This window comes from Eptesicus fuscus, chromosome 2 (assembly GCF_027574615.1).
Source record: "Eptesicus fuscus isolate TK198812 chromosome 2, DD_ASM_mEF_20220401, whole genome shotgun sequence".
NCBI classification, from domain to species: domain Eukaryota; kingdom Metazoa; phylum Chordata; class Mammalia; order Chiroptera; family Vespertilionidae; genus Eptesicus; species Eptesicus fuscus.
The window spans coordinates 40,820,524-40,892,301 of NC_072474.1; the positions used below are offsets into that span (position 1 = coordinate 40,820,524).

The 71,778-nt window shown below is 41.1% G+C and overlaps 3 protein-coding genes and 1 non-coding gene across 6 annotated transcripts; 1 reads left to right on the forward strand and 3 right to left on the reverse strand.

Moving 5' to 3' along the window:
- Positions 1-21,847: 21,847 nt before the first annotated feature.
- Positions 21,848-37,787, reverse strand: LRIT3 (leucine rich repeat, Ig-like and transmembrane domains 3). Its single transcript, XM_008150279.3, has 4 exons — positions 37,672-37,787; positions 34,270-34,742; positions 24,372-24,677; positions 21,848-22,992 (listed from the first exon to the last, which is right to left on the reverse strand). Exons 1-4 carry the CDS (start codon positions 37,785-37,787, stop codon positions 21,848-21,850), a joined length of 2,040 nt encoding a protein of 679 aa, XP_008148501.2.
- A 1,992-nt stretch (positions 37,788-39,779) lies between these two features.
- RRH (retinal pigment epithelium-derived rhodopsin homolog) lies at positions 39,780-51,105 on the reverse strand. The gene is made up of 7 exons (XM_008150280.3): positions 51,000-51,105; positions 50,229-50,419; positions 48,550-48,649; positions 47,631-47,784; positions 45,118-45,286; positions 41,607-41,785; positions 39,780-39,876 (listed from the first exon to the last, which is right to left on the reverse strand). Exons 1-7 carry the CDS (start codon positions 51,103-51,105, stop codon positions 39,780-39,782), a joined length of 996 nt encoding a protein of 331 aa, XP_008148502.2.
- On the forward strand, positions 41,786-41,920 carry LOC114234685 (small Cajal body-specific RNA 11). Its single transcript, XR_003620872.2, has one exon. It is a non-coding gene; the product is annotated as a small Cajal body-specific RNA 11 (non-coding RNA).
- A 3,079-nt stretch (positions 51,106-54,184) lies between the features above and the next one.
- On the reverse strand, positions 54,185-68,363 carry GAR1 (GAR1 ribonucleoprotein). Of its 3 annotated transcripts, none has more exons than XM_028158637.2 (7): positions 68,307-68,363; positions 67,544-67,784; positions 65,773-65,927; positions 65,175-65,234; positions 61,976-62,120; positions 54,872-54,949; positions 54,185-54,495 (listed from the first exon to the last, which is right to left on the reverse strand). In XM_028158637.2, the coding sequence occupies exons 2-7, from the start codon at positions 67,770-67,772 to the stop codon at positions 54,482-54,484; spliced, it is 681 nt and encodes a 226-aa protein (XP_028014438.1). In that variant the 5' UTR covers positions 67,773-67,784; positions 68,307-68,363; the 3' UTR covers positions 54,185-54,481. The 3 variants fall into 3 exon arrangements, with proteins under 3 accessions (XP_028014438.1, XP_028014439.1, XP_008148500.2); XM_028158638.2 differs by lacking the exon at positions 68,307-68,363 and adding an exon at positions 68,143-68,196; XM_008150278.3 differs by lacking the exon at positions 68,307-68,363 and adding an exon at positions 67,940-68,132.
- Between the last annotated feature and the right edge of the window lie 3,415 nt (positions 68,364-71,778).

Sequence of the window (71,778 nt, forward strand, 5' to 3'; positions counted from 1 at the left end):
TAAGGACAGAGGAAGGGGGCGAAGAGCCTCAGATCACAGGGGTCTAGATCACAAGTCAATTGGTGGTCCTCCAAAAATGCCTCCTTCATCGTTCACTCAGGTATTTTAACTTCTAAAATTGTCAAGCTTTAGGGGAAGAACTCTTGCTTTCCTAGCATCCACAATCCAACCTTTCCCCAGTCCTTTGATTCTGCCGAGTCTCTAAGAAACATGATTCCATTAGGTATAGAGTATTTGAAGGTGTGACAAGATTACTAGAGATGCTATAAACTTCACGTAATTAAAACTACTTTCTGGAAATTAGTGAAAACACAAACCATAGTTTGCTGCTCTTCCTTTGCTCTTATTATGTATATAGAACTGTGAAATAGTATCATTTCTCCCTTTTTTAAATTTCAAGGACTGAAATTATTTGAGTGAAAATAATCCTGGTCTACCACTTGAAACTGCAAAGGTGTACAAACAGATGGTGGAGAGAAAATATTTGAGTCCATAATATATTTTTTGAATTTCAAATACTAGAGAAATAAAATAAAGGAAGCTGCTTTCATTTAGTTTTCCCAGCCTGACTTCAAACTCAGATGCATTCATTTATGCTTATTAAAGTAAAATTTATATAAAGGGAACAGATATGAAGCGTAAAATCTGATGAGTTTTGGTAATTGAATACACACATTAAACCAGTACCTCAACCAAGACATACAGTGTTTCCGTTACCACTGAAATCTCCCTGTGCTTTCTCCCCCCCAATCCCATCCACGTCCATGGGCAGCCATTGTTTTGATTTCTATCATCAGAGGTTAGTTTTGTTTCTTCTTGAACTTTATATAAATGCAATTATACAATAGGTTCACTTTCGTATCTGACTTTGGTTCAACATAATGTTTTTGATAGACATCTATATTGTTGTCTGTATCATTACCTCATTCTTACTTATTATTGAGACGTATTCTTTTTTTTCTGACTATATCACAATTTGTTTATCCATTCTTCTGTTGATGGACATTTGTATTGTTTCCAGGTTTGGTTCAATGAATGTTTTCATTTCTCTTCGGTTAACGCCCACTTGCTGGTTCATTGGGTAGGTATATGTTTAACTTCATAAAAAGCTCAAAACCTTTTCCCCAAGTGTCTGCTCCATTTTATACTCACCAGCAATGCATGTGAGTTCCAATTGTTCCACATCCTCACATTTGGTATTGTCAGCCTTTTTAAAATTTGTGTTTTATTATTTATTCTTAGAGAGAGAGGAAGGGAAAGCGAGGGAGGGAGAGAGAGAGAGAAACATCAATGTGAGAGCACAACATCTATCGGCTGCCTCTTGCACAACCCCCACTGGGGATCCAGCCAAAACCCGGGCATGTGCCCTGACTGGGAATCCAACCCACAACCCCCAGGTGCACAGGACAATGCCCAACCCAACTGAGCCACATCAGCCAGGACCGGTATTGTCAGTCTTTTTAATTTTAAACATTTTAGTAGGTGTGTCTTAATACCACATTGCAATTTTAATTTGCCTTTCCTTGAAGAATAATAGTATTTGACCAACTTTTCATGTGTTAACTGGTCAGTCACTTATCTTCTTTTACGAGATGTCAATTTAAATCTTTTGCCCATTTCTTTATTGTGTTTCATATTTTTTATTGATTTGTAGAAGTTCTTTATATATGTTCTAAGTATAAATCCAAATTGGTGTATTAAAAATATGTAAATACTAGAGGCCTGGTGCACGAAATTTGTGCACAGGGGGGCAGGGTGTCCCTCAGCCCAGCCTGCACCCTCTCCAATCTGGGACCCCGTTTAGGGCGGTCGGACATCCCTCTCACAATCCAGGACTGCTGGCTCCCAACTGCTCACCTGCCTCTGCCTGATTGCCCCTAACTGCTTCTGCCTGCCATCCTGATCACCCCCTAACTACTCCCCTGCCAGCCTGATCGACACCTAACTGCTCCCTGGCCGGCCCGATTGCCCCTAACTGCCTTCCCCTGCCAGCCAGGTCACCCCTAACTGCCCTCCCCTGCCAGTCTGGTCACCCCTAACTGCCCTCCCCTGCCAGTCTGGTCACCCCTAACTGCCCTCCCCTGCAGGCCCGGTCACCCCTAACTGCCCTCCCCTGCAGGCCTGGTCTCCCACAACTGCCCTCCTCTGCTGGCCAGGTCACCCCTAACTGCCCTCCCTGCTAGCCTGATCACCCACAACTGCCCTCCCCTGCAGGCCTGGTCCCCCAACTGCTCTTCCCTGCAGGCCTGGTCCCACCCAACTACCCTCCCTTGCTCTCCTGGTCCCCCCCCCCCAACTGCCCTCCCCTGCAAGCCTGGTCTCCCCCCAACTGCCCTCCCCTGCTGGCTTGGTCTCCTCCAACTGCCCTCCTCTGCTGCCCAGTCACACCTAACTGCCCTCCCTGCTAGCCTGATCACCCACAACTGCCCTCCCCTGCAGGCCTGGTCCCCCAACTGCTCTTCCCTGCAGTCCTGGTCCCCCCCAACTGCCCTCCCATGTTGACCTGGTCTTCCCCAACTGCCCTCTTCTGCCAGCCCGGTCACCTCTAACTGCCCTCCCTGCTTGCCTGATCGCCCACAACTCCCCTGCATGCCTGGTTCCCCCCAACTGCCCTCCCCTGCCAGCCTGATTGCCTCCAACTGTCCTCCCCTGCAGGCCTGGGTCTCCCTAACTTCCCTCCTGCTGGCCTGGTCTCCCCCAACTGCCCTCATCTGCCAGCCTGGTCACCCCCAACTGCCCTCCTCTACTGGCCTGGTCAACCCTAACTGCCCACAACTGCCCTCTCCTGCTGGCCATCTTGTGGTGGCCATCTTGTGTCCACATGGGGGCAGCCATCTTTGACCACGTGGGGGTGGCCATCTTGTGTCTTGGAGTGATGGTCAATTTGCATATTACTCTTTTATTAGATAGGATGCATGTCAGATCTATGTATTAAAAATATTCTTTCCCAATCCTTGGCTTGTCTATTTATTTTCTTAAGAGAGTCTTTTGATGAGCAGATTCTAATTTTGATGAAATCCACTTATCAATTTTTTTCTTTATGGTTACGTTTTGTGTAATCTAATAAATTGTTGCCTACTCTAATCTCTCAATATCTTTCTCCATTTTTAAGGTAATTTTAGAGTTTTAGCTTTTATGTGATTCATCTTTATTAATGTTTGTATATTATGTGAGATTAGAGTTTATTTTTCTTCGCATATATAGTCACTAAACATATAGTTCAATTTGGGAAGAACTGACACCTTAACAATAACAAGTCTCCCAATCCATAAACATAAAATATTTTTCCATATTTGTAGGTCTTCTTTAATTTATCTCATCAATGTTTTTAACTTTTCAGTGTAGAGCTCTATACATCTTTTGTTACATTTATTTGTATTTTGTTTTAAAATGCTCTTATAAGTAAGTAGTTCTTCGATTTTATTTTCTAGTTGTTTGTTGCTCTTTTGTAGAAATAAAATTGAGTTTTACCTTTGGACTTTGTATCTTGCAAACTTGCTAAGCATTTCATGATATAAGGAGTTCTTTTTCATTGAGTCCACAATGCCAGAGATAAAATGGCAAGATAATACAAAGTCATGTTATCAGTCAGGAGCCACCATATGGAGGAAAGTGGAAAGAAAAGCTTTCTCTAGCTCCTATGAAAAGTAGCCATGATCTCCATTTTATGGAAGGTAAATCTAAGGTTAGAGAAGTTAATGATCTTGCCCAAAGTCTCAGAGCTGTTAAGGGATGGAGATGGTCACCGACTCCACATCTTTCTGGCTCTAGAGCACATGCCTGAACCACTGCTCTCTGACGCTCTTTTATTTCACTAATAATGCCAAGGGGAGCACCCATGCCCCCACGCTGGTCTCCAGGGCACCAACAGGGAAATGTGGGTTATCACATCCTTCCTCCTGTTCTCTTTTGCCAACTTCTTTGGTATCTTCCAACATTTAAAATTCCACCTGGTCAGGTCTCTCTGGCTGCTGGTGAATGCTATAATTGGTGTCATTAGAGAAGTGAAGTAGTCTTTTTAATGATCCATAAAGATGTGCCTGGAGATTATAGGAGGAAGCGGCAGCCATTACTTTAGGAAAATAGGTGTCCTGATTGTCAAGGAAGCTTAAGTCAGTACTCAAAACAGGGAAGTTGAGTATACGAAAACAACACCGAAAATGAATGCATATGAGTGTTTTGTTTGTGGAATAACTAATAAATGGTGTTATTCCAAATTCTACACAAAGACTTTAAAGAGAGAAAGAAGAGAGGAAGGGATTTAGTCCCTTTTGCTGAGACTAAGACATCCTGGAACAATTTTTAGAACACTGACTCTCAGATCCTGTGATAGCTCAGCTGAATTAAATCTATGGCATGGACAGTTTCCCTGGGTACATTCATGTATTCACTTTAGTCCTTTCATGAAATGTAACTGCTAAACCAAGAATAACAAAATTACGCAACTGACATTTTTCAGAAGAAACATTGTGTGTGCAATATTTTAAAACTGTACATCAGAATCTGACTGCCTTATTTATTCAAAGGAAAATTGCATTGTTTCCAGGGAGTTTGGAAATCAGCTGTAATCTTCATTTTTAATCCCCTCAGACAAAGGAGATTATAAAATCAAATCAAACTCACCGTGTGTGTATATATATTATGATATATTATGTTACCGTATATTATAACTAGAGGCTCGGTGCATGCAATTTGTGCACTCAGGGAGGGGAGTCCCTCAGCCTGGCCTGTGCCCTCTCGCAGTCCAGGAGCCCTCGGGGGATGCCCATGGGGAGCGGGCCTAAGCCATCAGTCAGACATCCTTAGTGCTGCTTCAGAGGCAGGAGAGGCTCCCGCCATCACCGCTGCGCTCGCCAGCCATGAGCCCGGCTTCTGGTCAGGCCAAAACCAGCTCTCTGACATCCCCCGAGGGGTCCCAATTGTAAGAGGGCACAGGCCAGGCCAAGGGACCCCACCGCTACACTTTTGGGGCGGAGGTGGGATGCGGAAGGTTGGCCAGCCAGGGAGGGACTGTAGGAGGGTTTCAGGGCATGCCTGGCCCATCTCACTCAGGCCCAATCATCCGGACCCCAACAGCAAGCTAACCTACCAGTCAGAGCATCTGCCCCCTGGTGGTCAGTGCATGTCATAGAAAGCAGTTGGGTGGCCTTAGCATATCATTAGCATATTATGCTTTGATTGGTTGAACAGCCAACTGAACGACTGGACACTTAGCATATTAGGCTTTTATATATATGTGTGTGTGTGTGTGTGTGTGTGTGTGTGTGTGTGTGTATGTGTATATGTATACACACATATACACATACACATATATATATATATATATATATATCCTACCTAATAATAGACAAATATGCAAATTGACCACACCTTCGCTACGCCCAAGCCATGTCCACCAGCCAAGCCACGCCCACCAACCAATCAGGACAAGTATGCAAATTACCCCAACAAAGATGGCGGCTAATTTGCATATCAAGACAGCGTAGAAAGAAGCCAAGAGCTGCAGAAGGGAGCAAAGCTGCGGAGAAGCAAGCAAGCCGGGGGGAGGAGAAGGGAGGAGCGGAGGCGGGGCCGGAGGAGAAGGGAGAAAAGCAGGCGGGCTGGCGGAGAAGGCGGGGCAGGGGAGAAGGGAGGAGCAGAGGCAGGGCCGGGGGCGAAGGAAGGAGAGCGGGCGGGCTGGCAGAGAAGGGAGAAAAGCAGGGGGGCTGGCAGAGAAGGCGGGGCAGGGGACAAGGGAGGAGAGCAGGCAGGGCGGGGTAGAGTGCAGCAGGAAACCCTATTGCAGGATTTTTCCTGCAATGGGAACGCTAGTATATATATAAAAGCCTAAGCTTCCAGACAACCGGCCAGTAGCTATGACACACACTGACCACCAGGGGGCAGACGCCCAATGCAGGAGCTGCCCCCTGGTGGTCAGTGTGCTCCCACAGACGGGTGCCAGAGTCGGGCTGACGGCTGGTGAGTGCAACTGCTGCGCTGTGAGCCTCTCCTGGGGACACTCCCCCTGCACGCTCAAGTGGTGGTGGTAGTGGTGGCAGGTGCAGCAGGGTGGGATGAGTGGGAATGGCATCCTCCTGGGCTGCCATCCTCCTCGGGCTCCTCCTGGGCTGCCTGCTGCTTCGCGCACTACTTCGTGCTGTGCAGGATCTATGAGGACAGTGGATTGGAGCCCAACAAGCTGGTGGGTAAGGCCGGGCTGCGGTGGTGCTGAGGTCCACTGATCCCCACAGGCCAGGCCGAAGGACCCCACCGATGCAGATATATATATATATATATATATATATATATATATATATATATATATATATATATATAAATTATGGCCTCAATCCTTCCATGTGGACTGGGACAAAAAGGAGAATTGAAATTTTCATATCTGCATCTTAGACCATAACTTGTCCAACATGTAACTTCCAGGAGAAGGAATCCACTTTGCAATTATAACTAAAATGAACAGAAGTGAGATTTGTGATTGCCTGTCCCATTCACAGTATGACAGACTAGGGCACTATTACTGGATTATATTCTTATTTTATATGTTAAAAAGTGATAGGTTTTATTTCTCACCAGTTGATAACTGGTTAGTTTAATGTAACACATATGTTGATCTTGTATCAAAATAAATCTGACCTTTAATTAAGAGCCAACTTGTATTTGATACAACCCTTTTAGCAAGCAATTTGGCAACACATTTTAGAGGCATAAAAATATTCATAGGCGTTGACCATGTAATCTCACTCTTGGCAATTTCTCCCTAAGGGAATAATCTCTCCACTAAAAAAAGAAGTTATAATCATACAAATAGGTATTGTGATGTTATTCCTGGTAGCAAAAATTAAAAACAGTTTTTATATCCAGTGACAGAAAGTTAAGAAAGTATGAGAATATAATATAATCATTAAAAAGGAAGTGTTTACCACAATATTAATAGAAAAATACAAACTTATCTACCCTGTGGTTATATTTATTATTTTGTGTAACAGATAAACCCAGAACATTGAAAATAGTTTATTTTAATAGACAGTGAGATTATGGGTTTTACTTCCTTGTTATTTTAATATTTTGTTGTTTAAAGCTGTAATTTTATAGAAAACTTAGTAAGATATCCACCGGCCTTCTGCGGAAGAGCATAATGTTCGGTTCTCTTATAACCTGAAACCCCTGCCCTCTGGTCTGTGCCTCTGATCACACTCGCCTTCTGATTGCCTCATTCATTAAAGGAAAATTACTTCTAGAATGTAATGCCTTTAGAATGTTTGCCTGCCTGCAGCAGAGCCACGCTTACACGACTCAAAATTCCACTTGAAATTCAAGACCTCATAGGTAAGGGCTCTATATCCTAGTCCAGTAGTTCATGTCAAGAACACTGGGAGTTCAAATCATACACTCTGTTTAAAAATTGAGACAAGCCCTGGCTGGTGTTGCTCAGTGGTTGCAGCATTTGCCCATGCACCAAAGGGTCATGGGTTTGATTCCCGTGCACGTAGGTTGCAGGTTCGGTTCCATCCCCAGCCCTGGTTGATGTTTCTCTCTCTCTTACTTCCATTCTCTTTAAAAATCAATGGGGGAAAAAATCCTCTGGTGAGGATTAAAATAAATAAATGAATAAATAAATAAATAAATAGAGACAAAATGATTCTCCAAAGGCTACTGGTTTAGAATTTCAAATCTCTATCTTACTCACTGTTAGAAAATTAATTTCCATCCAACATATTACATATATCCAGCATAGGAAGAGAAGCACAAAGTCTCAACAGAATAGGTGTGTGTTTTTCTGACAATTACTAAGAAAGTAGATGTTTACTTGAAATAATTATTAAAAATAGGCATGTGTGTTGCCGAAACCGGTTTGGCTCAGTGGATAGAGTGTCGGCCTGCGGACTGAAAGGTCCCAGGTTCGATTCCGGTCAAGGGCATGTACCTCGGTTGCGGGCACATCCCGGGTAGGGGGTGTGCAGGAGGCAGCTGGTCGATGTTTCTCTATCATCAATGTTTCTAGCTCTCTATCCCTCTCCTTTCCTCTCTGTAAAAAATCAATAAAATATATTTTAAAAAAATAGGCATGTGTGGGTGAAAACATGTGCTTAGTCAGTACTGTTTTATATGATAATTTTATATTCTATATAATAAAAGGCTAATATGCAAATTGACCAAACGGCAAAACAACCAGAGCTATGACGCACACTGACCACCAGGGGGCAGACACTCAATGCAGGGAGTGTTGCTCAGCCAGAAGCCAGGCTCAGGGCTGGCAAGCACAGCAGCGGTAGCGGGAGCCTCTCCCACCTCCACGGCAGTCGGACATCCCCCGAGGGCTCCTGGACTGCAAGAGGGCACAAGCCAGGCTGAAGGGGCTCCCCTGAGTGCACGAATTTTCATGCACCGGGCCTCTACTTTATACATAACTAGTTTTTCTTCAGTCTATTTTTTTATGTATATGTTCAGATTCACTAAAACATTTTCTTCAAAATTCCTTTTGAGAATGTTTGGAGTTGGCCCACCACTGTGTCTCTTCAAGATGGTACTCCCTATCAAGGCTGTCTGTTTAATAGTGTTAAATGCTTCTCTTTTCCTCAAATAAGTGTTAAAGTAATAATGTAATGTGATTGTGACTTTTTAAAACAAATTTCCCTGTGAAATGTTCACGTGTACCAAGAATTAGATATATAATAATCTTGATCCACATCTGAGTCCTCATGGAGAAGGGTTGGTCTCATGACCATTCTCTGAGGAAAAAGTAAGAACCTAGAGTAGAAAACATAGCCCCCAGAGGGTATTCAAATCTGGAGTATATTGGCCTAGGGATTAAAAGACAAAGGCAGGGTTTGGGGCTGCAAATTGAATATTTTTGCATCTATGGGAAACTACATAATTTTTTTTCTCTCCCACATTTACTGAGAGGAGTACCAAAAGCATAGAATCAAATTATTTTTAATTTTTCAATGATCATTCACGTATAAAAGCTATAGCATCTTCTGGATTTGAAAAGTATTCATAACAGGCTGGCATTTATCTGAAGGGGTTGATGCAGTTGGATTGTTCTTGCAACACTAAGAAATCAGGTTCTTCTTCGTAAGCCAAAGAATCCCTCTCCTCGAGGAAAAATCAGCTATGTTAATTAACTCGTGATCACATAACTAAGAAAGCTTGTGCTGGGAATAGTACCTGTATATTATAAATTTCTCATTTCCTTTCATGACTCTCTAAAATTATGACTGCTTGATGACTGGCTTATTTTTGTTTAAAGTTAATTATCTCAGAGGGAGCTACTCCAAAGTGCTGCGACCAGATTCCTAAGTCATGTGACCAACCTCACATCTTGTCAATATAGATAGTGCCTGGCACGAAGCAGGCACTTAGTATCTTTGTCGAGTGAAGAAATGAATGACTAGCAGGCTACAAGTAAAAAGAAGCAGAGGAAAACAACTTGGTGTGTGTGTGTGTGTGTGTGTGTGTGTGTGTGTGTGTGTGTGTGTGTGTGTGTGTGTGTGTGTGTATTTAGACATACACAAATATAGAGACTCAAAAATCTACCCACAAGCAAATAGTTTCCAAACACTCAATATCAGAAAAATCTTCCATGAAGCTGACGGTGGACTTTGCCCCATAGAAGTCATCCCCGAAATGCAGTATCAATCCAAGGGAAAACTCCATCCACCTGGTCACTTGGAAAATTCTAAGACATCCCCAGGGGGAAGGGAGATGCATCACTTCTACCCTAAAAGGAAATGAGACCACTGGGGAGGAGAAGCAAGGCACCCAGTCGAGAAGGCCTGTGACCCCAGACAACCTCCCAGCTGCCCAGGAGCAAAGCCAGCGTGTGAATCTCACCCTCAAATGCCACGATGAGAGAGAGAATCTGGTGCGTGGCATCCGAGCCCCAGAGCCGGTCACACCCTGTTTACTACCACAGCTGTCTGTGCTCTTCTTGGATGGGGACGAGGAGGAGGCCGACCAAGAACCAAGTCGGAGGGCACACGAATGCATTTGGTGCCTGGACTCTCCTAATATTTGAACAGATTGTTCTTTGCTAGAATTAATCCATTTTAAACTAGAATTCCATTTGATGGCTCTGCTGCTATGTTCTCCCAGCGTGCCACACAGCTTGGAGCCATTCACACGTACTAACCTTGTGCTTAACTTTCACCTGCAAGTTACTGATAAAATCAAGAAACTAGAGTTAGAGAACACCAAGCTCAAATAATAATAATAGCATGCTAGTTGTTCTGAAATAAATAGAGGAAAAATTCCAGCCCCTAGCAGTCTATTTCACATCATTTTTAATGTTTCTGAACACCTGGGTAATGGCATTCCTGAGAAAGGTGACATTTCTGGGGCACAGAAGGAATGGTAGTCACAGCTATTTCCCCAATCACATTTCCGACTTGGTGCCAAGAATGTCCAGTTGATTGCCCAAGGGAATGTATCTCATCTGAGATCCCCTTGGACTGCCTGCATCTGTTTTATGCTGATTATGTCACGTCAAATTCTATTGGGCATTTAATCCAGCAGCTCTTAGCCAAATTCTGTCGTCCTGGTCCCACACCTGGCTTCAAGCAATTCACCCGCATAAAAGTGTGGAAACCTGGGTACCAATAATGGCCCTGACCTTGGGTAAGACATTTGTCCCTCTGGGTGCTGGGCTCCTTCTCTGTAAATTGAAAGGGTTGTACCAGATGACTTCTAAGATGTCTTTTGGCTCAATGGTATGTGCTGTGATTGGTAACATAAGGGACTACCAGTTACCGTTCACTGTCCGTCTACTGGAGGGAAGAAATCACAGCATCATGTGCAACCACAGAAAGCTGATTCCAACACCCTCTGTTACCAAAAAATAAAAATAAAAAAAATAAGGGGGGGCGGGGGGAATGAGTCCCATAGGAAAAATGGTGTCCCAGCTAGTTAGTGGCAGAACAGGCTGAGACCCGAATCTCTTGACGCGTTGTCAGGTACTTCAACAACATGCCCCTGAGCACAGTTGTCAGATCTCCGGCTGAAAGAAGCCGTCTGACCCCAGCTAAGGAGTGGAGAGGTCCAGTGCTCCTTCTCTCTGCTCTCCTTGCTCTTTGCTAAGATCCCTTCTAGCACTTACCACACTGCATTGCAACTAGTTGGGTGCAGATTTAAACAACACACATGCGCAGACACGCACACATGCTGACCCCCACAGGCACTTATACCCACTTTAGATGGTGAACCCTTTGAGCACCTCATCCGCTCCCAAGTGTTTTACACACGGTAGACACCCCATAAAGGTTTGCCGGATGCCACCGCATGCAGTGCTTCTAGGAGAATGTATGAGGTGGGGGTCAACCAACAATGGACCCCGCCTCTGCTCCATGTTCTATTGCCCTTCCAGATTTTGCTCCAACAGCCCATAAACGCAAACCCCTGGTAACCTACACGGGGATCACAGGGGCAGCCCACTGCTGGAGGTGCAGTGAACCTCAGCACAAAGGATGCCCTGCGGAGGCGGATTAGCAAATATGGTTTGAAATTAGGCCAAAATGAAGCTTAAGCCTTCGAAGCCACTGAGACGAAAATGGGTCAACAAAGAGACTAAGCATATGAAGGGCCACCAGCTGCCTCGGCAGCCTCCCCGGCACCCGCACGCAGAGCAGACAAGTGGGCTTATCCCCATCCCAGTTTGCTTGTGCAGCACACGGGACCAGGCACCACAGAAGACATCGCGCGTCCCTATCGATCCAGGAGGCAGCAGTGTGCGGTGGGGGTGGTAGGGGAACAGTTCAGGTTTGTGAGGCCGCTGCCTGAGACCAGGATCCACTTCATGCCTGACTTTCACCAGTCACTAAGCAGCTCCTCTTCCTTAGAAGAAGGGGAGAGGGGAAAATAGAAAGGAAAAACAAACAAACAAACAAACAAAAATACACCAAGAGAGCTCATCCTAAGACTTCCTTGCAAGAAAATATCAAGATTAAAAAACAACAAAACAAAACATTGTGCTCCCCCTTGAGAATGAAACAATTATTTCTATTGTGATAAATTTAAATAAAATAAAATTGATACACATGGTCCCTTTCTTCTGAGAGTTTGGCCTCTGTATCATGACCACAGCCAATAAACTTGTAGCCATACATCAAGAACTCTATTGGAATTCCAAGGGAGTACGAGAGGGCCAGTGTTTCCAGGAGCAGACTGCTGTGCGTGCCCATAAATACACACACGCACAGATGCACATGCATATTTGAAGAAGCCAAGAAGCTAGGACGCACCCCGTTAGTAATGTCAATGCTTTGAAAATTAAAACCCTAGGTGTCCAATTTTATAAATGTGCAAATTGCTGAAGTGACATAAGATTCTGCTAAGGGTAAAAGCATATCCGGATCAGCAGGAGTGTGCGGGGAGGCTGCAGGGGTGGGGTGGGGTGGGGAGGTGGGGAAGGAGGCCTAAGGAAAGAGAATGTACTGAATGTTGGGTTTGTAAGTATTTCCCTGGGCTCAGGACACTACTCCACTTGTCCAGAAGAGAATCAGCTGCTGTGTTTGGGCATTGGCTATATATATGGTGTGTTCGGACATAAGGGATAGATCATGTTTAAACGAATACCAAAAATGCCTGCCTAAATTAGCAGTCATATTCTAATAGCATATATGAATTTTATCTAAAGATACACCTTAATTACATTCATATCAAAATCAATTTTCAATTTTTTAATTTTCACTACTTCCCAATATTTTAATTTTCACAAGCTGAGGAACCTGATCTCATCACTGATGTTCAGCTGGTGTTCTGTCCACTGCATGTTGAACATATGAAAAATAATTATAATCATAAGCTCTGCCAACGTGAACAAAAACGGTTTCATTACAGATTTCTAGCTATAATTCAGAGACAGGGCTTTCGCAGGGTTTCCATTTCATGCCTTCATTCTAATTTTTTATCTATTAACCTGTATTTACTTTACTTGGAAACAAAATCAAACCCACAAAAATGTGGCCAGTGAACTCCAAAATAACCTTTATCCAGATTGCCAGTTGTTAACATTTTGCCACATTTGTATTATCAGTTTCTTGCTCCCTCCAAATATATATTGAAGTATAGTTTGAATACATCATATATATCACATCCCTTCACTCCTCAAATTACATGTGCAACTCCTAAGAACACAAATGTTGAATTTCTTTTTTTTAAATATATTTTTATTGGTTTCAGAGAGAAAGAGAGAGAGAGAGAGAGAAACATTGATGATGAGAGAGAGTCACTGATAGGCTGCCTCCTGCATGCTCCACACTGGGGATCGAGCCTGCAACCTGGGCATGTGCCCTGACCAGGAATCGAATCTACCTTCTGGTTCATAGGTGGACTCTCAACCACTGAGCCACACCAGCTGGGCTGAATTTATTTTCTTACATAAACTTAGCACAGTTATTAAATTCAAGAAATTAAACATTGATATACTTATCTCATCCTTATCCCAGTTTTATCAATTCTCTCAATAATGTCTTTTATACTTTTTCTTTCTTCAGTCTCCAGAATCTAATAAGATAGCATTGCATTTAGCCATTATTTAGTTTTTAGTCTTCTTTAATCTGTAATAATTTTTCAACCTTTCTTTATCTTTAATGACATATTTTTAAAAAATTTTTGTTGAATTTGTTGGAATGACATTGGTTGATAAAATTGTACAGGTTTCAGGTATACAATTCTATGATACATCATCAGCATACTGTATTGTTCACCACCCAAAGTCAACTCTCCTTTTCTCATCATTTTTTCCCCCTTTACCCTCTTCTACCTCCCCTCTTTCCATCTGGTGATCACCACACTGGTCTGTGTGTGAGGGTTTTTTTCTTAATCCCTTCACCTTTTTCAGCCAGGCCCCCAACCCCTCCACCCTATGACAGCTGTCAGTCTGTTCTCTGTATTTATGAGTCTGTTTCTATTTTGTGCATTATATTCCACACATATAAAGGGAAATCATATGGTATTTGTCTTTCTCTGATTGGGTTATTTCACCTAACATAATACTCTCCAGGTCAACATGCAGTCACAAATGGTAAGAGGTTTTCTCTTTTTTACGGCTGAATAGTATTCCACTGGGTAAAAGTACCACAGCCTTTTTATCCACTCACCTACTGATGGACATTTGGGCTGCTTTCAAATCTTGGCTATTGTAAATAATGCTGCAATGATATAGAGGTATATATAGTCTTTCAAATATTTGAGGGTTTTTCAGATATATTCCTGGAAGTGGAATTGCTGGGTCATAAAACAGCTCCATTTTTAATTTTTTGAGGAAACTCTATATGTTTTCCACAGTGGCTGCACCAGACTGCGTTTCCACCAACAGTGCACGAGGGTTCCCTTTTCTCCACATCCTCACCAACACTTGTTGCTTGTTGACTTATTGATGATATCCATTCAGATAAGTGTGAAGTGATATCACAATGTGGTTTTAATTTGCATTTCTCTGATGATTAGCAATGTTGATCATCTTTTCATATGTCTATTGGCCATCTGTATGTCCTCTTTGGAGAAGTGTCTATTCAGCCCTTTGCCCATTTTTTAATTGGATTGTTTGTGTGTTTTTAGTGTTGAGTTTTCTAAGTTCTTTATAAATTTTGGATACTAACCCCTTATCAGATGTATCATTGGCAAATATGTTTTGCCATCCAATGGGTTGTCTTTTTATTTTGCCTGATGTAGCCCCATTTGTTTATTTTTTCTTTTGTTTCCCTTGCTAGAGAATGAATATATATGTGTGTGTGTGTGTGTGTGTGTATACTAATAAAAGGTTAATATGCTAATTAGACTGGATAGACCAGATGTCTTCTGGACATCCTTCCAGACAAAGCCACGATGGTGGGGGCCAAGGCAGAGGCGGTTAGGGGCAATCAGGCTGGCAGGGGAGAGCAGTTAGGGGCAATCAGGCCAGCAGGGGAGAGTGGTTAGGGGTGATCAGGCAGGCAGGAAGAGTGGTTAGGGGCATCAGGCAGGCAGGCAGGTGAGTGGTTAGGAGCCAGTGGTCCCAGATTGCGAGAGGGATGTCTGAATGCCGGTTTAGGCCCGAACCCACGTGGGATTGGGCCTAAACTGGCAGTCGGACATCCCCCAAGGGGTCCCGGGTTGGAGAGGGTACAGGCCAGGCTGAGGGACCCTCCCCCATGCTCAAATTTCATGCACCCGGCCTCTAGTATACAATAAAATACAACTCTGCCATAATAAAAGAGAATGAAATCTTGCCATCTGCAACAACATGCATGGACCTAGAAGGTATTGTGTTGAGTGAAATAGGTTGGACAGAGAAAGACAAATGCCATATGATTTCACTTATATGTGGAATCTAAAAAACAAAATAAATACACAAAACAGAAACAAATTCATAGATACAGAGAACATTTTGATAGTTGACAGATGGGAGGGGCATTAGCAGTATGGGTTAAAAGGGGAAAGGGATTCATATGTGTAAATTTTACAGTTAGTAATATTGTTATAACTATGTATAGTGTCAGATGACTAGATTTATGAGGTGGTCACTTCTTAAGTTATATATGCCTAATCACTATGTTGTACACCTGAAACTAATATAATATTGTATGTCAAATTTAATTTAAAAATAATTTTTTAAATTAGGGAATAACATAAACATATGTATTGGGAGTATGGCCTAATTTTTTGGCTATTTAAACAAATCAAGAGTCAAATGTTTGTATATAAAATCAATTTTATTATAAATCAAACAAAAAGAGGCTATTTATCAATACAAATATTTGTATCCTCTTTCCACTGAAACCAATGAATATACTTTTATTAATTTTCCTTTCTTTCTGCTATAATCCAATGATTGACCAGAGGACTTTTAGTCTATCATGTCCTGAGTAATATTATTACAATATGGCTTGCTGCACCATTTTCTAACTCGGTTGTTACCCCCAAAATTGTTAATTTTTAAAAATGTGGATCCATTCTGCTTCTTTTTAATTCCAATATTGCTTTTACATACATTGCACAGAACGGTATTTCTCAAAGTCTTTACATCACCTGCATCATTCCCCCAGGTTGAGTATCAAAATGCAGTTTCGAAGACCCCAGGCTGCTGCATCTGAATTTCTACCTGTGGAACCCAGAAGTCCCCATTTTAACAACCCAGGCAGATGCTCCTAAGCACAGTGTTAGGGGGCAATAGTTAGTGTCATGCGCTGCACAAAGCTAGTCTGGTCTCCCTTAGTCTGTGCTCCAGATTCTTAACCTTTCTTGAAGGATCAAGTTTCTAGATGCTAGCTGATCTTAGTTGCTTCCTATGGATACTCTGTAATTTACCAGGGTCCCTATTTAAATTTGGCATCCAAAATTAAACCTGCCCTTATAGAAATTGTTTATTAATACAGAGCATAAAGGGACTCATACCTTTCTTGATCTAATTATTACTTATGTTAAAATAACATAATGCTGACATTTTTAGCAATTACATAACTGTTAGTTCATAAAGGGACTGTAACCAACTAAAGTCACAGATTTTTTTTTCACTTGAACATCTATATTTGAGCTAATGCAAACAAAATGTATAGTTATCTCTGTTAGATTTAATTCTGTTAATATGTTATCTCATTAAGATAATTTTCAAAATTTGGTTTCTTCACCTATCATATAAATGTGTCTATTATTAGCTTTCTATGGCATGAAATAGTCTCTGATAGAGAGCCACAGATCTCTGTCTTTTATTCCATTTGAGATTTTTTAATTTAAATTCTTTATTGTTTAAAGTATTACATGTGTCCATTTGAGATTTTTATAATTGACTAGAGGCTCAGTGCACGAAATTCGTGCACGGGTAGGGTCCCTAGGCCTGGCCAGCGATCAAGGCTGATCAGATTCCCCGCCTCCCTGCCTCCCTGCCTCCCCCTTCCCTCACTCCCTTAGCACCCCACCACTGCCACTGGTCGCCTGCCATGTTCTACGCTGCCTCCTGGTGGTCAACGCATGTCATAGTGGGAGATTGAACTCCTAGTCTCCTGGTCGAACTCCCGAGGGGACACTTTGCATATTAGCCTTTTATATATATAGATTTGGGTAAATAGAGGCAGAATACCTCTGGGGGAACATTTGCCAAGATAGTCAAAGGTACATAAATGCCAATTTTACCTAAATAAATGAGATTGATTAGAGAGAGTTTATTTTCTTTTTTTTTTAAATTATGGCATAATATGAAAATTCACATGGTTTTTAATTAAGAGAAAATAATACAGAGAAATGCCTCTCTTCTGGAAGCCACTTAGGACACTTGTCCTGGCTTCTCCAGATGCACATCCCCTTTTCCCTTCTGTTAGGAATCGTTCAGGGGAGAGCGTGAGACGCACTGATATAAAGATACCATTTTTATGTCATCCACAGAGTTGGAAAGTATATGTTCATCCAGTCATTTATAAAAATGCTAAATAGAATAGGGTAAAGGCATCCTACTAGACACGTTCTCATGTTATTTAAAGCCATTACAAGACATTATTGAGAGGAGGCAGCCCATATTACTCCATCAAGTCAGGATAAATAACAATGGCTAGCTGCTGTTTGCTTTTCACACAGTCCTTTAATCTATCTACCTAGTAACCTCATAAAAAATAAACTCTATTAGTTTATCAAAGTTTCTCCTTAGTTGTCATTTGTTGGCTGCTAATGACCATCACATTCATTTCTGCATGCTCAAAAACCAGCCTTTTAACAATCGGTTGTCAAACCTGCAAACCTCAATCAAGTTTTCTATAATTTCTGGAGTCCGTCCTATTACCCTCTTCAAAAATAAGATAAAAGTTACTCATCTCTGGTCTTGTGGTATCACTCCTATTTGCCACAACTTTTCAAAGACTACTGAAGAGTAGCTCTGAGATTATGGATGAAAATTCTGTTACCACCCTGGTACCTAATTCATCTGGCCTCATTTTAAACATCTTGGTGTAAGTTTACTAATATCTCATCTACTTGGGGCTTAAAATTCTCACTTTTCATAGTTTTTCTCTATATTCAGTTTAAAAACATATCTAAAAAAGAGAAGGAAAAAATAGGAGTTGAATGATTCTGCTACTTCTCTAATATGCTTTCTGTTATCAGCTCTAAGCAGTACACTTATTATTTCCTTCTTTTTGACAAAAAAAAAAAAAATGCATGCCTTACAGTTCCTATGTCAACTTTATTGTTTTCTTTATCCTCAATTTATTGAGAGCCTAAATTTGACACTTTTATAATAGATTTCTACATCCATCCTTGGTTACTCTCCCTTCTTTGTATCTTTTATACATATGTATGAAATTTTAGATTATTAGGCAGCCATTCAACTTTCCTGAGCTGTCCCCCATTTTATTTGAATTATTTCTCAATTATTCAACTAGAAGTTTTGTTGTGGTTGTTTTTTAATCTCCCTTTGTTAGCCATAATCCCTTTTTGAGACTCCAGTCATGGGTCAAGAACTGTTTTCCTTGAACTTTTTATAAAAGTTTCTCGAAGTCCAGGGCACTTGTCTGACTCTGAAGCCCAGGGTGCGCTCTTCTGGCCATCATAAACTATTAGCTCGGGGTTCTCAACAATTTTTTACATCACAGCACTTCACTGACGATAGTCTCCCATGTGACACACCCTCACATGTATCCCAAGTTTTATAAACCTCAAGAATATTTTGCCTAAAAGTAAAATCATATTTAACTAACACCTATATTGGCTATATGTCAGTTACGATTGCTCTCCACAGTCATATGGTAACATTGATAGACAAGCTACAGATTATGTAGCATTCCATGCCACCTCTTATCCTATATAATAAAAGGCCAATATGCAAATTGTCCCCTTGATCAGGAGTTTGACCAGGGGGCAGGGCCAGCTGGCCAACTGCCCATGGCCCCTTCCCCCAGCCAGCCAGCCTGATCGACCCCGATTGGAGGGGGGCCAGCCGGACCCCACCCATGCACGAATTCATGCACCAGGCATCTAATAAGAACATAAGAGCCATGATATCATCAGGATAACCTTGACTCGATTCAAATCTATATATTTTTAGAAAGTAGACTATTTACAGTTTTACTTCCTTCACTATTAGTAACAAATTGCTTGCAACTCACCTCTGTGCCAAGACCAAGTTATAGATGACCAAGGTGCTTTCTCCCTTCCATACCACCAACTAGCCTTTCCTCATTGTTCAAAACTAAGCCAAGCCTTATTTGATTCTGATGATGAGGGCAGTCAGTGATTTACTCCTCAGGATGGTCCAAGTCATCTTTCTTGATAAACAGCCTGCCTTTGTAGAATTTGGGTGCCATTTGGCTAGTAGTTTATAACATTCTCCCACAGTCACATATATTATTTCTAAAGTGCTAATATTTCGGCAGTCTCTGTATATGAGCCTTTTAAATATAGCAGTGAGATATCATGATGCCTTTAGAATAAAGAAATGCAAGTTTTTGCAATCTTTAATTTTTAAAAAGTGGATTGAGCATAACTTGAAGCTAAATTAAATAGTTGCCTGCAAAAGGTATTTTTCTAACAAACCCTAACAATGAATATGAATTAAAAACTGTTCGATCATTAGACAATGCACTCAGTGATGAAAGCACCTAGGACAAATGAGGGGAGGGGAGGGAGAAGAGGGAAGAGAAAGGGGAAATCTGGGAGTTCCAACCATCCATGTGGGTTTTCTCTTAATATGCAAATTATGGCTAAACAGGAATTCTTTTTTAATAAGAGCCATTTGAAATGAACAATTCTTTTCATTCTCTAGCTGCTTATATTATAACTTCCACGATGTGTTACATTAGAGCCAATCTTGCCCTGGCCAAGTGGCTCAGTTGGTTGGAGCATCCTTTTGTACACCAAAAGGTCATGGGTTCAATTCTCACTTAAGGCACTTACCTAGATTGTAGATTTGATCCCCAGGGCAGCCAAACATCACATTATGTTTCTCTCTGTCTCTCTCCCTCTCCCTTCCTCTCTCTCTAAAATCAATAAAGTGACATTCTTTTTAAAAAGCAAATCTGGCCCTGGGTTAGAGCGTCGACCCATGAACCCAAGGGTCTTGGGTTCAATTCCAGTCAAGGGCACATACCTGGTTTGCAGGAGGCAACCAATTGATGTGTTTGTCTCACATCATGTTTTTCTCTCTCTCCTCTCCTCCTCTCACCGCCTCCCACTCTCTCTAAAATCAATGGAAAAAATATCCTCCGGTGAGGATTAACCAAAAAATAAATAAAGCAAATCTGCTTCTTACATAATATATCGTGTTTGCTTAGAACTTGCTTCAAAGAATATTTAAGGTCTCCTGACACACTTTCATAAATCTGTTCTAGATTTATGATTTATACTCCAAAGCCTTCGATGCAAAAGGAATATAACTTTTAGTAAAGGTGGTGAACACTTTAAAAAAACACTAAATTTTATTTTTAAAGCCCTTTTTCTTTCTAAGTCATGTAACTCACTCCAATTCAATTTCCCTTATGTTTTTAACCTAGACATTTGACCAAATAAATCCACTAAAGCTGCTCTTTCATAATCATAATACATCTTTTATTGGAGCTAAAAAAAAGACTTTCAAAGTTTTTTCCTTTATCAAAGAGGTCAAAATATAACATAGCATCATGTAAACCGCTTAGCTGTGGTCCTTTGACTACCTGAATGTCTTCTGACAAAGCAGAAGGGGCGAAAAGAAGGAGGAGCAGGGAGAGAAGAAGAGAGGGAGGGAAAAATAAGAGTAAACATCAAAATATTAAAGAAATTGTTTTAAAATGAGCTCTTAAAAAGACCCACACAGTCTGTTAGCAAATCTATTAGAATGCAACAGTAACTATTTTTTTAAATGGTCTTACTAGTTATCATGTCCTCTTTTTAAACGTATATTTGCTAATACCTGTATTTCTAAGGACAAGGGAAACAGTTTTACTTGGGATATGGATACATCCATCCAATGCAGTAAGGCACCATGATGCCAAGAGCTGGAGCCCCCCCTCTCCATCGGGTTGGATTTAGCCTTAGTCAATGCAAAATTCTGTGCTATTCCACTCTGGCCCTCGAGGCAATGGCATCAAATGTCCACAGCAAGAGCCACTAGCTGCTTATACTAATCTTTCCTCACTGTCCCCAAATCTATCTTTTAAAAATTTCAGACTTTACTTTTTTACAACTACTTTTCATGAATTTATTTTTAACAACTAAAACATTACCCTAAAACATATGTCTAACTTAAGACATTGCGGACCAATAGTTTTGTTGCTAGCTTTACCCAGTGGCCAGATAGGTTTCTATTGAACGAGTACAAAAAGCGTTTTACATAAATGTTAAAGGCACGCCTTAAAATTAAATGCCCATTGCATTTTGAAGTTATTTATTACATGTTTTTACAAGCTAATATCTTTTTAAAATACGATTGCCCACAAGCCTTAGGACAGAAAACACGAGAATTCTCGTGATCCGTCTGCAATGTGTTAAGAAGCACTGTTCTAAAGCTTATTTCTATGTACATCTTCCATACAAAAAAAAAATCAAGATTGTCTGTTCATTGTATGCATATATGCATAACCCATGGGCACAGACAAAAGGGTGGTGAAGGTCTGGGGCAGGGGGAGGGTGCAGGCTAGAATGGGGGGGAAAAGAGGAACCTAAGTAATACTTTCAACAATAAAGATTTGATTTTAAAAATAAAAAGAATAAAAAGATTGTTCAGTTCCGAGGTCTGATGGTAGTTTTTTGAAACACAAAATCACTCCACTTGTGATTAGTATGGAAGATGTGAAAGTCTGTCTAAAAGTCATCCAAACAAAGAGCCAAATACACCCTCAAATTCTTCATTTTTTGGAAAATATTTTATGCGTTCTTGTGTGCCTGAGCTATATAACCTTAGCAACAATAATCTGGTCTAGATCTCTTCACTTTTAAAAGTCATCCGAGATTCCACACTTGACCCAGAACAAAGCAGCAATTTTTCAGGATCATCTCTGTGCCTTCGTGTCCAAAGTTCCCCTATACTTTGAGACCTTGGGGACAGGGTTTCAAATTGGATATAAGTCTCTTTTTCCAAATCTTCTTCCCAGAAGGATTCTGACTTACATTGCAGTTTGCAAACTTTATACAACAGGAAAAAAATCAATGGCAAGACAACAACACAGGCAGCTCCGCTCACCGCAATAAGGAAGGGCTCTTGAGGATGACCTTCTTCAGCACTGTCAGTGGAAAAGGTGATACACTGGTCTTTCTGGGGAGGCGCTCCTTTTGGACAGACACATGCTATGTACTGCCTACCAGGCTCCAGGCCGTCTATGGTTACTTGGTTCTTGCTGAAGTCTGCGTTCAGTAGCAGCAGGTCCTTTTCCCCATGCTTGGAATACAACACGGTCACCTCAGAGTTATGCATGGTGTTGATGGTGTTCCACATCAAGGTCACACTCTCTTTGGTCTCACTGACTGCCCTGAGATTTTCTATTGTGGTATTCGTCTCCATAGGCCTTGTTCGATCCAATAATGCCAGCTCTTCTTGTCTACTTGCACTAGCTGGGGGATGCTTACTTCCACCCATCTCCACCTTTAAATTTCTTTCCCCATCTGGATGGAGCTGGAGTGACTGCTGGCTGACCATGGTGGTGCTTGTTGAAATTTTAGTGCTTAGAGTTGTGGTTGGAGAAACAATGGAGGAGAAGAAAGGATATAAGGAGAAGGAAGCAGCGGAAGGAGGAAATGAAGTAGAAGTAGAAAGAGAAGTGGAAGAAGAGGGAGAGAAAGAAGAGGAGGAAGAAGGCCAGGGAGATGGCGAGGAACCAGGTATGGATATAGGCCTTCTAGATCCTGGCTGGCCTTCTCGCCCAGGGTGATCTCCATTTCTTCTTTCAGAACTGTCTGATGTGATGGTGGTCGTGACAACACCAACCACTGTAACAGTAACCAGGGCTTCTGACATCCCAGCCAAATTTTTGGCCTTACACTTGTAATCCCCAGCATCCTTGTAAGAAATGTCTGTGAAGCTTATTACCGACCATCTGACTCCTTCCCCTGGAGATTCCTGAATTACTGGAAGAAAAAAAAAAATATATATATATATATATATAATTCTGTGAGGAGGAAAAAAGTAACATGCCAACTGAAAAAGAAGCAACTATTTGGATCTACATGCATCCCTTTTTCATAAGCCAAGAGGGAAATGGCATATAGCAAGTCCCTATTGGCAGTTGATGGTTCCATAAATTGCCTACATGAAGGTCTAGGTCATGCCAGGTGCCATGAGTCTATACAAAAAATAGTATTTTTAAGAGACATGGGACTGTGAATTGGGAGACTTGATTTTAGTAAACTTCTGTCCACTAAGTAGTATGTAATTTCAGACTTGTCAATTAGTGTCTTTAGGCCTCTGTTTCTATATTTTTAAAATAAGGGGATAAGACAAAGTGATCTCAAAGATCCCTTCTAATTTTAATTCGCTATTATCCTATAAAATGTTTATCACAAGGCCTTAATTTAGTATTTCCACAAATACTTCTTCATTGTAATAAAATGCTATCTACAGAGGGCACAGCAGATCTTTTCTGGCATGGAGGAGTCATAATTTGTATTCTCAATCTTTTATTTTATATTTAGTTTATATAAACTAGTAAACCATGGGTTCTTTTATTTGTAGAATAATATATAGTTTTTGAAAAATTGGAATTTTACTTTCCTAAACACTTAAATCTGACATATTTCCATTCTATCTTGATTTCTGAAGCTTTCTGAAAACTAATACACTAAGCAGTATCCCAAGAGCCCCAAATTTAACTCACACCTCAAGGTATGGACCATTTACTATCTATTTGTAAGGATAGTAAGCCTTGACTTTTTTTTTATCAGGTTTCATTATTTGAAACTTGATTTAATTTAACTTTCAGGAGTTTTAAGAATAGATTGCTTTAGTCATCAGAATATCACTATAGAAACTAAGGCCAAAGCATTGGCTTGGACATAGTAGGATCTGAAAAGTCTATGAAAACAATATTTCTAAAAATTATACTTTTTGATTCACAATAATGTTTGCATGTAATTATTTACATAATCATTTAAAATGAGAAACTGATATGAAAATCCCTTCTGAGGAAATTGTAATTATCATATGTTTTAAAGTGAGCCATATCCAAGATGACACAGCAAGACAAAGGCCTTCCCTGCAGTCATTCATGCACTGGATCATGTTTTCTAAGAAAAGAATCAGATTCTCTAATTTAATCTATGTAATTAGTCAGATACCAACTGAGGAAAATATTAACTAAGAAAATGAACTTTCAAATCCCTTTTACCTAACACTCTTGGCATATTTTATTAGAATTAACAAGCAGATTGTAAATATTCCCCAAACCTGAAATTAAATACAGATCTTTGAAAACTGTGTTTCAACATAGCACCCAAATTTAAAAAAATACCTGTGTAATTTACAGGTGAATAGTCAGATTTAGTCCATGTGAGTTGCGGGGTGGGGTAGCCAGTGCCATCACACCGTAGCAGGACATTACTGCCCAGAGCAGATGTGATTCGGGTGGCCGAGGTCATCACCGATGGCTTCAGACACTGATCCAGCTCAGCCCGCTGAAATAAAATCCCTGTCAGGCGCTCGGGCTCACTGCAGACCATCAGTGGATCAAGAAGTACTATGGCAGGATCAGCAACTTTGGATATCTCAATCATTTTGGAAATGTGACAGTCACAGAACCACGGGTTGTCCTGCAGACCTACACCAGAAGGAGGAAAAGGCTGATAAAGGTTATTCTGATGGCTTTAGTTTACATCACAGTCTCTTGGAGAAGCAGGTGTCTGCACGGTCTCCCTAAAAACAGAAGTATACTCAGGGATGAAATGGAGTCACCTTTCTATCAGTTTTGTCCTGGATCCAGTCACGTGAATGAACAAATCCTCTCAGTTCAGATCATTAAGGGTCAGAGCTAACAGTCATTGAGCACTTACTCTGTACTTTGTTCTAAGCACTTACTAGTATTTTCTCATTTAATCCCAACAACCCTATATAGAGGAGAGTATTGTTATTCCCCCTGTAAAGATGAAGAAGCTAAGACACAGAGAAACCAAATAATTTGACCAAGGTCACATAGCTAATTAGTGTCAGAGCCAAGATTTGAATCCTAGTAACACAAAATGTCATAAACAAAGTGATAGAGATATTTCTAGGGTGCTATGAAAGTACTTATATTATTACTAGAGGCCCAATGCACGAAAATTCATGCACTCGGGCAGGGGGTCCCTCAGCCCGGCCTGCGCCCTCTCACAGTCTGGGACCCCTCAGGGGATGTCCACCTGCCAGCAGCCGGACATCCTTGGCACTGCAGAGGAGGCGGGAGAGGCTCCCACCACCACAGCTGCACTCGCAGCCGTCAGCCCAGCTTCTGGCTGAGTGAAGCTCCCCCTGTGGGAGCCTCCGCACTGACCACCAGGGGGCAGCTCCTGCGTTGAGCATCTGCCCCTGGTGGTCAGTGCATGTCACAGCGACCAGTCATTCCCAGTAGCTCTGCCATTAGGGTCAATTTGCATATTACCCTTTTATTATATAGGATAAGTATTATAGGATGCTGAGAGGCACCTAATTCAGCCTGCACTACGTCATGATTGTGTGTGATCTGAAGACATATTGAGGTAGTACAACTTCTGTACAGCAAAAGCATTGAGTGAGATGCGGACAATGTCAGGAGATAAGACTGGAAAGATTGGTAGAGGTTAGAACATGGCTTGGCATGAATTTCATATGTTGTAGCCATGAAGATATATTGCCCAAATTCCCCTTCAGGAGAGAATCAGCAGCCAGGAACACAGTTGGTTGACAACCTCCTGTTGCAAGTGCCTTCAGGATCTGCCTCAGCTATCAGAGTTATTAGCTAAAATGTGTTGGCCTTCCAAAAGGCTGTCAGTGTGAGCTTAAAGGAAAGTGAGGAAAATGCTACTGGAAACTAAGGGAAGGAGACCCTTGTTATGGAGTGGCAAAAAGTTTAGCAACACTGTCACCTGTCGTTAACAGGAAAAGTAGGAAACATACTCAATAAATAAATGTTCTAACTAAGGATATTTCCACACAGAGTGCTGCCTGGTATCTTCTTGCTGCTCATAATAAAGTGTAAAGAGACATCAGCTAAAAGAAGATATGAAGTGTAAATATAAAATATTTTATATATAAAAGAACCAAAACCTGTTGGGTCCATAATAAAACTGTTTCAGTATGGAGGTTCCTCAAAAAATTAAAAATAGAACTGCCTTATGACCCAGGGATTCCACTTCTGGGTATATATATCTGAAGAAACCTAAAACACTAATTGAAAAGAGTATGTGCACCCCATTATTTACAATAGCCACAGTAAGGAAGCAACCCAAGTGTCCATCAATAGACCATTGGATAAAAAGGCTGTGGTATCTTTATACATTGGAATAATAACCAACAATAAAAAGAATGAAATCCAATACATGTGGCAGCATGGATGGACCTAGAGCCATGGTTTGCCGCTCTGTTGACTAATGAGTTTGCCGACCACTGAACTAGAGGGTACCGCTAAGAGACATAAGTCGGACGGAGAAAAACAAATACCATATGATTTCACTTATATGTGGACTCTAAAGAGCAAAATAAACAAAATAAAAGCAGACTCATAGATACAGAGATCAGACTGATAGTTGCCAGATTGGAGGGGAATTGGAGGGCTGGGTGAAGACTGTGAAAGTAGTCTTGCATCAAGAAGTACAAATTAGTAGTTACAGAATAGTTATGGGGATATAAAGTACAGCATAGAGAATATAGTCAATAATATTAGAATAACTACATATGGTGCCAGGTGGGTACTTGAAATATTGGGGGGATTACTTTGTAAAGTGTAGAATTGTCTAAGCCTTATGCTGTACACCTGAAACTAATACAAAATAATATTGAATGCAAACTATAATTGAAAAATAAAAAAATAGTAAAACTGTTTTTTTATGCTGAGTCTCTCCAAAATTTTCAAATTAAGAAAGAGCTTCAGAGTGAAAATTAATCCAGTGTGGGTAGGACTATAATAGCATTTGCTAAGATCTCAGAGGGATCTAAGATGGTGCTTCAGAGCCTGCAGTCAGACAAAGTCTCTCTAAGGATCTTAAGGGTGATGTCCCATAGCAGCCTCCCACAAAGCCCAAGGTTGAAAGGATTTACCTCTGGAAGATTTGTGGTTGTGACTTTTTACTAATGGAGTGGATTATACAATGATTCCTAAGGAGAAATGACAGAATTGCAATTTTAAAAAAATTCTAACCATGGTGGGAGATTTAACTGTTCACTATAAATTCTAGATTTCTATTTATGCCTATCTATAATAATAAAAGCGTAATATGCTAATTAGACTGGACATCCTTCTGGACGACCTTCCGGATGAAGCCGGAGCTGCAAGGGAAGCCGGGGTCCCGGGTGCCAGAGGGAAGCCAGTGCCGGCAGCCGGGGGAAGGAAGGCAAACTCTTGCATGAATTTCGTGCATTGGGCCTCTAGTTTTTATTATAATTTTACTTCATGACTGATCGTTATTTTCCGCCAGTATTGGTAAGCATTTACTGTGTGTGTTTTTTCAACTATCTTAGCAATTCCTTTTCTTTCATGGTCAATTACCTTAGACTTCTTTCTCTTACAATTAGTCCTGTGAATCTATGACCAGTTCCCTAATATTGACTTGAATTCTATTCAACCTGCCAACAAACGTCAAATTCATCCTGTCATGTAATAATTAATATGTGTAGAATACTTTATACTTTCAAAACACCTGCTATCCATGATTTTTTCTTTATAAGATAACAATACCAGTTGACAGTTATTGATTGCCTCCTCTGTTGCAAAGACTGTATTTGTCAAGAATTGTAAAAGGTCTGAGTTTTATCCTACTCTAGAGTGACCAACTCATCCCAGTTCGCCAATTTCTTAGAAGTTGGCAGAAGACACAAGACTCCTATTCAGAGATGAAGGACAGTTTATTACTCATAGCTCTGAAGGGAGAGATTATCGTTATTGCACTGGGCAGTAAGCATTCCTACCCTTTGCTCTGGAGGGGGACATACCTCTACCTTTCAAAGCCGCTCTCTACACAAATATTCTTGAAAAGGTTGTTCAGAACAAAAGGCAGTCAGTGCCTGCCTCTGCTCAGAAGACATGCAGAGATGTGAGGGACAATGGGACATTGTCTCCCAACAGTGCTCAGCATGCCAAAGGATCTGTCTGACAACAGCATGAGGTGGATGATATTAGTATCATTCTCACTTTAAGGAGGTTAAGGGGTCTGCCCAACTGGAATGCAGTCAGGATTTGAACCTCACTATCCTGATCTTAAAGCTCTCATTCTCCACCACCGTGTATATGCCTTGCACGGACCTCAGGAAGCTAGTATGATTTTTCCAATTTCACACCAAAGAACATTAAAGCACAGAGATCACTTTCGTGGCTTTGTGAGTAGTCCTAATCCCACATGCTGTAACCTCCTAGTCTAATACTCCTTCTACCATAACTCATTTCTTCATCACCTAAAAACAGCTAGAGCCACAGGTGGCCGATAGAAGTGCTGTTATCTACAAATAACCAATGTCAAAGCAGTGATATCTGGAGTACAAACGTCTACATAGGGAAAGATCAAAGAGCTGTAGCGTTAGCAGTGTCATTCGAGCTTTGAAACTGTTATAAAAATGTGTTAACAATGAAGTAAAATTCTTTTAAAAATTAATCCAGCTTGCTATATCTAAAAGTTATGTAAACCAGGGAAATAGTTTCAAATCCCTCAAGAACAAAACGGGCATTTATTCCAGCTTTGGAATATCTAAGGTCAAAGGTACAACTTTAAAAACCTGAATAACAGCCATCTAAGTGCTGAACACATTCATCAAGTGTTTTTTCTTCTGGGGACAAAGGTACAAGAGCCCTCTAAAGTTAAAGTGTTACTTGTACTGCATTCCTTCAAAGCAACGTGCCAGCCACAGTCACAGTAATTTGCATTAATTAATTTATTTTAGATTGCTATTCTTGGCCAGGGCCAGATGGACTTTGCCTTATCTTTTTTCTAAAGGGGTAATGCTTTCCATGCATCACAGTAATTGGATTAAATGGGCTAACAAAAAATAAGTAAAAACAGACGGATAGATACAGAGAACAGACTGACAGCTGTCAGAGTGGAGAGGAGTTGGAGAGCTGCGTGAAAAAGGTAAAAGGGTTAAGCAAAGAAAAAAAAAAACAAAACACCTCAGCGACACAGACGATAGTAGTGATTACCAGGGGGAAAGATCGTTGGGGAAAGGTAGCAGAGGGTAAAGAGGAGATAAATGGGATGGAAGGAGAGTTGGCTTAGGGTGGTGAACACACAGTACAATATACAGATGATGTATTATAGAATTGTACACCTAAACCTATATAATTTTATTAACAAATGTCACTCCAATAAATTCAATAAAAAGTAAAAACAAACAAATAAATAATAAATAAATAAAAGTTTAAAGAATAAAAGAGGATATCTCAGGAGAGGGACTGTGATTAGAAGCTTGACTCCGCCTCTTTATCAGCTGGTAAAGAGGATGTTGTTGATTACAGACCCACCTCATGTGGTTTTTCAGAAGGCTGAGATACCCCAGGAGTCCTCAGAAGGGCACCTGGCAAGAGATAAGCCTTAGCTACGTGGAACTTGCTAGCAGAGGAGAGGCACACCCACAGGGATTGAGGAGTGTTTGCTGAATTAAATGAATGCCATTTCGAAAATTCTGTAAAAGTACTGGGGCCGCCACAGCCCTTCAGGTGAACTCCATTCTGATTACGGAAAAGCCCATTTTTATAGTGTAGCAATTTGGGTACCAGGGGAAAACACCCAAAAAAGGCATTGTATGACCTCTCCTACTGCAGGCTTTTTCCTCCAAGATAAACAGTGTAAGACCTATGGAGCCTGCCTACATAAATATTTGCTTATTCTTGAGAAAGAAGCCATGGAAATTTACCTGTGTTGCAAATAAAAAATCTAATCTAGTTTCATAGTTAATTTAAGTGTACTTGCAGGACACTAGTTTATGTTTTATGGATACATTAAAGGACAATTTTATTAAGTTGGTATTTACACTCATGTGGAAGAGAGAGGAAGTAATGGAAAAGCCTCTGCCTAAATTTTCATTAAATAAATACAGGATATAAAGAGCTCAGTAAAGTAGTGCATTTGGGAGGAAACTGAGTCTGGTATTATTACATACCATACCCCGAATTACAAAGGAGTGAGGAAGAGCATGGATTCCGGTGCCAAACAGCCTGCACTCATATCTCAGCTCCATCACTACGTGGTGAGTGAATTTGGTCAAGTGGCTTACCTTGTGCCGCATTTCCTCATCTATAAAATGGGGATGAAATGGTACTTACAACAGGGTTAATATGAGACTAGCAGAAGATATACCTGTAAAGTATAAGAACTAGGCTTGGCCCTGAGTAAGCACTCCATCAATGTTAGCCATTTCTATTACTATCACAATTAGAACCTCCATTTGCTGACAATCATAAACACCGGACAATAAAAATGAAATAGAAGCAGACTGCATCCCACTCTAATAGGACACAAGTAAATTTTCCAGGGCGCCTGGAAAGATATAATTGCTACAGTGAAACACTGAGTTCTAGAAAATCTAGGATCAGTTCTCATCACCTTAGTTTAATGATGAAATTTGAAGACTCAAATACATTTCAACAAAAGCAATACTAAATCCATTTAAATGCTGTCACAGCATTTTCTTTTTTTATTAAAAAAAATCTCAAATTATCTTTTCTTCATACTTGACTTCAGCTAATATTTGATATGGTCAATAGGGATTCCTGGCACAAATTTAGCATCTAGTTGCTTCTCAGTCCAAAAGGGTTATAGGTCACCTCACTAGCCAAAGGCTCACTAGTTATTTAGAAATACAGCCTCATCTTCAGCCCTGATGGACACATTTTGTGCACTGACAACACAGCCTTACTGTTGTGAGGGAATTTACATTTTAAGAACCCAAGAGAAAGACTGGGTCAAGATAGCAGTGTAGGTAAATGCAGTACTCGCATCCCCCCACAACCACATCAAAATTACAACTAAACCACAGAACAACCACCATTCAGAACTGCCTTAAATCTGGATGATAGTACTAGAGAATTAAAGAATAAAGCACATTGAGTCTGGTAAGAGGAGCAGAGGCATGTAACAGGCTGGTCCTATACCCTAGCATGGCTTTTTTTTTTTTTTAATCGAGGGCTAACTTGGCTGTGGAGATGTCCCATGAGGAGCAAGGGGGCCCAGTCTCACATCAGACTCTCCAGTGCTGGGAAGAGAAGTCCCCATAACTTTGGGCTGTAAAAACCAGCGGGAAATGTGGCTGAGTGACAGAGGCTGCTGGAGAACCAGGCATTCCTCTTAAAGGGCCAGAGCATAGATTTACTTGGACTCATTCCCTCTGAGCCCCAGCAGCTTTGGGGCAGCAGCTTGAAAGGATCCCGGGACATATAGGGAGGAACTAATTTGTCTGGCATCAGGGCAAAAACTAGGCGGCAGCTTTCTCCCAGACAAAGGTGCTAGAAGAAGTCATTGTTCCTTTGCTGAGACTTCCCCACCACAGTGCTGACAGGCTATCACCATATCTGAGTCTCTGGCCCACACTGTTCACCCAGACCTGGTGATTCCCTGAGACCCCACCCCACCCAATTTGTAACCCCACCCAAGCTGTTTGCAGTGTCTTTTCCATATGAATGGCCTGTCCTTGCTCAGGCTTCAGACTTTCCTAAAATCTCTCAAAGAAGCAGCAGCTGGCCTCAGCATGTCTCATACCTCATGATAAGTGGCCCCAGGCCCAGCACTAGCAGCAGCCTGCATTGGTTCATAGCTTGGCCTCTCTGAGGCACCTTCAAACCCAACACAAGTAGCAACTATCTGCAGATCGCTCTGTAGCTCATGCCAGGTGGCCCCATGCAGGGCACAAGCAGTAGCTGATTTTGTATCTCCCAAAAAGCCCCAGAGCCAGTACACCCAGTGGTCAGCTTCAGACCATGCCAGATTACAACCCTACCACATCCACGTATGACACACTCAAGGGGCAGACTTGGAGAGCACCAAAGCCCCACTGAAGCAAGTCTTGCTTCATAGGGGTGTCTCCTGCACAGCAGCTCTTCCACTATAATCATAGCTTGTCCTCACAGCTAATTGGCCTGGGGGTCAATCCCTCCCAGTGACCAAATAGCAATCAAGGCTCAACTACAACACAACAGTGCACACAGCCACACATGGGTGCACCTAGAGGGCCCAGCTCAGGTGACTGGGAAGGCTGGGCCACTGGGCTCTATAGGACACCTACTACATAAGGTCAATCTACCAATTCCAGGAGACATAGCAGCTCTACCTAATATATAGAAACAAAGATGGAAGCAACCAGAATGCAGAGACAAAGAAACATGTCACAAATGAAAAAAATGGAAGCAAGCAAAATACTGCATACAGAGTTCAAAACAATGGTTATAAGGTTACTCAAGGATCTTAATGAGAGCTTCAAGGGACTTAGTGAGACTTTCAAGGATCTTGGTGAGAATTTCAAAGACAAGAAAGGACCAGTCAGAAATTAAGCATACACTAACTAAAAGAATAATTTACAGGGATTTAATAGAGGATTCTGAGAACCAAATCAATGATTTGGAAATATGAGGAAGCAAAACAAACAAACAAACAAACAAAAAACCCACTCAGAAGAACAAAAGGAAAGAAAAATCCAAAAATATGAAGATAGTGTAAGGAGCGTCTGGGGCAACTTCAAATGTATCAACATCCACATCATGAGGGTACCAGAAGGAGAAGAGAGGGAGCAAGAAATTGAAAATCTACTTGAAAAAAATAATAAGAGGAAACTTCCCTTACCTGATGAATGAAATAGACACACAAGTCCAAGAAGCACAGAGAGTCCCAAACAAGAGGAACCCAAAGAGGCCTATACCAAGATAAATCATAATTAAAATTCCAAAGGTTAAAGACAAAAAGAGAATCTTAAAAGAAGCAAGAGAAAAGCAGTTAGTTACCTAAGGATGTACCCATACAACTGTCAGCTGATTTCTCAACAGAAACTTTGCAGGCCATAAGGGAGTGGCAAGAAATATTCAAAGTGATGAATAGCAAGGACCTGCAACCTAGATTCTCTACCCAGCAAAGTTATAATTTAGAATTGAAGGTCTGGTAAAGAACTTTACAGACAAGAAAAAGCTAAAGGGGTTCTTCACCACCAAACCAGTATTACATGAAATGTTAAAGGATCTTCTTTAAGAAGAAGAAGAAAAAAGATTATAAAAATATGAACAATAAAATGGTAATAAATACATATCTATCAACAATTGAATCTGAAAATAAAAATAAATGAACAAGGAATCTAATGAACAAAAAAACCTGATATATAAAATAGAACCAGAGGCATGGAAACATGGAACAGACTGATGAATCTCGGAGGGAAGGGGGAGGGGGAACGGGAAGAGATTAACCAAAGAACTTATATACATACATGCATTACCCATGGACACAGACAATAGGGTGGTGAAGGCCTGAGGTGTGGCAGGATCCAGGTGGAGGAAGACAATGGGGGGAGAGGAGGAAACAGGGTAATAATCTCAACAATAAAGATTTTTTTAAATAAAAATTTAAAAAACACCCAAGGCAAATATCCCTAGAACCTAAACAAAGTCAAGATTGAAATATATAAAACTAATAACAACTAAACTAAGAGACTATGTGCATTAGGAGATCTATTTGGGGCCTGTAAAATAACTGGAGTCTTCATCATTTCTCTTTAGGTTACAAAAATTTGGCTGCTATCCTCCCTAACTAACTAAACTGCTGCCACCTCATACAGATGGCGATGCCCCTCTCCCCTCCTGGAGAAGCTGATGAAGGGTTGAAAAGAGACCAGAGCAGAAGGTTGACCATGGCAGGATGGAGCATTAGTGTGCTCAGAAGAACCAGGGTAGGTTGGTGGCTTTTGTCACTCAGCTCCAGGCTCTCTAATAGCAGCATTAGTCTCTGGGTTTATGAAGCCATCTCTCCTAACTTCAACACACACACACATACACACACACACACACACACACACACACACACACAAAAAAAAAAACCATTATACCTACACAGGATAGATGGGTAAATTGACTTAGGTCAACTGATAAAGTGCTATTCCATGCAAAGTGCAAGTACAGAGTAAGAAACCAAACTCAATAAACATGAAAAGATTGCACAACTGAGCAATATGCTGAGCAAATTATCTGGACCTGAGAGGAGCAGAGAGGCTTGTGAGCTTACCAAGAATAATTCTTCTTGGTGAAGGCTTCCGGCTTCTGGACAATGTTGTAAGTACATGGGACCAGCTCTCCAGGAATTCTGGTGGCAGTGTGGTTAGTCTGTTGCTGGATAAATCCAAGTAGGTGAGGTTCTTCAGGTACCTGGCTGCCCCATTTGGCACACTGGTTATTTGGTTGTTGTGCAAATCCAGGATCCTTAGATGGGGCATGTACAGCAGAGATGCCCAAGGGAAGGCAGCTAGAGAATTCCCATCCAAGCGCAACTCATGCAGCTGCCCCAGGTTGTAAAAGCAGCTGGCCTCAAGGCTGGAGACAGAATTGTAAGTCACCCAGAGGTACCGGAGCTCCACCAGGTAGTAGAAGGCCTCGGCGGGGATCGTGCGGATGACCGTCTTCTCTATGCGAAGCTTCACAGTGTCCACGGGGAAGTTCAGGGGGAGCTCGTTCATATCTTGGTCATTACACAGCACCGTCCTAGTGTCACAACAAGAGCAGTGGGAGGAAACCTGCTTTCCGAGACCCATTGGAAAAAACAATGCTCATTTGAAACATGCATCAAATGAAAATTCCTTACTGGTTTTCACAAAATATTTGTGGAGCCTGGCTGACCTGTTCATTAATAATTTGTCATCATTATCTCTTCTATGTTAAACCATATGAAATAGCCATTTCTGTAGGTTAAAAACGATCAAATATAAGAAATTTCATATGGCTCACCTAATATTGATGAAGTTCTTTATAAGTCAGGCCTGTCCAACACACACCATATTCATTACCTTATTTAATTGTCGGACAGCCCATGAGGTAGATGCTGGGTAAGAGGTAAAGGGACCAGCTCTGGAGTTGGTCTAATCTTGGCTCAGATCTAAGCTCATGCCATCTCTTTTGTGGCAAAGCCCATCCTCACCAATTGCCCCATATAGCTTTGTTAGGGTGGTTCATGGAAAGGCATGTAAAGTTTTATACCTTCCTGACACATAATAGGCATTCAGTGGGTGCCTGCTATTTTTATCATCAATCTTCTTTTCACAGCTAAAATAACTGAGGCCTATCAACATTGGGTAACTTGCCAAGGTTACATAGCTAGTGGGCCACACAGCCACCTTCCAACCCACATTGGTCCAACTCCAAAGTGCACACTTAACCTCTTTACGAAATGGCCCATTTTTATTTTATTTTATTTTTTTACCAATTTTTTTATTAAGGTATTATATGTGTACATATCTTACCATTGCCCCCCCACCCCACTCCTATATATGCCCTCACCCCCCAGAGTTTTGCGTCCATTGGTTATGCTTATATGCATGCATACGAGTCCTTTGATTGATCTCTTATCTTCCCCACCTCTCCCTAACCTTCCTGCTGTAATTTGACAGACTGTTTGATGCTTTACTGCCTCTGTATCTATCTTTTTGTTCAAGTTTATAATGTTCTGAAATGGCCCATTTTTAAAGAATCCCCTGCTGAAGTTATAAATTGATTTTTTTTAAGGAAGGAAGGAGCAAGTGTTCACACTAGACGCTTAAAGCTAAGCTCTATTTTAACAATGTGACTTGTGCATTGCTTCCAGCCTAAGGAATAAACCAGAAACTGCAAGTTTATTCCATTCACCACTCACTAACTTAAGTGACCTTGAGCAGGTTACATTGTGACCTTGCTTAGTGGTACATGTAAAACAGGCATAGAAAAACAAGCCTGTCCCATGTGTAGGTGTAAAGTATGAAGAATCAGAAAATTTAGATGCATTGTAACTTTAAAAAAGATCTATTTATCTCCCATTGTATACTCATTTCCATTGGATTGCTGAAAATGAACAATGAAACATAAATTATAATGCATTATAATGTAGTTAACAAATCAGCCATTCAGTGAAATATATCACATTAAATGGGTGAACCTTAAAAGCAGCCTACCAGGTAAAGAGGGGTAAACGCAGCATAAAGCTGCGATGTCCTGCTAGCTAGCATCTCCTGTCTGTAACTTCAGGGGAAGACCATACGGAACCATCAGAATTCTATGAGGACACTTTCTATTATTCATCTCTACTCTCTATCACAAATTTCAGTGCCACTTTAGACCAGAATGATCCAATTTCTACTCATTAAGTTAGCATTCCAGAGTAATGGAGGAAAGCCTGGATTGGAAGCTGAAAGACCCAGTGTCTTTATCAGTCAGTCACTGTATCAGCTCCGTGCTGTGACCTTGCACAAGTCCTTTAGCCTCCGTATGGCTTCGTTTCTTCATTTACAAAATAACAGCAGTAGAAATAAATTCTTTCTAGAGCTCTTGCCAAGAATAATACACTAGGGTTTTCATAAAATCCATCAATAATGGGGCCACCAGCCACCAGGGGAAAGGAAACATTTCTGTGTTGTTTCTCAAGTACCCTGGCGTGAGTCGTTAGCTGCTACCTAGCTTTTGCCAAGTCAGGCTTTTTAATTTGTTACATTTTTCTCACTGTCTTAAACCACCTAGTCAACCTCTCAAAAAGATACCAAGAGTTACTTAAGTAAAGTTTATAGAATAACAAGACAAACTACCCAATAATATGTTTTAATTTTTATTCATTTGTTTAAAGGTATAGAACATAACTTGAGTAACTCAACAAATTACTTTAAGAGGCTCACTGTTCAAATAACCTCAAAAGTCACAAAACCATCAACCAAGTTACACAAAAAATCTGACTTTGTCATTAAATATCCTTTTAAAAAAATCATGGTCTACCATGGTTAGCTAACAAAAGTTCCTTTTTGCATTTAACTTCTATCTCAAAGGACTCATGTATATTATGAGTATGTAATTATTTTCACTTCACAGGTAGATGTTAAAGCAACCCAGAGATTAAATAACTTCTGTGAGGCCCTACAGTGTTGGCAACTGATAGAGTTGATCTGTATCTTTCAAACTTCTTTTCTTTGTAAATTCCAATATCTTAAAATGAAAAATTCTAATTATGAACGTCTGTAATTTCACTCTTATGAGAGTCCTTTCTGATTTCTAAGGTCTATCCAGTGGCATGAATAACCCTCAAAATGAAATGGAAAACTCGGGAAGCAAATGATCTGGGCATGTTAGCACCTCCTGATGGGCCCTGCTTTCTATAATCAGGCTGAGCGGGCCACACACATTTCAGCTTGACCTCCTGAAATGAACATTTTCTGAACACAAATGCAATGAACATTTTTGTATGGGTTTGAAGGTCTCAAATAAAAATGAGGGGCTTTTAAGAGCTAAACTTCTGAAGATAAAAGCATAGAGTTAGCAAACAGTATTAACACAACTAAGTTAAAGCTTATGTAAATTAAACCTTCTCTCCTTTGGTTTCTGATCAACAGTTTGCTTTCAAATAAGGCTGATGGTGGAGTCCCTTTCCTCAGAATCATTAGAACACTTAGTAGCATACCTTGATCCCGTGCCATCATTTCTGCCGTGATAATCGCAGGTGCACTGTGAAGGACATAAACATCTCACTCCTTCCAAAAAGCTAAGCACAACGCCCAGACATGCTAAGAGACGCATTGCTCCTTTTAGAGGTTATTGGAACAAAAGGTAAAATCCAAATCCTAAGCATTCAGAGGCCGGTGTGCCTGGAACACCAACAGCCATTTAGTAAGAGCAGATTACACAGGATTAGCCGAGATCTCTAGTTACTTAACCTTCAAGTGTATTTTGCAGGGGTTCAATCTTCCTAGTCTTTGAATGTGGTTTCAGCAAAGTAACACATTATAAAGAAAGTGAAAATCAAACACATGTCAAGAAAATGTCAATAGTTGCTCATATCTAGATTTGCAAGGAAATGCCTATTAAATTCCTTTCCTATGGATGTAATTGCTAAGCACATGATATAAAATTGATTTAGAATAGAGTTATTAATATTGCCAAGTATTGGCTATCTTCAAAAACAAAGTAGAAAAAGTCTGGTACCTAGATTTTATTTATTTATTTATTTATTTTTAGACTAAATGCTTCAATCCACCGCTGAAGCGTGTACCTAGGGCTCCAGTGAGTGTGTCCTGTGGCTCGTGCAGGTCATCTCAGCACAGCGTAAGGCTCCTCCCAGCTCTTATTTCTACCAAAAGCTACTATCTCTCTTTAAGAATATGTTTTATTCTAAGCTCATTTCCCAAATTATGGGCATCAAACCATAGCTAAAGATGAACTGGTATGTCTTTTAGCAAAGTTAGGCTCTAGCAAAAAAATAAAAAGGTAAATCGAAGTTTAAACATTACCTGAACACCCATAAGGTGGGGAGAATCCACAGGCACAATCAAGAGTTTAGGTAACATATATCACAAATATATATAGCATTTAATCTTCCTATTAGGTGGTTCTATCCATCATTTTTAAACCAAAAACTCTTATAAAAGAATCAATTTTATAAAAGTAAGAATACTATGGGAAATATTATTTAAAACGAATAGAATACATATAGAAACAATAGAGTCAGAAGAATTTGCTCAATTAAAATAAAATATTACAGATTTTAAATGTTCACTATTTAAACAATCGTGTATTATCCTGCTATGCTTAATAGTTATTTAAAGTGACAATTATGTGACTACAAATTTATTCAACATTCCACAAATATTTATTGAGTTCCTACTATGTGCCAGGCAAAACGGGTATCTATGCTCAGGACACATCAAAGAACAAACATACAGTTAATCAACAGGCATAAAGTTTCAGTTAAGCAAGATGAATAAGTTCTAGAGATCTGTTGTGCACTGTTGTACTTATACTGTATTATACACTTAAACATTTGTTGAGAGGGTAGATCTCATGTTATGCTCTTACCACAATAAATTTCAAACAAACAAAAATGATAGGGAAATAAAACAACATACAAAAACCCCCACTCTAAATAAACTTAATTCTAGTGGCAAATATATAGAAATGCATGTATAGAAAAATGATAATTAAAAAGCAGATTATATAATAACATGCACAGAGATTATATTGCTGTATAAAATATATATATGCAATAACTGGTATGTAATTTAGAAACAATAGGATTTAATAGTCCTCTGATCATTTTTGTTAAGTAGTATGTTAATAATTGCATTTAGATTTTAAAATTGCAAAATGCTAACAACTCATTTCAGTAATTATTAACTAATTAATTATTATTCATTTATTAACTATTATTATTATTTTTTAACATTAACATAGCAGCTACTTCTGGTCTAATGGAGGGCCCAGGCAAGATACCAGGCCATCAGTACAGAGTATTGCATGCCATGATAGGGAAAAAGAGAATCATGTGCCTGGATTCATCAAAGGAGATGAGCAATAAGTTTTTATATAAAGAAATAAAGAAGCATTCTCTACAGTAGCCAATGCACAAACAGAAATATAAACTACATTTAAGGAATTCAGTCTATTAGGATAATAATGTATGTCTGCATTTGATCTAAATGGCCTCATATTTTAAGTAAAATTAAAACATTGCAAAAAAAAAGTAAAGTATATTGATAACTTGTGCTTTCCTCTTATTTCAGATTCTTCCAGAAGTCAATGGGTTTGAGGTACATCCATTGGTAAAAAATTCATCATGGTCATAGTTTGATGAGTCTGACATTTGAACATGGCAAACATCGCCCTCCGAAACCTACAATAAAAAGGGGGAAAGCTGGCATTATCCTATAATGGTTTGGAATCCTATATAATAAAAGGCTATTATGCAAATCAACCAAATGGCAGAATGACCGGTCACTATGACACACACTGACCTCCAGGGGGCAGACGCTCAATGCAGGAGCTGCCCCCTGGTGGTCAGTGCACTCCCACAGGGGGAGTGCCACTCAGCCAGAAGCCGGGCTCACGGCTGGCGAGCGCAGCGGCATCCCTCAAGGGCCCCTGGACTGTGAGAGGGTGCAGGCTGAACTGAGGGACCCCTCCCCTAAGTGCACGGATTTCATGCACCGGGCCTCTAGTTTTAAAATACTTTCAAATATGGCTAAGATGCCACTACTGCCAATTGACATCTCCAACTTTAACATCTCCTGCTGTGAACCTTTATAAATGTAGAAAGTATATGAACAGTTAAAGACCAATTTTGTGACATTGGTTATAAATACTGAAGACATTTAGTAAAAATCAATAATTATGTGTTTAAATGATGTTTCCAATATCAATTGCAATAATTTATTTATTTGAACTAAGGATATGCATTTCATGCATCTGTTCTGAGCCAGGTCAGTTGAAATTAAAGGGAGTTTGAGAATGACCGATCTTTCCAAAAGAACTACCAATAGGCTCTGAATTTATTTATTTATTTTTTAAATATATTTTATTGATTTTTTACAGAGGGGAAGGGAGAGAGATAGAGAGTCAGAAACATCGATGTGAGAGAAACATCGATCAGCTGCCTCCTGCACAGATGTGCCCGCAACCAAGGTACATGCCCTTGACCGGAATCGAACCTGGAACCTTTCAGTCCGCAGGCCAACGCTCTATCCACTGAGCCAAACCGGTTTTGGCTAGGCTCTGAATTTAAAATGTGTTCTTTATTCTTCTTATATGGTCTGAATGGTCTTAAAAGTTTTTCTGTTTCTTCACATACCTGTAACTAAAGCTGCTCTCCCAGACATGAGCATAAATACATAGGTTTAATAGAAGCAGCATTGGCATTCCAGCATCAAATTACTTGAACACTACTAAGATTTTTCTGGTCAAATATTAAGCACAGTAGATTGGTTCATTCCATCTTTCAGCAGCAACAGAAAACAAAATAACCTAAGCGTCAGGGAGGACACAGGAAAGAAATCCTTACTGAGAACCCTGACAAAGGGAGTAGGGTTCTTTCTCGGTTATCCTGAATGACTACACTCTCCAGAAGCCCTTCATGTTAGCACTGGATTTTCATCTTGCATTTGAATGGTATGTCTTCTTTCTAGTAAATATATGCTCCCCACTTAGGGAGTCCAACATTGCTTTACCTTGTCCATGTTCTAGTAACAGAATCACTCTTTTCTTTGAAATACCAATAGCATGTATTTTGGGAGGGATAACCACAAGAACTCGCTGAGCCTACCTCCCAGCAGTTTTTCTGCCAAGGAGCATGTGAGATGAAACTCGAATTTGGAGCTGCTTAGCTGGTAGAACTTGGGTTTTGGGTTGCTTGTGACCATCTTGCCTCCATGTGGGAAGAACCTGTCACAGATCTGGAGCTCCGGGCATTTGAGGTTTCCAGTTGCATGAGTCAAATAACTTTCACACTAGTTCAAAGTGAGTTTCTGTCACTCACCTCCCCAGAAGTCTTACAATATTATCTATTGCCTTTTTAACATTCTTTCCGTATCTATTATTTTGTTCAGAAGCATTTTAGGCATTACTTACTTTTTGTTAGCAACCACATAAATACAGGGGTTGTAGAATGTAGAAGATTTTGCAAACAGTGGAGCAATGATGGCCATGGAGGGGGGAATCTTCTTTGGGTCCCCAAAAGAAGCCCATAAGCACACAATCGAATAGGGGGACCACGCCACCAGGAACATGAATATCATTATCACAGACATCTGTAAAAGAAATCAGCACTTTCACCTGTGCTCAGTATAACAGGGGAGTCTGGCAGGACACACAGCAACCTCCCTCTCAGTTTAGGAGGGCCGTCCTGAGTATAGGGCTGGCTCTTAAAGGCACGAGAGGACAATTTAAGAAAGAAAGAAAGAAAGAAAGAAAGAAAGAAAGAAAGAAAGAAAGAAAGAAAGAAAGAAAGAAAGAAAGAAAGAAAGAAAGAAGGAAATCAGCATTTGCCAAACCCAATATGTAATTAGCTAATATACCTAAAATAGCATAAAATTATCTAGATTAGAATTTGAATAAGTTTATATTGTTGATGACATAAAGGAAAAACTGACACCTCCCTCCCCCGCCCCCCTCGCGCGCTGCTCTTTGCTCATGTGCAAATAAAGAAGTCACCTATGATAGCAAGAGCTTGTGAGGATACAAGGTGACACAAATGTAAAGAAGGCCTCCTTTCTTTTGGTGTGCTAGGGGAGAACCCAAAAGCTGGCTTTGATGAAAAGCAGATCTATACCCGCTCCTAACCCATTTCTAGGAGCTGTGCTATGGACTCCTGGCATATATAGACTAATACATTGCCCAGAACTCAGAAAGTCTCAGGAACTGGTGGTGACAACTAGCCATGAAGGTGGGGCTGCCCGTGGAATTTAAAACAACTCACTGAAATCTGCAAAAAGAAGCACCTAGACTTTTGAATTCCCTCTGCACTCAGGCCTGTCCTCTCCCAGAAGCACCCAGAAGTATAGGAGGGAGAAAGCAGGGAAACTCAGGACTGGGGACACTGGGCTCAGCAGAGAGCCGGAGTGCTGTACTGGAAAGAGGGGTGCTGCATGCTGTCCCCTTCATGCTCTGAGCCATCGCATACAGGTAGACAGACTTGTATGTTCCACCTAGGAACGTAAAAGAATCTTCTCCTTGGAAACTGACCAGCCCAGAAGAAAATGCCTAGAAAATCAGATTGCCAGAAAGCCCCCAAAGAAACATCCCAACAAAAGAGCCCATGCAGAGCCTACAGTCAGCTTTCTAGTAAATCGCTTTCAACACGCAAGGACAGTCACTGGCCACCAGACACTGAGGGAACATGCAAACTCACAGGCAAAGTCCAAAATGGTTCAGAAAATCAGGAGAAACAAAAATATGTGAACAGAAGGAAAATGGAAATATATGCATAATAACATCACAGAAGTGAGAGAAGATATAAAACAAGAAGAGGCTATTAAAAAGAGGGTGAAGTGTAAAATAATTCTTTTATCTATAACAATGGTTTTTATCCTGTATATAAAAAAGAGCAGAAAATTTTAAATGCAATAGAAAGGGTAAGACCAATGAGGTGAGTCGTGCAAGTGCAGGGTCAGATCCTATCTTTATTTAAAATTTGATATTATGTTCACTATGCATTATATTCAGTGCAAAGTTAAGTTTTGCATTAACTTTGATTTTTTTTAGTACTGCATGAATTACTTTTCTTATTACTGAGTTTTGGGGGGCCTACTTAAATTGTACACCCAAGGCTTGAGCCTCACTCTCCTCACCCAATCCCAGACCTGGACAAGGTTGAGGAAACCTCTCGGAAATAGAAACAAAAACAAACACACAAAACAAGCAAACAAATAAACCCCAAACAGGGATAACGTAGGAGAGAAAAGTTTTAGTAATCAGAAGATAAACCCAGGAGACGAAATATCCAAATAAAAGAAGTTCCAGGAAAAGAGAACAGAGAATGCAAAGCAGGGTGGGCGATCACCAGATAAATGATATAAGAAACCCCTAAAGGCAGGACTTGGATCTTCACTTGCCAAGCACTTACCAAGCACCAGCACGTGGCTGAATAAAGAGCCACTCCGAGCACATCAGTATGAAGTTCTAGAAAACCGGAGACAGAGACGCCCCTACAGCTTCCAGAGATAACACAGATTGCTACAAAGGCTCAGTCAGCAGAATGCTGTCAGCCTTCTCAATAGCAACACAGACGTTAGGAGACTACACAGCATGCCTTCAAAATTCTTTGAAAATCATTTTTTTACTTTAACTTTTATATCATCAAACAGTCCAATATGATAGTAGGATTTTAAGACATTTTCAGGCATGCAAAATCTTTGGAAATTTACCTCCTGATAACCTTCTCAGGAATCTTCTTGAAAATGTGCTCCACCAACTGAGAGGGAGTAACCAAGGAAAAGGAAGACAGGCAACCCAGACACAGGCGATCCAACCAAGAGAGAGGCCAACGGCACTCCCAGCTGGTGGTGAAGGAGACCCAAGGATGCCAGCTTTCGGGACTGTGGTTTTAGAGAACTGTCCATGTAGAGCAGAGCAAGAGGCCCAGAGTGCCAAGAAGCAAAATTCCAAGAAAAGGAGAAAGTCCCTGATGCACTTAAATATTCTGAGAGTAAATTGACTCTGCTGGTAGAGAGATTAGAGATGAATTAGTGTGACAGGTACACAGAACAGGAAGCAAACAAAACTGCAAAGAGAGTGGGAGGGAGGGAAAGGACAAGAAAGGGAGAGAGAAAAGGAGGGAGAAAGAGAAAGAAAAAATAAATTATTAACTCCATGGGGGAAAAAAGTTTGTGTGTGTGTGTGTGTGTGTGTGTGTGTGTGTGTGTAAGATTTTTTTTTTTATTTTTAGAGAGAGCAAAGGAAAGGAAGAGAGAGAGACAGAGAGAGAGCATCTATGTGAGAGAGAAACATTAATCAGCTGCCTCCTGCTTGCTCCCTACTGGGGATCAAGCCCAAAACCTGTGACCTAACTGAGAATCGAACCAGCAACCTTTTCAGTGCACAGGACAATGCCCAACCAACTGAGCAACACTGGCCAGGGCAAGAAAAATGTTTTATAAAAAAATGAATCATAAGTTATATAAATGTCTAATCTCTGGGTTGGGCACCTGAAATTAATACAATGTTGTACATCAACTATAATTGAAAAATAAAAAAATTTTTCAAATGAAATAGAAATCATTGACTCCTACAGAGTCAATAAATAAAATGTAGAGAATCACAATAATGTAAAATTGACTCTTCATCTAACCAAACAAGATGAGGAGAGAGAAAGGTTGGTGGGGGTGGAGGGAGAGATAGAAAAGATTGGTGGTGTAAGAGAAATAAATTCTCATTGTCCACAGTAGGAAACCAAGAGGTAATGGTAAACAAAAATATCCAAAACAACAGATAAGCATATTGTTCAACAATATGGAGGCAAACACCAGTCAAAAGAGCCAAAGAGTAAGAATCGAGGGTTGGGGAGAGGTGACTGCAGGGGCCAGTGGACCACATATATATAAAAGCTTGATTGCAAAAATATTTTATGATTTTAATGTCTTACCTTTGTTACATCTACCTGATCTGCCCAATCTCTGTTGAGGTACTCAGTGCAGTTACTGGTAGCATGACATTTAATGGATCGAGTGACGTGGTAATAGCAGTAAAACATCACAGTCAAGGGCACAATAAAATTTATCGCAATAACTGTCATTGTGAAAGAAACAAAAGATCTGAAAATAAGAAAAGGGAATCTAAATCACTACTTATTTAATTGGGGAAGGGAAATAGGATAATTATTTGAAACTAGAGGCCTAGTGCACGAATTTGTGCATGGGTGTGGTCCCTCAGCCTGGCCGGCGATCAGGGCCAATTGGGGCTGTCTCAGCCAGTCCCAATTGGGGCCAGCTGGCCGGGGGAGGGACTGTGGGAGGTTGGCTATGGGAGCACACTGACCACCAGGGGGCAGCTCCTGCATTAAGCATCTGTCCCCTAGTGGTCAGTGCACATCATAGTGACCAGTCGACCAATCATTCGGTCAACCAGTCATAACAGTTGCTTAGGCTTTTATATATATACCAGAGGCCTGGTGCACGAAATTTGTGCATGGAGGAGGGGGGGGTCCCTCAGCCAAGCCTGCACCCACTCCAATCGGGGACCCCTCAGGGGATGTCTGACCACCGGTTTAGGCATGATCTCTGTGCCTAAACCGACGGTCAGACACCCCTCTCACAATCTGGGACCGCTAGCTCCTAACCACTCACCTGCCTGCCTGCCTGCCTGATTGCCCCTAACCCCTCTGTCTGCCTACCTGATTGACCCTAACCTCTCTGCCTGCCTTCCTGATCACCCCTAACTGCCTCTGCCTGCCTGACTGCCCCTAACTGCCTTTGCCTGCCTGCCCGATCGCCCCTAACTGCCCTCCCCTGCAGTCCTGATCTCACCCTCAACTGCCTCTGCCTGCCTGATCACCCCTAACTGCCCTCCCTTGCTGGCCTGATCTCGCCCCCAACTTCCCTCCCCTGCCAGCCTGGCTATCCCCAACTGCCCTCCTCTGCCAGCCAATTTGGTTCTAATTGGTCAGTTTCTATGCCAGTCATTGTCAAAAGCTCCACCTCCTAGGCAGCTATTGGCTCCTCACAGTTGACCCAGATTTGGTTCCGATTGGTCAGTTTCTATGCCAGTCAGCATCAAAAGCTCCACCTCCTAGGCAGCCATTGGCTCCTTACATTCACCCAGATTTGATTCTGATTGGTCATTTTCTATGCCAGTCAGTGTCTCTGGGCCTATCAACGGGGCCTGATCAGAAAGGCGGGGCTGATCAGCAGCCCTGGTGGAGGCCTGGAGAGAAATGGGGAGGGTGCCTCAGGCCCGATGGGACTGATGGAAGTAGTGGGGTAGCATGGAGGTGGTACCTGTGCTTCTGATCACTTGCACACTGTGTTTTATACCACAGCATGTGGCAGCAGCTGTGAAGGGCGCCAGGACAACCCAGCACTGACTGCAGGACTGACTTCCGGTTGGTCAGCCTTCGGTCATGATCAGTCGTTACAACCCTGGGCTTTTATTATTAGGATAGATAATACTGGTACCATCCAGCAGTCACTATATCATTATATGGCTTAGAATGTATACTTGACTTTTAGCCCATTTAGACTAGGGCTTGGGACCACATTCATTTAGATACTGTCTATTACTGCTTCACAGGCAGAGTGGAATGGTTGTAAAGAGAAAGTATCACCCTAAAGACTCAAAATAGTCACTTGTCAACCCTGTACAGAAAGAGATTTAGAGTTAGATTTAGTTTGAGAGTTGGAAATTTTCTATTTGTTTTTCTGAGTCCATGGTCGGCAAATTGCGGCTCGCGAGCCACGTGCAGCTCTTTGGCGCCTTGAGTGTGGATCTTCCACAAAATACCACGGCTTGGGCGAGTCTATTTTGAAGAAGTGGCGTTAGAAGAAGTTTAAGTTTAAAAAATTTGGCTCTCAAAAGAAATTTCAATCATTGTACTGTTGATATTTGGCTCTGCTGACTAATGAGTTTGCCAACCACTGTTCTGAGTGATATGTCACCTTCTTTAACAAGCTAAATTATCCTCTTTTCCCTGGTAAGTAGAGAAGAGCATCACCAACTAGCAAGCAAACCCTTGCAGTGATGGTGCTTTTGCTGCGTGACTCTCTGAAGATACCTCATCACCAAGTCAGTTTGAGAAGATAGGAAGGGGCCAGCCTCGGTGAAAGCCGGAGCCACGTGCTGTCTAGTGATTCTGACACTCCCTTATCTCCCCCCCGCCGATCCTCCCTCCAACGTGCAAATATCAGAGGGGTGTTCTGTATCCCCTTTCCCACCAGAGAGAAGAAGGGACAGGGTAGGAGTGGAGGGGGAGGAAGGGACGGGGGAGCTGAATGGCATTTACTTGCAAACAAGCATAATTCAAAGCTTGGAGTCACATCACCACCACCAAGGAAGCCCTCACCACTCTGTATGGAAAACATTTGATCTGAGCTTAAACCTGAAAGGGTGGGAAAATGTCTACATTAGAAGCACTTCATTATAAAGTGTGAAAGTGTCTCTTACACATCATTTTTCCGCCAGTTTATGGTACAGGTGGCCCCAGTAGGGTCTGGGGCATAACTAGCCCACCCTATGATAGGCATCAAAGCCCAAAAGAGGCCATTGATCCAGGCCCCCAGAATCATGCTGATGTAAGTGTGGGTGGTCATTCTTCTTCCTATGAACAAACATATGAAATATTAGCCTCCTTTGCCCATAATGAAATTCATATCCCCACTTTTACTTATTATTCAAAGTTGTTCTCAAGTAGATTGTTTATAGAACACTTCAGCTCACTCAAAGCCTCACTCAAATGGATAACAGGATCATTAGGAAGATAAGCAGAGAGAAGCGTTTTCCAGACCTGAGGAAGCAGCGTCTGCAAAGACCCCAGAGTGGGAAAGGGAGTGGCCAGGACCCCAAAATGAGAGGATCCGAGCCAAAGCTAGAAGGGTAGCAAGGCCTTGGAGGCAGCTGTGATATTTGGATGTTATCTATACTAATATAAGCCTTGGGGGTGATCAGGCCAGCAGGGGAGGGCAGTTGAGGACAATCAGGCCGGCAGGGGAGCGGTTAGGGGACGATCAGACTGGCAGGCAGAAGCGGTTAGGGGCAACAGGCAGGCAGGCAGGCGAGTGGTTAGGAGCCAGTGGTCCCGGATTGTGAGAGGGATGTCCGACTGCCGGTTTAGGCCCAATCCCTCCCCAAAGGGTCCAAGAGTGGAGAGGGTGCAGGCTGGGCTGAGGGACAACCCCCCCCCCATGCACGAATTTAGTGCGCCAGGCCACTACTTCTAAGTATAATAGGAAACCATTTAAACTTTTGAACGATGATTGTTAGAGAAATAAAACTGATCACGACTGCAACCCATTTACATTCTAAAGTGAATGTGTGTCAAGTGGTATGTAGGCAAGACAGGAATTCATTGAGAAAAGTGCTGTACCCGCATCAGGACGGCAAATGGTCAGGTATCGATCCATGGCCACAACTGTGAGTAATCCAATACTTGCCATTCCAAAAAAGATATTCAATCCAGCATAAATCTGAAAATCAAAATTGTAAAGAACCCACTGTTCTATGCCTCCCAAGAGACAGTTACATTTTTACCCCAGTGCTAGAATAGAAATACATTAAATGTTCTAGTATTATACTGATTTTAAAACACACCCTCCATTGTCAAAGTGTAACTGGTTTAATGGAAAGTGTTTTGAGACTTCATTAATTAAAATAAAAATTTTAAAATTTTAAGACTTAAAGTAAAACTTCTAACCAGCATACTCTATAAACAGGGGGAAAGACTCTAAAAACAGGAAAATAGGCTATTCATGAAAGAGGAAATTGAATGTTTGTGACATAAAAAAATGTATACCACATTATGTATTCAAAGAAGTGAAAACTATGGACACCATTTTACACCCATCAAAATGGTAAAAATTTAAGTCTGACAATCCCAAGTGTTGGGAAAAATGTGGAGTAACAGAAGTTCTTGTAAGTGGCACAACCATTTTGGAGAGCAATTTGGCCGCATCTGATAAAGTTGAAGATGAACATTCTCTACAACCCAACCAACCTCTCCTAAGCAATGTATCTAAAGAGACTCATGTATTGTAGGAGACATGAGTAAGAACATTCATTGAAGGCTTTTTTTATGACAGAAAAGCATTGGGAATAAATGTTCAGTAATAGAAAAATAAATATGTTGGCATGTGTTCATAAAATGGCTAAAACTAAAAAATATTGAAAGTTGCATAATGCAAACAATATATTGATTCAAAATTTAAAATATTAAGATAGTATTTAGTTTAAGTACACATAAATATGTAGTAAGATTAAAACATTCATGGGAGAGAATGGAATAAGATTGGGATGGTATGCAATGACCTCCAACTATATCTGTAAAGTTTTTTATCTTTATAAAGAAAAACCACCTGAAGTACATACTGAAAAACATTGGGGGGAGAAAAGATAACAAATATAATACTGTCAACAATAAAGATTTTTAAAAAAGGAAAAACATTAAGATTTGACAAAACTGGTTCATGTATAAATGGATATTTATTATCCTCTACTAGTGGCACATCCTCTATTAGTCTTATTTTGTTCTTTATGATTTTATAGCTTAAAATGGTAAACTTAAAAAATCAGGCAAAGTCTTATTTGCCTACTATCTTAACACAAGTTAATATTAATTTATTTTCTTGTCAGTAAAAGAAAATCAATAATGTGATAGGTAGCTTAACTACATTACTTAGATATTACGATATATCATTAATATTTGTTATTTTAAAATGAAAGCAGGGTATTCCTTTTTGAACTTGCAATATGCAAGTTTTCATTTGAATATGCAAGTTTTTGCTATTCTTGTCTAGTTGAATGTTAGTTTTTTATTAGTTTGTTTTTTTCTTTTTGGTTGCAAAAATTTTTTTAATATAATTATGGCTAACAATTTCATTTCTCTGGTTAAAGAATACATTTTCCAGTACTCGTGAAACTGTTCTCAAAAAGAGCACTATACCTATTATCTATATGATCTTATTTGATTAAAACCCATGGGGTTTTTTTAGACATTTAAATTTATATTAATCTACTTTATTTAACTTTAATTTTAAAGATTTACAATACCTGGCATCCTGCATATCCAAATTTCCAACTTCCATGCAGATCTGAAGCAGCAGACATGGGATAGCCAATGCTACTGACCCCTATGTCAGTAACAGCCAGGTTAATGATAATTGCATTTGTGGGTGTCCGGAGTTCCTTGTACGTAATGAAGATGCCCAGAACTATTATGTTGCTGAGAATACTTATCATACCTGAGAACATAATAACCAAATGTATGGATTATAAAAGAATTACTAATTTTATAGAAAACTTTTCTCAGCCCCATGTCACTGCTCTCACATGGTGTTTCAAGATTCAAAGTTGCCCTGGCCAGGTAGCTCCGTTGGTTAGATCATCGTCCCAATATGTCAAGGTTGTGGGTTTGATCCCTAGTCAGGGCACACAGAATCAACCAATGAATGCATAAATAAGTAGAACAACAACTCCAAGTTTCTCTCTCTCTCCCTTTTTTTCCCTCTCTCTAAAATCAACCAATAAATAAATATTCAAAGTAACTTACGATATTAACCATTAGCAATGCTTTCACTTATCCTCTCACTGACATTGTGTTATTTGATCTTTACAGCCAGGAAACAGTGCAACTATCATCACCCTCATTTACTTGAGCATCCCAACTTAGAAAGCAAGTGATTTCAGGAGGTTGGCTAACCATATGAAACTTAAAACATTATCTCTAAACCTATCCTTTTTCTACTGCCTTATGCTGAAATCCTCTGCTTTTCTTCACCCACTTGAAAGTAAAAGTACTATTAAGGGAGTAAACATCCATACCTGCCATAATCAAATAAGTTGCAACAATATTGTGTTCAGTCTGTGAAAAGACCGAGCCATCTTCATTTTTAAAGTCTGAACTGTTGCTTAAATTATTCTTTAGCATTCTGGAGGTAAGATATTGAGTCAGCCTTCAATAATTATAAAATGCTATAAATGCCACTAAGGGAAGAATTTTCAGAACTAATCATTTCCACTTCAAGACCTCAAAGAATAGCCTTTTCATAAAGGCCCTCCCTTGACAAATGTGATTGGGCTAAGGAGAAAAGGATTTTAATTCTCAGAGCAAGGGAAAACCGAATTAACAAAATAAAGAGAAATACCAGGCCAAACATTTTAACCCCCAATTTGGGCATCAGTCTTATATCTAAGGAGATTATCAAGTGCAAACATCCCATTTAAACAATAAACTCAGAAAATGGTAAACTTAAAAAATCAGGCAAAGTCTTATTTGCCTACTATCTTAACACAAATTAATATTATTTTCTTGTCAGTAAAAAAAAAAAAAAGCTGACTTAACTGTTCTCTGCTGGAAATCAGTTCTGAAATTAAGAGCCAGGCTTAGTCCTAAAACCATTGAGATTAAAGTCCCTGTTTTCAGTTGATCCTTTAAAGTTTTTCCATTTCAGATACTTCTGTTTTTTTCCATAACCATTTCATAGAGACAAAGATGTAATCTTCCACATCCTTCCAAATGTCACACCCCTAAAGGTAATATTGTTCGGTTTATACCCTTTCTGCTTTCTTTGCTTATACAAACATATTTATAAAAGGGTTTGAGGTGTCTCCCACTTTCTTAAAAGCAAAGATAGGGAGCTATATTTATATAAAATCATTCTGTAACTTGTTTTCCCCTAAAGCCACATCATAAATTCCAGGCCTGGAAATGTAACTTATTAATAGCTACATATTTCATAGCATGGATAAGTATAGCATGATCTACTTCACACTCCAGCTCAGTTAATTTATCCTATACTTTAACATGTACAAGTAATTATCTGATCATAACCACAGCACATATCAGCCAAGTACCTGAATTCATTCATCTTGTAAAGTACAGGGCAATTCTAATATTCTGAACCACCTTGTTATAACTCAAAAAATAGGTTACATAAGTGAATTACAATCTAACATACATTTATTGTTAGACTAAGATAACCCCAACACCTTTTCCCCCATACTTTTAATGTCATGTAGTATTATTGGATTCTTCTCAACAATGAATTTCTTAAAATCAAACTCTAGAGAAATGCTACATGCACCGAATAGTGTAAGCATGACAGAACCACTAGAGGGCTTTATTTCCCCATTTAATTTAATTACATAATCTTAGAATGGCACAGCAAGGGACCAAAGATAATTGTTTTGCCCTAATTCTCTCAGCTGTGTATAAACTGAAGAAATTGAATGAGGCTGGGTGACCTGTCCCAGATCTTATAGCTATCAGAACTCAAATTTTTAATAAATGTAAATACTGCAGAGTATCAATGCCAGTGAAGTGAATTTCAACAGTATTTCAATACTAAAATACTTTTAAATAACTCCAACGCAATGAACAGAATACCTAAGTGGAATTCTCCCTTTTAAAACGCTTGTTGGGTTTTTAGGTTTTTTTTTCATTCAGTATGCAGAATTTTTAAAAAGTTGAGTATGTTTTGGTTCATAGTCCCTTCCCTTTCTGTGATTGATTATATCTAACTCTAGCATCCACTTAAATTCCCCAGAAATAATTTTTTATAAAAACTAAATAATTCTAAAGATGGCCAGCTATCTGTTATAGATAAATGTATTCAAAGTACTTTTTTATGCTTCCTTCATGAGTGATACAGAAAACCTATTATCGGGATGAGGCTTAAAATACTAAGAAATATAACTATTTCTTATCAAAATGTTCACATAGCTCACAATTTAAATTTCATAAACTTCAGTTGCCTAAAATCAATCTGCTTTTCCTAACTCTTCCCAAATTTTCAGGAAAATGGGCAAATATTGCTTATATCCCATTAAATTGCTTAATTGCTATGGCAACAATGCATTTTAATATGATGCAATTAGAATGTTATTTAGTGAACTCAAAAAAGATTTAACATGTTTGAGTAAGCGTGAAAATATCTTTCATAATGGACTCGGTGATTCCTCAATACCATATTCATTAGTGTTAGGCTCCCTAAATATGTGAAATTGATTCCAAACTAAGTGCCCCAAAGGAAACCCAGAATGAACTACATTAAGGAAAAAATAGGAAAAATATGAAAATAAAAGATTAAAGACGGCCAATGACCAAAAGATTTACCCAAGTAAAAGGTGAAAGAAATCTCCACGTTGTAAAAGCACAACTGCTTACTGGGAAACAGTAATTTTCAACGTATTTGTTCATCATATATATTTATGTCCTACATATTTACTAATGCTGCTACAACTCCATCAAGAGTAATAAAACCCACAATACTGACACAGGCAATACTCTATGCTACTCAAATGAGCATTAGGTTGGAAAAATTTAGGAAAAGATATAGTAATATCATTCCGGAGAAAAAACACAAGGGGAAAAAAATCAATGCAGGGGAAATGGTCCCATATCACAGTACTCTAACTTGCTATCATGGCTACTGCATGATACTACAACAGCAATAGGGATCGACACCAATTTCATTTGTACTGTCTCTAACTAGGCATCTGAACATGTACCAGGAAATCAAATATTTGCTTATGGTGAATAACATCCTAAACCTTTAGATCCCCTTTAAAAATGTAAAATAAGAACAATCAGTAAAACTTTCAACATTCAATCTATATTAAATGTTGAAAAATGAAACATTTCTTCAGAAATTTCTTGAACTTTAGTTCTCTTTGAACAAAGCTGTCCCAACTTTAATAGAGTTGTAATCAATACTAAAATTTTGTAATCAATTAATCATTACAATTAGAGAAACTGCTTTACTAACACACTAAATGAAAATACAATAAAGGGTGATAATGTCCTAGTGTATAAAAGGCAAATATTTAGAAAGGGGTGTTGGTTTACAAATAATGTTAAAGTATTCCTTCACTAGCATTATGTTTTTAAAGATCAGTTATATATGTAAACAGATCATTTTTTTTCTACATGAAAACCACTGGGCTTAAGCTTTAGTTGTTCATTTTAACCTCAAAAATAGCTCTGGTTTAATAAACACAGCTCTAAGTAACTTAAAGAAATAAAACATTTTATTGTAAAAATTCAAATATGTTTCATGTGAAAATTGTCCATTTATTAAGCGATCACAGTTCCGAGCATTATATAAAACAATAAAACACTTGTCCAAGCTCCATAAGTGCCTATTCTGTTGCACTCTGTTTGTGTGACATTGACATCTGAGTGCCACTGTCATGTAGTAACCGGTTCTTCAAGACTTGCTCAAGAAACAAATTTCTGATCCACAGAAGTAGACCATGCAGGTTAACGCAGAAATCAATTGAAGTTCCTCTGTCAACTGTTACACTTAATGTCCTCTCCCTGATTAAGAGAAAATGAAAGTATTAAAGGTATGGAAATTAATAATACTATTACCCAAATCTCAAGTTTAAAATCAGCATTAGTTCTTATAACGTTTAGCAAACCTACTTTACTAAATTTAACTGTCATTCATATTACACCTTTTTATTTTTCTAATTAAAAATACAGCAAAATAAACTGGAAGTAGGTGATAAAACTCAAAGGGAAAAGCAAGGAAGAGTGATATAAAATGAAGCTATAAATTAGGATAAAACAAAGAACACCATGATGTTCTACGGACTTGCTGGCAAACAAAAATAAAACTAACAATTTTTAAATGGCAGATAATACCAATTCTAGAATTTCAGTCATTTAAAGGTGTTTTTTTCATACTTACCTCTAAAACCACCACCCCCTCCTCTTCCTCCTCTGAAGCCTCCACCTCTACCTCCTCCTCTTCCACCTCTAAAACCACCTAAAAATAAAGGAAACATTTATTAAATAACTGTAGCCTATCCTATTCTGGTAGGCCTACAAATATCAATACATAATGCCTACAGTTATAAAAAAAACTTTACGAATTATCTTGCACAATTTTTTAAAAGATAAAAATGGAAAAACTGCAGAAGTTTCCCAGTTGAGTAGAAAGCTAAAACCCTAGACTACAATTTTTTAAACAAGTATTCTGTTTTAATGAATTAGAAAAGCTTATTACTTTAAAGTTTGATTTTGCCCTCTTGTTAAATGTATGAGCATCTTAACTTTTGATACTTTTTCCCCCCACTAAATACTTTTTTGATTGAACAAAGGCTTTTTACCCTAAGAACAAAGGGACGCAGATATGGGTGGCTTTCATCTACCATAAATACATCCTTTAAAGTTAACTAAGCTGCCTATGAACCATCACTGATACATGCTGATTAGCCTTGAAATTTTAAATTTTTTAAGCATTTTTCTATTATCCAACTCATAATGGCTTCCTATTTCAGTCTCTCCTTTTTTTCAATTTATTTTGGGGAGCTTACTTTGTAAGAAATAATGAATTATAAAAAGAGAAATTACAGGAAGTCCTAGCCAAGAAAAATAAATGAAAGGCATTCACATTGTAAAGGAAGAAGTAAAACTGTCACTGTTTGCAGATGACATTATTAGAGAGAACCCTAAAGAATCCACCCAAAAACCCATTAGAACTGATAAGTGAATTCAGTAAAGTAGTAGGATCCAAAATTAAAACTCAGAAATCAGTTGCATTTTTATGCACCAATAATGAAGTATAAAAAAAGAAATCAAGAGAATAATCCCATTTATAATTGCATTAAAAAAAATACCTAGGAATAAATTTAACCACGGAGGTAAAAGACTTGTACTTGGAAAATTATAAGACACTGAAGAAATTGAAGAAGATGCAAATAAATGGAAGCATATAACTGTGCTCATGGATAGGAAGAATTAGAAAGAGAGGAAGGGAGAGGGAGAGAAGGATAGAAACATCAATGAAGAGAAAGAATCATTGATCAGCTGCCCCTGCACGCCCTATAGCAACACTAAGTGTTGCTTAGAGGGGATAGAGTCCACATCCCGGGAATTGAACCAGTGAGACCTGTTGGTTCATGGGTGGATGCTCAACCACTGAACCATACCGGCCGGGCAATCCTAAAATTTATATGGAACCACAGAAGACCCTGAAGAGCCACAGCAATCTTGAGAAAGAACTAAGTTGGAGGTATCACACTACATGATATCAAGCTATACAAGGCTACAGTAGTCAAAAAGAGCATGGTACTGGCATAAAAACACACACAGAGATCAATGGAGAATACAGAATAGAATCCAAAAATAAATCCAAACCTATATGGTCAATTAATCCATGACACAGGAGACAAAAGTACACAATGCAGTACAGTAGAAATAGTCTATTCAATAAATGGCGATGGGAAAACTGGACAGATACATGGCAAAAAATGAAACTAAAACATCTTACACTGTATACAAGAATAAACTCAAAATGGATTAAGGACTTAAATGTACAACCTGAAACCATAAAACTCCTAGAAAACATAGGCAGTAAGCTCTCAGACACTGCTCTTACTAATATTTTTTCTGATATATCTCCTCGGGCAAGATAAACAATAGAAGAAATAAGCAAATGGAACTACATCAAAATGAAAAGTTTTTGCACAGCAAATGAAACCATCAATAAAATGAAAGACAATCTAGAGAATGGGAGACTATATTTGCCAATGATACACCTGATAAGAGGTTAATATCCAAAATTTATAAAGAGCTTATATAACTCAACACCAAAAAAAACAAAACAAAAAAAACATTCTAAAAAATAGGCAGAGGACCTGAACAGACATTTCTCCAAAAATGACATACATATGGCCGATTGACATATAAAAAGATACCCAATGTCACTAATCATTAGAGAAATGCAAATTAAAACCACAATGAGATATCACCTCCCACTTGTCAGAATGGCTATCGTAAATAAACCAACAAACAACATGTGCCGGTGAGGATGTGAAGAAAAGGGTACACTTGTGCATTGTTGGTGGGATTGTAAATTGGTGCAGCCACTACAAAGGTTCCTCAAAAAACTAAAAGTAGAACTACCTTAGGACCCAGCAATTCCACTTCTGGGTATTAAATTGAAGAAATCCAAAACACTAATTAGAAAAGATATATGCACCCCTATGTTCACTGTAGCATTATTTACAATAGCCAAGATATGAAAGCAACCTAAGTGTCACTTGATGGACAAATGATTAAATAAAATGTGGTACATATATACAATGGAATATGACTTGGCCAAAAAAAAATGAAATCTTAGCATTTGTGACAACATGGTTGGAACGAGGGTATTATGCTAAGTGACATGAGTTAGACAGAAAGACAAATACTACAGGATTTCATTTATATGTGGAATCTAAAGAACAAAATAAGAGAATAAACAATAGAAACAGACTCAGATACAGAGAACATTTTGATGGTTGCCAGATGGGAAGGAGTTGGGGGGCTGCGGGAAAAAGGTGAAGAGATTAAGTACAAATAGGTAGTTACAAAACAGTCACAGGGATGTAAAGTACAGCATGGAGAATAGTCAATATTGCGATAACTATGCACTAGACTTATCGGAGGGTCATTTAGAAATTATATAAATGTCTTACTACTATGCCTTAGACCTGAAACTAAGGCATCGTAGTTATACATTTAAGTCCTTAATCCATTTTGAGTTTATTCTTGTATACAGTGTAAGAAGATGTTCTAGTTTCATTTTTTGCCATGTATCTGTCCAGTTTTCCCAACGCCAATTACACCTCTGTAATTGACAAAAAAATTTAAGAAAAAAACAAATACATACTTCCAATTACTGGTATCCTATATAATAAAAGCATAGTATGCAAATTGTCCCCTCAACCGGGAGTTCTTCAGGGAGTTGGAGCAGGGGGTGGGGTCGGCCAGGGGAAGGGAGGGAGGCCCTAGCCAGCGGCGGTGGGAAACATGGAGGGTGTCGGCAACACGGCACTGGCAGCAGTGGAGGCGCTGCCAGCCTCGATGGGCCCCAACGACAGCGGGACCACGGCAGGATGGTGGAGCAGGTAAGTCGGTGGCGCCAGGCCAAGGCAGGTGCAAGCGGGGACCCGATCGCCCCGCAGACGGCGACCAGTGGCGGCGGCAGGGTGCGGGGTGAGAGGTTGCTGGTTCTATTCCCAGTCAGGGCATATACCCAGGTTGCAGGCTGTATCTCCAGTGGGAACACATACGAAAGGCAGCCAATTGATGTTCTCTCCTCACCTCTCTCTCTCTCAAATCAATAAGCATATCCTCAGATGAGGACTAAAAACTATATATATGTAGAAAGGTTTTAAAAAAATAGACTGGCGTTGTGAGTTTTTTAAATATTGTATGAGACTAAACATAGAATAGGAATGAGAGGATCTCCCTTCATCAAATACCCAAAGGGGTACTCCCAAAGTATTTAAGAAATATGTTTGAACTCAAATTATCTCCGAGCTATCTAGACCCAAAAAGTACATTTGCAGAGTGAAATGATAATTAAGTTGAGAGAGGCAAATATGAAAAGAGTTCTGTCTCTTTACTGTCTCTTTCCAACCCCATTTTCAGCATCTCTTCCTCACCACTTTGGTTCTGCCCATCCTCCTGTCATCATCCACCACACCATTCACAGGTCTAACCTCACCCAAGGCTACACCCCATCTCATCCCCAACCCTGCTCATCATCTAGATGTCCATAACAATTAATGTACCAAAACTTTGAAGAAATACATGTCAAAATACTGAACTACAGAGTTAATCTGTATATATAAAAGCCTAAGCGACCATTATGATCGAACTACCGGTCGACCAGTACCTATGACACGCACTGACCACCACGGGGAAGAAGCTCAATGCAGGAGTTGCCCCTGGTGGTCAGTGTGCTTCCACAGGGGGAGCGCTGCTCAGCCAGAAGCCAGGCTCATGGCTGGCGAACGCAGCAGCAGTAGTGGAAGCCTCTCCCACCTCCGTGGCCTAGAGGGAGCAGGCCTAAGCCGTCAGTCGGACATCCCCTGAGGGCTCCCATACTGTGAGAGGGTGCAGGCTGGCCTGAGGGACCCCCCTGAGTGCACCAATTTTGTGCACAGGGCCTCTAGTTTATTGATAACTAGAGGCTCAGTGCACAAATTCGTGTACTGTGGGGTCCAGCTGGCCCACTCCAATGGGGGCCCATCAAGATGGGCTGGTGGGGGGAGGGGCCACGGGCAATTGGCCGGCAGGTCCCGCCCCCAATCAGGGGCCAGGCCGGCCAAGGGGAGGGGCCTCAGGTGGTTGGTGGTCAGCCACACAGTGATCAGGGTGTTGGGGGCCGATTGGGAGCCAGGCTGGCCAGGGGGTGGGGGCAATCGGGGCCTGGATCAGGCTGGTTGGCTGCCATAGTGTGTGTCATAGCCACCGGTCATTCTGGTCGTTCCGCTGTTCCGGTCGCTGGGCTTTTATATATATAGAGGTCCAGTGCACGAAAATTCGTGCACTTGGGGGGCAGGGGTCCCTCAGCCTGGCCTGCACCCTCTCGCAGTCCGGGACCCCTCAGGGGATGTCCGACTGACAGCTTAGGCCCACTCACCGTGGGATCGGGCCTAAGCTGGCAGTCAGACAACCCTCTGGCAGCCCAGGAGCCCTCAGAGGATGTCCGACTAACGGCTTAGGCCTGCTTAGCACTGCTGCAGAGGCGGGAGACTCCCTCCACCATTGCTGCACTGGCCAGCCATGAGCTGGCTTCTGACTGAGTGGCGCTCCCCCTGTGGAAGCGCACTGACCACCAGGGGGCAGCTCCTGCATTGAGTGTCTGCCCCCTGGTGGTCAGTGTGTGTCATAGCAACCGGTCGTTCTGCCATTAGGATCAATTTGCATATTACCCTTTTATTATATACTAGAGGCCCAGTGCACGAAATTCGTACATGGGGGTGGGAGGTTGGTCCCTCAGCCCAGCCTGTACCCTCTCGCAATCCGGGACCCCTTGAGTAGGATCCCTAGGCCTGGCTGGCGATCAGGGCCTATCGAGGCTTTCCTTCTCCCAGCTGCCACCAGCTGCCCCCACCCCGCCACTGCCACTGCTTGCCATCTGTGTGGCACTGCCCCTCCCCCCCACCGGTCGCCTCCCTCTGTGGGCGACAGGCGTGGGGTGCAATCGCTTGGCTGCCCTGGGCCTCCCTCTGCAAGGCGATTGCTGGCCGGCCCCACACACCCGCCGCAGTGCCATGAGTCAGGTGGCCTGGGCTTCCCTCTTTAGGGTGATTGATCGTGGAGCTCTGTGATCGATCACCCAGCAGGGGCTCCATGATGGATCGCCATGCAGAGGGTGGCCTGGGCCTCCCTCTGTGGGGCAATGGCAGGGTCCCCCAATCAATTGCATCGCACCCAACTTGGCTGGCCTGGCGCCAGTGCATGTCATAGCATGGTCATCCAAAAGGTTGTCCAGACGGTCGTTCCACTGTTCAGTCAATTTGCATATTATGCTTTTATTATTATAGATAGACTAGTGGACCGGTGCACCAAATTCATGCACATGGGGCAGTTGTCCCTCAGCCTGGCCTGCACCCTCTCCAATCTGGGACCCCTCAGGGGATGTCTGGCTGCCGATTTAGGCCTGATCCCTCTCGTAATCTAGGACCGCTGGCTCCTAACTGTTCACCTGCCTGCCTGCCTGATCGCCCCTAACCACTCTACCTGCCTGCTCACCCCTAACGGCCCCCCCTGTCGGCCTGCTCGCCCCCAACTGGCCTCCCTGCCAGCCTGCTCGACCCCAGCTGCCCACCCCCGCCGGCCTGATCACCCCCAACTGCCCTCCCCTCCTGGCCTGATTACCCCTAACCGCCTCTGCCTTGGCCCCGCCATCATGGCTTTGTCTGGAAGGACATTAGGCAAGTCTTCCGGAAGGTCTCCCAGTCTAATTAACATATTACCCTTTTATTAGTATAGATAGAGGACTGGTGCATGGGTGGGGGCCGGCTGGTCTGCCCTGAAGGGGGTCCCGAATCAGGGTGGGGGTCCCCTTGTGGGGTGGGGCTGGCCTGGGCTAGGGGCCTGCAGTGGTTTGCAGGCAGGCCACACCCCAATCAGGGTGGGGGTCCCCACTGGGGGGAGTGGCCAGCCTGGGTGAGGGGCTGAGGGCCATTTTCAGGCTGGTCACACACCCTTTGGGGTTGGGGTCCCCGCTGGGGGATGTGGCCGGCCTGGGTGAGGGGCTGAGGGCCGTTTGCAGGCTGGCCACACCCCCATCGGGGTGGGGGTCCCCGCTGTGGGGCGTGGCTGGCCTGGGCAAGGGGCTGAGGGCCGTTTGGGGGTGGTTTGCAGGTCTGCCAAGCCCCCAGCTTTGTCCGGAAGGTCTCCCGGTCTAAATAGCATATTACTCTTTTATTAGTATAGATATTAGTATAGATGGTCTTTGACATGACATTGAAATATATAGATTTTATTTCTGGGCTGCCAATTGGGATGTCTGACTGCCAGCGTGGGCCAGATATCCCGGGGAGCAGGCTTAACCCTACCAGACCTGAGGCCCTGAATCTAACTGTCCCCTATACCTGGGCTCCTGAGCATTAAAGAGAAAAAATCAACATCATATAGAAAAATGTTAGTTACATGCAAACAAGTGGTTAGAATAAGATGGAACTTGGAGACATTGTAGAAAATAGGTCTAGGCAAAGTACCGAAAATTAGGTACAGTGGTATAGCAGCAGATTCGGAAATTACTGAAAAATCGGTACAGCGGTCTGGTAGGGTTAAGCTGTCAGTCGGACATCCCCTGAGGGGTCCCAGATTGTGAGAGGGCATAAGCCAGGCCGAGGGATGCCCCGAGTGCACGAATTTTCGTGCACTGGGCTTCTAGTAAATAAACAAACATTTGGGAGGTTTGCCTATGTATAAAATTTAATTGTACTATATGAATTGGCTGAAATTTTGAAATCTCATTAGAAATTTTCTCCTACAAGTAACTTACCGCCTCTACCACCTCTGCCACCTCCACCTCCGCCTCTTCCTCCTCCTCGACCACCCCTGCCACCACCTCTTGGAGGTCCCTTTTCACCTGGAGGTCTAGGTAAAAACCTCTGCAGTGGCAGCAGCTTATATGGGTCTATATAAAACTGGAAGTAAAATAGAAACAATTAGTGTGATGACTTGGGTAATATAGTACAGTCATTAAGATTATATAACTATACCTAGACTCGAGACTGCCTAGGTTCAAATCCCAACTCTACTACATACTACTGTGTAGCCCTGGGCAAAAAGTTAGTTTTTTTGTGCCTTAGTTTTCTGATCTGTAAAATCATGATAATAAAGTAACTACCTCACATAGTCCTTGTGCAGATCAAAAAAGTAATGTACATAAAGCATGTAAACTTTGGCACCTAACAAGACCAATTCAATCTCCTTAGAAACAGACAATGCCTTCCAAAAATTAACTACATTTTAACTTAACAGAATTGCCTGCCATAAGAAAAAGGAAACTATTAAATACTTAGCATTAAAATAAAAAATAAAACATTGACATATAGCTATTTCAATATTTTAATAAATGATCAATAACTTTTTATTGAACATATAAAGTAATAGATGATTTATAGAAACTAAACCCATCCTATATTTAGGACTAAGAATATTTTTCTTCACAATAATAAAACATAATGAGGTATAGTTCACAATTTTGCACAAAACACACACGAGGGCTTCAAAACTATAATCTATATAGTAGGTGTACTGGTTAATAATGGCGAATTTTGAAATCAAAGAAAACACGATAATTTCAAGAGAAACATCAAAAGTGCTTTATTCAAAGTAATGTCCATTGCTAGCTACACATTTTCCCCCATCTTTCAGGTAATTTGTGGATACCGTCCCAATAGAACTTTTCTTGTTTTGAAGCAAACCATTCAGAGACCCAATTTTCCACTTCTTCATACGTTTTGAAGTGCTGCCGGAACAAGTGGTAATCTGAAGGAGCAAGGTCTGGTGAATACAGCAGGTGGGTTAATACTTCTCAGGCAAGATCTTTTAACGTGTCTTTAACTGGTTTTGAAGTGTGTGATGGTGCGTCATCATGAAGCAAAATTACTTTGCCGTGTCTTCTGGCCCATTGTGGTCGTTTTATGATCAAAGCGTGGTTCAAATTAATTATCTGTTGTCAGTAGCGATCAGTATTAATGGTTTCACCTGGTTTTAGAAGCTCATAATACACACCTTCCTGATCCCAACAAATGCAGAGCATTGTCTTCTTTCCGAAGTGATTTGGCCTTGCAGTTGATGTTGATGGTTGACCTGGTCAACCCATTATTTTGTGGGTTTGGGATTCTCAAAATAAATCCACTTTTCATCGCCAGTCACAATTCAATGCAAAAAAGATTTTCTTCATGCCATTGAAGCAACATTTTACTGATGACTTTTTGGTTTTCCATTTGTCTTTCGTTCAGTTGATGTGGCACCCATTTTCCTTCCTTTAAAATCCTTCCCATTGCTTGTAAACAATCGGATATTGTTTGCTGACCAACGTTTAATCTTTCTGCAAGTTGTTTTTTAGTTTGACACACATCTTCATCCAATAATGCTTATAATTGTCGGTCTTCAAACTTTTTCGGTTGACCTGGACATTCTTTGTCTTTCACATCGAAATCATTATTTTCAAATCGTTTAAACCAGCGTTCACAAGTATCTTGAGATGGAGCATGTTCACCGTAAGTTTCCCGAATATACGATAACTTTCAGTAGCACTTTTCTTCAAAATAAAGTAACGAATTAAAACTTCCTGCAAATGCTCTTTTTTTGGCACGAAATTCGACATTTTTAAGATGATGTTAACACCTTCAGAAAATTTGACATAGGAAGTTTTGAAGCTTGTTGTCAATACAACAAAATAGCATACATATTAAATCGCATATGTATCAACATACGTGTAACTCCATCTATTGAAAAAAATCCGCATACTTAACCGGTACACCTAGTATGTCCAAAACTGTCCTTCCTCCTCCCCCAATTCCCTTCTTCTCCAGTGTTGCCCATTTCAGTGAATGGTGACACTACCCACGAAGATGCTGAAATCAAGACATCTGAAAGACGGTGGCATTTTTTACTTTAATTTCAACAGCTCATCAATTATCAAGACCTGTCGATTCTACTTCCTTTATCTCATAAATTCATCTATTTTTCTCCATTGCCATTGTCCCAGTCCAAAATATCTCTTCCAACCTGGCCCCTTCACATAGAGTACTGAACCCTTACCAGGGAGTTTATTTTTCCAGTACTTTTAGGTATAAATTTAACCATATTTTCCCTAATATTTAAAAACAAAACTAAAACTAAAGTCTGAACTCTTTCTTGTGACCTGACGGCCTTAAGTAATCTAGCTCCTGCCTACCTCTAGTCATAATTCATAACTTTCTCATTCCTAAATGTTCTCTGTCCAAGCTACACCTCTGCCTTTTCTGGATCCTTCAAGTGGCTTACTTTCTCAGGATTGCACACACTGTTTTCTCTCCTTACAAAGCACGTCCTCCTCCTCTCTGACTAGTGCACTTGTTCCCAAGCACTAGCCTAACTACATCAAAGTCATCCAGGAGCCTTCCTTTCTGCACCAAGTCCTGGTCCCCACCTAAAACATACTGGGTCAAATTTCTTGGGAGTGCCACCCAGACATACATCTTCTTCAAAGCACCCCCAGATAATTCTGATGTGAAGCCAGGTTTGGGAATAACTGTTAGTCAACTTTCAAGTCTCAGCTTCAAGCTCACTTCCTCAGAAAGCCAATATACTAAATTTGGTCCCACTATTAACATTTTCATAGCTACCTCTTGCACATATTTAATGTCTGACTTTTTCCAAATAATTCAAATTTTATACTTTAATGATTTGTTTAGAATGCTTGGTCACGCAAGGTTTTTCAATAAGACAGTTTTACATAAACTAAAAAACATACTCTAGCAGTTACAAAATTTGCTCATGAGCAAGGAATACTTTCTGAAAGCCTGTATTAAATGAATTAGTCTTAAAGATAAGTAAGTTCACTGTTTGAGGTACAGAACATCTCAATTTAAGAGCTTCACTGGTGATATATTGAGGGAGTCTCAAGTGCCCTAAGCAGGACTGCCCTGAGGTAGGTCATTCAACTTATAAAACCAAGGACCCTAGGTATCATGGGCTTGACTCACCTTCTGTAGCTTTTTAAAGGAAGATGCCTTCATGTTTTCTGACAATTTAACTGAAAAATACTATTAATTTTATTAAGGAAAAAGCAATTAAGATTTAAAAAAAGTAACCTTCTGATTTCAAGTATAATTTTAAAAACAAGGGTTAGAATACATAGAAATGTTTAGGAAAAGTAAGATAGGTGTTTCCAAGAGGAAATTAATATTTTCCTTTAAAACTTTCAATTCCACCATACCATTCCAGTGGCACGATCATAGCCAAAGCAAAGTACCTCGATCCTGCAGTACTTATCCAAATGGCAATCATTTCTAAAACCTTCCCAAAAGGACCTATCTTTACAATACAGGGGTGGGCAAAGTACATTTACAGTTGTGAGTATGCAAACCAGAGTTTATCCTTGTATTATTATTTATTAGTTATTGTATTTTCCATACAAGCTGTAAACTGTACTTTTGTCCATCCTTGTATATTTGGAAATACATTCTCACTCTCCGTAATGGTCTGAAGCAACAAGTTTAATTTAATTACTACTTAGCTCCGTAAAAAAGCAAACAGTAACCTTCCAATGAGATCACTACATCTTCCAATTAAAAAGGATACAAAATCTCTAAGTTGTCCAAATATTTCATCCACTTTTCCAATTTGTTCTTTGTTTTCTAAATAAACTGGAGCATTAAAATAAGGCACCTTATTTTCATCTGTGGTACATTTACAAACTATGTCATCTTCACAGGGATGCAGGAACTCTCCTAATACTGAAATAGGACAAGAAAACATTAAAATATAAAACAATTTCAAATTATACTGACCAACCCCTCCTGGAAGGTTGTATATGCCACTGTGTGGCATATTACTGTCTATTCTTCCTTCTCCCCAACCCCTAACTGCAAAACCAGTCTTGGTTGCTCTCCTGTCTTTTCTTCCTCCCTTTTATACCCGCCCACTTGTTTACCTGGGATTTCACCGTATCTGTTCTTCTGGGATACAAAAGCCTCCCTGAGTTGGTATATCAATCCACAACATACAACCTATGTGACCTGGGGTGAGGGTCTCACCTTCTCTCTGCCTCAGTGTCCTCATCTTTAACATATGGCTAATAACAGTTCCAACACCTAACATACAGCATTGTGAGTAGTAAATGCAATATTAAATGTCAACTGCTTAGAAAAGTGCCTGGCACATTGAGACTCCTCAACCTAGAACAGTGACTTTATTACAATAATAACTATCATTATTTGATTAAACACTGTGTGGCATATTGCTGTCTATTCTTCCTTCTCCCCAACCCCTAACTGCAAAACCAGTCTTGGTTGCTCTCCTGTCTTTTCTTCCTCCCTTTTATACCCTCCCACTACCACCTCTTCACCAATTACTTCCATCTTTTCCAGAAAAGTGTGGAACTTCGAAATAACGACCTTTATTTCTAATTGACTATTGTCACCCCAAACTAAAATACTCATCGCACTGCTGCAAAACCAACTCTCCATCTCTATCACCCAGGCTCAAAACCAGGAAGCTTTTAACAATTGCCAGTATTAGCCAAGTTCTACTGAGTTTGTTTCCATTAGAATCTCTCTCCCACCTAACCCTTCCTTTTCTTCTCACTCCCACCATGCTCTCAGTGCTTCCTTCGTGAACGGACTGTTGAAATGGCTTCTGGGCTGGGACCTTGGACTCCTATATATTACCTTCTTCAAACCATCTTGCATACTGATCCAGCCTATTCTTTATATTAGACTGTATGCATCCTTCCTCCTCTCTGACGGGATTCTGCCGTCCAATCTCTCCCTTTCTATGCCTTCCATCCTACCTCATCGATAATTACTCCAAAACTGCTCTAATTAGGTCTCTTCCTTGACTTCCTCTCTGTCTTTTCCCTTCCAAGCAAAATTCTGACTTCTCTTACTGAAGAGTAAGATACATGCTGGGCTTTTGGAGTCAGAAAACTTGCCTTGTACCTCAAATATTTCATTTACTGATTATCACTTATTCCTAACTATGACCCTAGCAAAGAAACTGAACTGAGTCAGTCTCCTTCTCTGTAAAACGGGGACAATAGGGGTAAGCATAAAATATTACCTATTTAATATCTTCCTTTCAGCCCGAGCTCCAGCTCCACCCCCATGGTGCATTCTCAGTGTCCTTCAGCTGTCTTAATCTCCCCCTTACATGCCAGAGCATGACTTTCAGTCAGTTGACAGCATCTCCGGAGATGTGCCTCACCAACCAGGCAGTAACCTCTGCATGCGAGTGGCTGGATCTGTTTCACAGCACCTGACTCCCAAACTTCCTAAAAACACAAACCCACAACCTCGACCTCACCCCTACCCTACCCCCACCCCCAGCAGGCTAAGCTTTGAAACCGACATACAAACTACTTGTTCGGGAGGTCCTTGGTCCTGGCCTTTGTTAAAGCCGCCGCGGCCACCCCCTCGTCCAAATCCTCCTCTGCCGCCGCCGCCTCGGAAACCGCCGCCGCCGCCTCGGAAACTGCCGCCACCTCCACCTCGGAAGTGGTTGTTGCTGCCGCCGCCGCGATTGAAGCCGCCACCTCCACCACCTCGGTTAAAGCCTCCCCGGCCTCCGCCTCGGAAAGACATGGCCGCTCCCACCTGGTGAGAAAAGCAGTGCGTGCCGCCCTTTGGTCACTGTGGCCTCTGGGTACAGCCCCTCACCTTCCCGAACCCCGGTCAGGACACCGTCAAGGGGACAGTATTAGCGACAGCAACTCCGCCACCCAACCCACTGCCAAGCCGCCAGGACGAACCCGAAGGGTGAGCAGTGTGGCTTCCCCACAGTCCTGTGAGCGCCGACCGACCCTCAGCAGCCATGTCGCCTCGGTGAGCACCTCCTCCCCCTGCGGGCAGCATGGTCCTCACGCCGCCGTCCCTTGCCTGCCCGCCTCCCGCCCTCCCCAGCGGGGCTCCGCGCCCAGCCTTCACCGCTGCTCCGGTTCCCCGCGCCTCTCACCGGCTCCACGTGCACCGCGAGCCCGGCTGCGCGCGCACACCCACCCGCCGGGTACTTCCGACGCACGTTGGGCCTCCCAGGCCACCGTCCCGGCACCAAGTGAAGGGGGGAAACGACCAGAAGCTCAAATACCTAGTTTATTTAAAAAAAAAAAAAATACTCACCGGCAGAACCAACGACGCTGTCAACTTTCCAAAACAGCCTTCAGCGCGGGAAGAGCAACAGTAATACTCAACTTCAACCACTTGTTTACGACAATTTACGACAGTCAGGCCAACGTGCCTTCCGCCAAGCCAAGGAAGTGGCGTCAAATAGCCGCGTCCGTGGCATCCTGACGTTCCAGGAAGTGTCACCGCGGTGTTGCCCCGGGACGTCCCGGGAGGGAGGAGGTGGAGACCGGCCCTCTTCCAGCCGCTCGTGGGTCTTCCGGGGATGCCGGCTGGCCTCGCGTGGTCCTGCTTTTCAGGCTGCGCGGTGGTCGGTGCCGGCTCCAACCGCAGCTCCGATCCGCGCTCTGCCCAGGCGGGGATCTGCTCGCGTCGGAACCCGGGAGGAGGGCTTGTCTACGTTCTTTGGAGTTGTTTCTTCCTTCCGTATCTTTTATTTTCCCCCCATCACTGTTTATCCACCCTGTACCCTCTTCTGCCTCCACAGCCACCACACTGTTGTCCTTGTCTATACTTTTGTTCTCTGGTTTCACTAGAAGAAAAAGATGCGCGTTGTACTTTTACTAGTCAAGAACTGTGTTACTTGATAGGAACCGAGCCCCGAGCCATGTTTTTATCTTTTGTATCAGGTAGTTTATTCATGTGTCAAGTACGTTTGAGCACCGCCAGGCTGGGCACCGGCTGTCCTACATTCCTCTCTCCCCTTCTTAATATCTGACTTAAGCTTCCGCTAAAATCTCTCCCCCAAAGAAAGCTAGTGACTTCCTATTTATTAAATTTGATTGGTCTCTTTTGCACCGGAATTTTCTGAAACCTTACCTTGACAGTTGAACCCTGACTGGGCGTCGTCTGGTACACCAAAAGGTTGCTGGTTCCATTCCCCATCGGGGGCACAAGCCCAGGTTGTGGGCTGATCCCTGGTGGGAGGCGTGCAGGAGGCAGCCAATGGATGTTCCTCAGCGCTGTTTCTCTCCCTCTCCCTTCCTCTCTCTCTAAAATAAGTAAATAATATGTTTTTAAAAGAAGTAAATTTGACACAGTCAGCCTCCTCAGAAAGAGGGTTGGGGTTGGTATATATTACATAGGGTGCTTTTTTTTTTTTTTTTGAAAGAACGTTGTAAACTTCACTATGGAAATATTAGGAATCACAATGTGCCTTCTACCCTAAAGTATAAGCTGCTTGAGAAAGTCCTTAACAGTCCTACAGATAAAAGGAATTTGATAAATTTACTTTAAATTCCATACCTCATTCAGAGGTAGAATTATTCACAACTCACCTGCTCTATTTTGCTTTGTGTCATTTAATATTTACTTACACTGTGTTTCTCCATTTGGTGTTGCACTTGTCTCCAGCTCTGTGATGAAACCACTGAACTTTTATGGTACCTTCCAGATTACCTGGCTCCCTTTTATTTTACACGTAAGGAACTGACATTCAGAGAAGTGAGCTAACTTCACCAGCTCATTAGAGGGGCAACCTAGAACTTTGGATTCTCACCGTCCTCAGTCCCTTTTCTGGCCCCCTCCTCTTACACTTCCCAAATTGTTCATCATCCCAGTTCTCCGTTTGTCCTCATGGTAGCATCATTCTCCTGGTTTCTGAATCTTTTGACTCAGACCTTTGAGCACTCTCCTTCTCTATCATTATCAACATCCCTACCCCAGCCTTGGTTGCTATCTCTTTCATCCAAAGCTATCAACTTCTATTCCTTCTAAGGTAGATTTTTGCATTGTTATCATAGGACTCCCGTTGTCACTACTGAAGTGAGATTTTTGGATTGGAACATGCGGTGTTCCCCTGGGCAGACTGGCCCCCGTGTTCTTTGTCTGTGGAATCGAAGGATGAATCCACGGATGGAAGGTGGGATAGCAAAGGTGGAAATTTATTGAAGAACAAGTACAGACTCCCACGTAGGGAAGGGGAAAGAGTCTCACAGCACAGGCTCTGTGGGGAGGGGGAAGAGTCCCACTGAGTTCCTTTTCCCCATGGCTTATAAAGGCTGCAGATCTTTGTGCCTTGATATCCCCTCTGGTCACTATTCCCTTGGACTGGTTACTATGGTAACTCCTGAGCTCAAAGGTCAACCTCACATGGGACCTGTGAGGTTTTCCTCCCTCCTTCCTTATTATTTTCCCTTTGTTCTTCCTTCTCCTTTTGGATGAGGGGCTTCCTTCCCTTATTTTGTAAATACAGACCTTCTGCTGTTCCCAGCTCCCTCATTCTATGGAAATGTACCTGTTGCAGCTTTTCAGCTTCCTTAGTCTATGGAGATATACCTTCTGCTGCTCTGCAGCCCTGTGCTTCTTTCCATGGTCCCCTTAATTTCTAAAATTTCCTAAACCTGTCTTTTTCACCCCTAAAAATTTCTGTTTCACTACCACACTTTCTTGTGTTATTCCTATCCTAAATCACCCAATATAATCTACAAGAATTCAAAAGTACTGAAATAATAGGAGGGAACTACAACCACCTCTCACATTCTGAGCATCTTTGTTGCCTCAAAATAAACACTCCCAGGCTTTACTTTCCCCCCTCCCCGCGCCCCCTCTGTACTTCACATGATGACATCCGGACCTTACTAAAACAGTTTCCTTATCCCATAGCCACCCGCAGGGCCCAGAAAGCTCCCCATTTCCTTTAGCAACATCTCTAAAGTAAAATCTATGGATGAGGCCTTCTACATAATTACTGCACACCCTCCCTCTGCCCCATTAGGCCAACATCATTGCCTTGTTTCTCTTTCTCTGCCATTGTTGAACACTTCCTGCTTGGAAAAGCTCCATTTCCCACTCCCTAGACTAGCTTTTTCTATCATTTTACCCTGGAGGAGCTCTTGAAATAATCTTCAGGCCTCAAACCCCTGTATGTATGTGTGTGTGTGTGTGTGTGTGTGTGTGTGTGTGTGTGTGTGTATATATATATATATATATATATATATATATATATATATAGCAATTGTAGACATAATGACCCAATAATAATTGTCAATGCTTTTTTCTAACATGCTTTTTTCTAATAGATAAAATACAAATAACATAAACTTTACTATATTAATCATTTTTAAGTGTATAGTTCAGTGGTTCACATTGTTGTGCAACTCAGTGCTCTTTTGAGTAGAGAATGTTTCTCTGTGAATCTATTTTTGCCCTACTTATTACCATACTCTGTAGATTTCTCCTCCTCACAAAGGATATCAAGTCTCATGCAAATTAAATGGAAGAGGAAACTAGTTTTTTTCTTTAACTTAGTAAAGGTTGAAAATTGATTTTATTAAATGTTAATATCTTTTTATAGGCCTGTGGACAAAAAGGAGTCGGCCACATGCTGACCTGACAAGCTCAGGGAAGGCCTACATGGCAGCCTTGCAAACTCAGAGACCTAAAGTAACCACAAAGGATGGTCTGAAATGAAAACTTTTTTTAAAACTAAAAGCAGTTTATGGTGGGTAGGCCAGTATCTTCCCTGACA

What these genes read in the sequence shown, in the direction of transcription:
- LRIT3 (XM_008150279.3), bottom strand. Translation starts at nt 37,787, where the DNA reads ATGCGTCTCTTAGCATGTCTGGGCGTTGTGCTTAGCTTTTTGGAAGGA. An exon ending in AATGATGGCACGGGATCAAG is followed by an intron (nt 34,743 to 37,671) that starts GTATGCTACTAA and finishes TTGTGACACTAG; the next exon opens with GACGGTGCTGTGTAATGACC. An exon ending in ACCAAGAAGAATTATTCTTG is followed by an intron (nt 24,678 to 34,269) that starts GTAAGCTCACAA and finishes CTTCTGGTGTAG; the next exon opens with GTCTGCAGGACAACCCGTGG.
- RRH (XM_008150280.3), bottom strand. Translation starts at nt 51,105, where the DNA reads ATGCTAAAGAATAATTTAAGCAACAGTTCAGACTTTAAAAATGAAGAT. An exon ending in AACTTATTTGATTATGGCAG is followed by an intron (nt 50,420 to 50,999) that starts GTATGGATGTTT and finishes TTATGTTCTCAG; the next exon opens with GTATGATAAGTATTCTCAGC. An exon ending in CATTTGCCGTCCTGATGCGG is followed by an intron (nt 47,785 to 48,549) that starts GTACAGCACTTT and finishes GTTTGTTCATAG; the next exon opens with GAAGAAGAATGACCACCCAC.
- GAR1 (XM_028158637.2), bottom strand. Translation starts at nt 67,772, where the DNA reads ATGTCTTTCCGAGGCGGAGGCCGGGGAGGCTTTAACCGAGGTGGTGGA. An exon ending in CCTTTAAAAAGCTACAGAAG is followed by an intron (nt 62,121 to 65,174) that starts GTGAGTCAAGCC and finishes TTTTACTTCCAG; the next exon opens with TTTTATATAGACCCATATAA. An exon ending in TGGCAGAGGTGGTAGAGGCG is followed by an intron (nt 54,950 to 61,975) that starts GTAAGTTACTTG and finishes CTTTATTTTTAG; the next exon opens with GTGGTTTTAGAGGTGGAAGA.